Source organism: Marmota flaviventris, chromosome 2 (assembly GCF_047511675.1).
Source record: "Marmota flaviventris isolate mMarFla1 chromosome 2, mMarFla1.hap1, whole genome shotgun sequence".
NCBI lineage: Eukaryota > Metazoa > Chordata > Mammalia > Rodentia > Sciuridae > Marmota > Marmota flaviventris.
The window spans coordinates 177,024,247-177,088,707 of NC_092499.1; the positions used below are offsets into that span (position 1 = coordinate 177,024,247).

Genomic DNA, 64,461 nt, shown 5'->3' on the forward strand with positions numbered 1-64,461 from the left:
TCCCATATGGGAAGAAGGAGAAATAAGGGCAACTGGGCATTCCTCCAAGCTGTATCAAAATCTTCTAAGATATTTCCCAGAAGGATCACCTAACAAGAAGCTGCAGGAGAGGCTGGGAATATAGTCTTTGAGGGGGAATTTGCCACCAGGGATAAAATCAGGTTTCAGTCAACAAAGAAAAAGGAGAGAAAGGAATTGCATAGGCAACTAGCACCCTTCCAGGGCTAATGTGATTCCATTTTCTAGATAAGCAAGCTGAGGCTCAGATTGTTGAGTGACTTGCCCACAGCCTGAGGTCTGGGCAAGAGTTTCTGGAAGATAAACTTGAGGTCAGAAATCACGACTCTCAAGCCTGTGGCCCTAACCATTAGGCTATGGTGCCTTATCATCAGAGTAGCCAGGTTAATTACGTGACATAGGTGAAGCTGCAATGCCGACCCTGAATTGCCCCGTCAGCGTGCACGGGGGCCCTCGATTGAGAGGCCTTCGCACTTGGGTCCAACGTGTACTTCTCCACCACATGGTTGTATTTCACCCACACAGACACTCCTCCCTCCCTCTACCTCTGCGTGGCTTGGCCTTCACTGAGCAGGAATTCATCCTTACATGCCAAAGCCACCTCTGCCCTTTTCTCATGACCCAAGCCAGTCGTGATCACAGGCTCTGGAATTGGTCTTGCTTCAAATCTGGGCTGTTGACCTTGATGCAAGTTACTCAACTTCTCTGTGCAGAACCTGAATCTGTGAAATGAGGAAGCTAACACTACCTCTCTTACAGGATCGCAGTGAGGCTTAACTGGGAAACCGATGATAAATCTAAAGTGCAGTGCCCGGCCCAGAGTCAGTCCTCACAAACATTAATCTTGGGTGCCCGTGTCACGCAGATGATTTATGGTCCCCTTGAACTACTGTTTCAGGAATCTATTCAAAGTGAAAGAAAACAATTAAAAATTTCCTATGGGGACCTCATTAACCACCTGCCCCACTTCATCCCTGATGCCAGCTTAAGCTAGAGCACAAAGCACCAGCTTTTCAGATCTGGCTCAGACTCTGATTCAGTCTGAACTTGAACTCGTGGTGTGAACCTGGACAGTGCTGTCCCTCCTGGACTTGGTTTGCACAGCCCCTCCAATGGGACATTGGTGCTATTTCGGGGCCAGATGTGGCAATGGTGTAGGGAGGACAGTGTGCACCCTGGGGTGCTTAACCACTGAGCCACACCCCAGACCTTTTTTTTTTTTCATGTTTCATCTTGAGACAGGGTCTCCCTGCGTCCTTAGGGCCTCACTTAGTTGCTGAGGCTGGCCTTGAACTTGCGATCCTCCCACCTTAGCTGGGATTACAGGCTCGCCCTACCAGGCCTGGCTTCAGCTGACATTTTTCGGAGCACCCTGCTAGGGATCTGACCTGTGGCTCTCACAGAAGGGTCGATATTATTAACAGCCCTGTTTCCCAGGAGACTACAGCTCAGAGAGCTTACGTGACTTTTCCAAGGACACACAGGGAGCTAAGTAGCAGGGCCAAAGCAGCAGGGCCGGAATTGGGATCCCGAGATGACCAACTGTGACAGCCACATGGGCCCCAGAAGCATGTCTAGGAGCCAGATCATTTAGCAGCCGGGGGAACGGAGGTGGGTAAATAGGAAGTGGTTGGGGACTTGGGGACAGCCTCAGGGAGCTCCCAGCAGGGGTCTCACCACATCAGCTCTTTGACCAACTGCAGAGAAGCAGCACCATCCGGGTCCTCAGTTGTGGCCACAGCAGCTCAGCAAAGGGGACCTTGGCCAGGGTCCCCCAGCTGAGGAGGGGCAAAGCTGGGTCCTAGCCAGGGGCTGCTGGCCCAATCCTGTGATGCCTCCCTCCTCTGGGGGTCCCTGGCTGGGCTCCCTGTGGGAGCAACGGCTCTGCCTCCCTGACTCTGGGTGGAGCATGCTCAGTGGTGGCCAGTGCCCTGATAGAGGATGGGTTGGCAGAGGGACAGAGCTGACAGCCTGCCAAGAGACACAGGGCTGGCCGCACCTCCAGGGCTTCTCTGGGGAGGCCTCCTGCAACAACCAGGCCACCAAGCCTGTCTGTCCTCGGGCCTCGGTTTCCCCGTATGTTCAGGAGTGGGGTGGACACAAGTATCGGTAAGGCCCCTTGGCTCTGGCATCGTGGCCTCTGAGGAGGCCTGGAATGTCATCTATTGCTGCATGACACATCGTCACCAACTCAGTGACTTAAGGCCCACATATTCTGTCACTGCCTCTGCAGGCCAGCGGTTGCCGCCCAGCCTCCTCAGGGCCTTGCCAGGCTGAAAGCAAGGTGCGGGGGGCTGCGGTCCTTTTGGAGGCTCAGGGACCTCGGCCAGCTCACTCAGATCATGGCAGAGTCCAGTTCCGTGGGGCTGTCCCCTCTGAGGAGCGTCTACTTGCTGGCTGTGGGCTGGGTGGTGGGAGTCACTCCCAGCCCCAGAGGCCCCTCGGTTCCTCGCCATCCTTCTCCCTGGTTCTCACTCTCCACTCAACACAGAGCTGAGCAGCAGGGCCGGAACTGGGATCCCGAGATGACCAACTGTGACAGCCACACGGGCCCCCTCCGTGGGGAGACCTAGGGCCTGACCCCCTTCCTCTGCCCGCAGCCCGGCTCCTCCTCTCCTGCAAGGACTGGCCTCCTTGGGACCTGCAGCCCTTCTCCACTTGCAACCGGGGACTAATGACAAGCCTGATCCTGCCCCCACCCCCCGCTCAGAACCCTCCCAAGGGTTCTCAGGGTACAAGCCCAGGTCCCCCCACCCCTGTCACACCTCCATGCTGTTCCTCAAGGGCCCAGCTCACTTCCCCCTGCCTAGAACATTCTCCCTGTAGACATCCCCGCCTCCTTCCAGCCCCTACTGAAATGTCACCGCATTGGGGAAGCCGTCCCCACCTCCTATTTCAAAAGCACGGTCCTGGGTCCTAGTGAAGGTGAACTTGGCCAGGCGCAGCCCTTCCACTCCTCAGCGTTTACTCAGGAGAAGCTAAGCCCGTCCGCACAGGAGTCACGCACGGAGGGACATTCACAGGCGCCTTCTCTGTAACAACCCGGGAGCTTCCCCACAGGCTGCGTGAACCAGGGGAACCAGGCGTCCACACCGCGGGCCACTCAGCCCTGGCAAGGACGGAGCTGCAGAAGGGGCCGGGGGCATTTACGGGACTCCAGAAAAGACCGACCCCCACAGCACAGGGAGACGGCCATCTCCCAGGCGGCGAGGGTGGGCGTCGGGATGTCCTGGCCAGGAGCGTGAAGGAACTTCATGGAGCTGCAGAAACTGTGCCACCGCTTGTCCACGACGGGGACACCTGACTATCAAACTCAATGAGCGGCGCCGCCCGCCTGTATCCCAGCGGCCTGGGAGGCTGAGGCAGGAGGATCAGGGGTTGGAACCAGCCTCAGCAACTTAGTGAGGCCCCAAGCAACTCAGGGAGACCCTGTCCCTAAATAAAACCTAAAATGGGCTGGGGACAGGCTCAGTGGTGAGTGCCCTGGTTCAATCCCTGGCACCAAAACAACAACAACAACAAAAAAAAAAAAAAAAAAAAAAACAGCCTCACGGGACTCAGTGAGTGGAGAAGGCTGCGCAGGGCTGGTCCCCCGTCCAAGGGCAAAGCCCGGCCCCTGCCACCTCCCTCCCTTTTCTCCCGGGCACTTTCACCCTCCGTGGGTAGGTGGGTCCATCCGGGCCTCCTGGAATGCCAGCTCTGCAGGGCGGGAGGTTTGATCTCTTTTGTCCTCTGCACCTTCAGGTCCTGAGGAGTACTGCGGAGGGCTGAAGGCCCTCCAGCTCGGAGCCGCTGGACCGGGCGGCGTTCGCGGGCCCCTTCGCCCACGTGGGCTGCAAGACAAGCAGGACGCACGCACGAGGGCCCGGGGCGCTGGCTCAGGCATCCGGACACCTCCCTGCTGTCGTGCCCACCGCCAGCCCCGGCCCAGCCCAGCCCAGAGCCTGACGCACAGCCGGGCTTCCCCACGGGGCGGGCGGTGCGCCGGAAACTGAAGCACCCCTGCGGGGGGCGGAACCCCGCGGTGGCCAGAGGTGGGGCGGGGAAGGAGCCCTGGGTCTCAGGTCTAGTACTGATCCGCCTGGGTCAGTTTTCTTAGCTACTTTCTCTCACTGTTTTAAATTCATTTTTTCTACATAGTCATGTGCTGATTCAAAATTAAAAAGGTACAAAAGCTAAAAAGTAAGTAGTTCCCTGATCACAGCCAGGTGGATCCCAGTCCCCCTCCCCAGGGACGGCTGATGTGCAGGGTTCCCTATGTGACAGGCTCTAGGGGGATTTCGTGCCAGTCCTGGGACTTATAGACCCGTGGTCCTATTTCCAAACAGTAGACACCGCGGGTTGCTTCACACTTTGCTTTGCTGGCTGACCTGGGTACCCTGTGATCTTGCATGCTGAGTGAGCAGGGTGCATTTTTGACGGCTGCATAGGATTCCGTTGCGTGGCTGGGCCCCAGTGTATCTAACCATTTCCCATGGATGAACATTTCCAATCGTCTGCTATTACAAACAAGGGCATAATAAACAGCATTGTGTGCTCAACAATGAGAGAACAGCACCTAGTAGCCATGTTTGACAGCCTTGCTTCTCGGGACAACTTAGCAGCTCTGGTCTGGATAAGCCCATGCTCCTGGGTGGGGACAGTGGGCCGTGTTAGGGCCTCTCCATTTACCACTGTCCACCCCCAGTTTGTCAAGAGGAATGTGAGACCCTGGGTCACAACAAATGCAGGGTCTCGCAGCAGGGAGGGGCGCGAGTTCTGTCCTGCCTGGCTGTGACCTTGAACCAGAGCTTCCCCTTTCTGAGAGCAGCTGGAAGGGAGGCGAAGGGCACCCATTTCACAACAGCACCCACGGCCACGAGCCAGCTGGAGCTCCTGGCTCTGCACGGCGCCAGGGGGGTGTAGCTTGAGAGCCGCTTATCAGCTGATTCAAAATGTTATTCTTCAAAGTTCTAAGTGTGGAATATGGGGAGCAGGTGAAGTGTTCGAAACACCCGTGCAATGTGTCCTGGGATTCTGGGATGGGGAGATTGGTCCTTCGGGAAGCTGCTAGGGGTGGGGGGAGCGAGTGGATCTGAACCCCGCGACCTCCCTCCCGGCCTCCGTACCAGCAGAGCTCAGCAGAGAGCCAGGCCCTGGCAGGAACAGAGGACACAGGCAGGGCCAGGTCCAATCTGGGCTCCGAGGTAACTGTACCCCATCCTAGCAATGTCCCCTCCGTGAGGCAGCTGTCCTTCTGAGCCTCGGTGTCCTCACCACTAAAGGGGTGCCCTGTGGGGGCAAAATTCCACTCAGGCCCAGGCAAAGCTTTGTGAGCCAGCGGAGAGGCTGCCGGGTGTGGGGATTAAGGGATCACCCCATCCATCACGCAGGGTCCGGCGTCCAGCAGGCCGGCTTGTCCCTAGAGCTGTCCCTGCCAGCTGTCAGGTGGCCCTGCTCCAGCCCAGCGCCAAGCTGGCAGGCTCCAGATGACCCTGGCTGCAGGCAGATGCCACAGGGGGTGGGAGCAGAGCTGGGCTGTCTCCAAACCCCAGGAGCCAGGGGCAAGCCCGGCCCTTCCTCCCCTCAGGCCCTGTCCCCTCCACAGCCTGGGGTCTGCCTTTCCCACCCAAGAACCTGCCTGGGGACCTCAGTGCCTCACAGCTCAACTGGGGAAGCCGGGGAACAGAAAGGGAACAGGGTGCTGGGTCACCCAGTGGGACTCGAGCCCAGACCCCAACCTCAGGAGCAGAGCTTTCCAGCAAGCCACTCACTGGTTCCTACCACTCAGCAAATGTTGACAGAGCACCTACTTGTGATGCCAAGGGCTGGGGACACAGCCTAGAGCCCAGCAAAGTCCCTGCCTGCTGGAGCTGCTTTCAGTGACACATACAGAGTCACATAACGTGGCCTCTGTTTAAGCCAGGAGATGATGTAAGCTTCAAAGAAAAATAAACCAACGTAGGGAAGTGGATAGACTGTCCTGCTGAGGGCTCAGCTGTGGGGGGGGAGGCAGTGAGTGGCCAGGGATGGCCTCTCTGAAGAAGAAACAGGGGAACAGAGACCAGAATGAAGGAGAGAGTGAGTTGTGTGGATATCGGGGAAGAATCAATACTGGCAAAGGAAACAGCAAGTGCAAAGGCCCTGCAGTAGGAATGTATCTGGTATGTTCCTGGAGCATCAAGGGGAGAGGTGCTGCAGCAGAAGGATACAGGGAAATTGGAGGAGTAACAGTGCTTGAGATCATGAGGGCCTTGTCCAGCAGTTAGGCTGCTGGGTTTTAGTCCAGGCATCCTGTTAAGTTAGACCCTCACATTGTTCCAGGGCTCCCAGAGCTCCACACGACCTGGCCCTCGTGCTCCACCTTTGCTGTTCCTAGAATCTCCTATTCTCAGCACAGGGCCTTTGCACATGCCTGCATATGGAATCCTTTCCTGCTCCATCACTTCTTTTCGTGGTCAACCCCTGCTATCTTGCCCATCTCAGGCTCCCCAGATCGGCCTGACCAGCTCAGCAATTCCTCCCTCAAGCATGGAACCTGAAGTTCTCAGCTCACCCCTGACACATGACCCATCAGGCCCCTCCAATGGTTCCTCCTCTGAGAAGCCGCTCCCTTCCTCCCCTGCTCCCCAGCCACCCACAGCCTCGTCACTCTCCCCCAGGCCTCTGTGAGCCCCTGGAGGGACGGGAGACCCAAACATACACACCAGAACACAGCCCCGAGCCACGTGGGCAGGGGGTGCTTGCAGCATGACTAAATGGTCCCCATTTTCTATGTGAATGGATATGGGCTCCCTAAGGGCCTGAGATTCCCAGACCGACAGAGGGGTTCCCAGGTAAGTGGACAGACCAGGGGTGGATGAGGGGAGCAGAGGCCACAGAGGTGTCTGGCTACCACAGTGCCCAGAACCCAGTGAGGTGCTCACAGATGCTGACCTTACAGAGCTTGCAACAAGTTCTATTGATGGACTTGGCTCCAACCCTAAAGGGAAAAGGGGAAGCACTTGAAGAGTTTCAGGAAGGAGATCAGCTTCCGAAACTCAGCTGCTGTGTGGGAGGTAACTGTGGGGGAGAGTGTCAGACAACCCAAGCAAAGGGACAAGCAAAGCAGGTAGTGACCCAGGAAATGCCACCAAAATGTGTGGCATGGCTTAGCAGGAGAAGCAGTATTTATAAAGTCATGATATAGATTACACTAAATGTTCACGTAACAAAAAAGTGTGATCAACGGAGAATGGAAGGGAGGGGGGGGTGAGGGACGCTCAGCCTTCCTTATAGTAATACAAAAAGCACTTTGACCCCTTACAGGCATGTCCACTGCGCTCAGCACTCTGCACGGTGATCCTCCTGACAATCCAGAAACCTAGATACTCTTATTATTCTCATCTTACCAATGAGAAAACTGAGGCCCGAGGAGGCCAAGGTCCTATGGCCAGTAAGGGCAGATTCAGAGCCACACAATCAAACGGCAGAAGCCACACTGAAGACATCAGACTGGAACATCGCTCAGCCTTGGTCTCCTGAAATGAACCAACAGCAAGACAAGCAGGTGACTTAAAAATAGGGAGGAAAGGGCTGGGGCTGGGGCTCAGTGGTAAGCGCTCACCTGGCATGCACGAGGCACTGGGTTTGACCCTCAGCACCTCAAAAAAGTAAGATAAAGGCTTTGTGTCCACCTAAAACTAAAAAATAAATATTTTTTAAAAACCTATATGGAGGAAAGTACCAGGAGGAATGGCTTCAAGAGCTGAAGGTGGTTGCCTTGGGGAAGTAGGGCTGGGAGAAAAGGATGGAGCCAGAGAACGTTTTTATTAGTGCTATTTACTTATTGTTTGTTTGTTTTTATTTATTTTTTGTGTGCCAGGGATTGAACCCAGGGGCACTTAATCACTGAGCCGCATCCCCAGCACTTTTTATTTTTTATTTTGAGACAGGGTCTAAGTTGCTCAGGGCCTTGCTAAACTTCTGAGGCTGGTCTTGAACTTGGGATCCTCCTGCCTCGGCCTCCTAAATCACTGGGATTATCGGTGTGCACCACAGTGCCAGGCTCATGCTATTGAGTTTACATAGATATATAGAGATATCCGTGAGGCAGAGGCAGGAATTGGCAAGAGAAGGACACCAGGGAACTTCCCATGGTGATGATGTTTCATATCCCGACTGGGGTTTGGAGTACAGCATGCACTTGTCTGAACTCAGCAAGCGATACATTGAAGAGCTGTGCATTTCGCTGTATGTAAATTTTAACTCCAGGAAGAAAAAAAAAAAAGGGAACAGGAGCCAATATTGAACTCTAGCTAACGATACCCATGCTCAAGTGCCTGGAGTGAAACCCACTGCTTGCAACTTTGAAAAGCTTTAAAAAAAGAAAAAGTGGTATTAATGGAAGGGTAGAAGGATGGCTAGATGGGTGGATTATTGATAGAGAGGGACAGCAAAATGTTAACAATTGTGCACCAGCAGGTGGGTATATGAGTGTTCAGTGTATATTTCTTTCAACTTTATGTTTGAATTTTTTCCTTAATAAAATGCTGGGGGAGCTGGGCATGGTGGTGGCCCACGCCTTTCATCCCAGCAGCTTGGGAGGCTGAGGCAGGAGGATCACAAGTTCAAAGCCAGACTCAGCAACTGAGGCACTAAGCAACTCAGTGAGACCCTGTCTCTAAAAAAAATACAGAATAAGGCTGGGGATGTGGCTCAGTGGTTGAGTGCCCCTGAGTTCAATCCCTGGTACCAAAAAAAAAAAAGAAGGAAGGAAGGCAGAAAACGGTGGAGGAAACATATGAGGGTATTATTTGAAAAATAATATTGCATTTTTAAAATCCTGGACAGGGCATTCTGTCTCAGGTCCAGATGGACCCACACACCTCTAGCCTTCCCATGTGTGTGCCTGTGGGTCACCACGCCTCTCCTGGACCCTATCCTACCCTGAAACCCTGGCGTTCAAGGACCTCACCCCGTCTGCTGCCCTGGGCCCAGGCTGTCAGGCAGGACAGGGGTGATCTCCCTGTCCTCCTGAAAACCTCAGTGGCACAAGCAGACCATTTCATCAGCAACAGCTCCTGCAGCAGAGGCCACTCTGGGCCAAAAGACTCACTGAGGTCCAGTGGGGCAGGGGCTTCCCCAGGCGATCACCTCTAGGACACAAGAGAGCAGCCAGGTTTCTGGTCTCCCAGTCCCACAGGGATAGATATAATTAGCTGGTGGGAAATAGATCAGGGAGCAAATCTCGTCTCTGCCTAATTAGGGGCTAGGCAGCTGGGGCCAGGGGGGCCCAGGGGAGTGCTGCCTTGGAGGCTGGGCAGCCCCCGAAGACCAGGCAGCAGCTGCTGGCCCTCACAGGCGTGAAAGCAGCGGCCCACCCTCCAACTGGAGCCGGAACAATAGAGGGGCTGTTTCCCAAAGCCGGCAGAGGGCGGGAGGGGGAGCCCCCAACCTGCTCCCTCTGCAGGCCCCAGAAGCCTGGAGGAGGGGGGCCCTCCCAGGGCCAGGCAGCACCTGTTACAGAAATCAAGGCTGACTGACGCCTCTGCCCCTTCCCCAACGCCCCCCCACCCCACCCCCCAGCTCTCTGGCCAACAGATTGATGCCCTCTCGCTCATCCCTGGGCCCAGTTCCCACGAGCAGTCCTGTTCCCAGGGAGAAGACCCCGAACACACCCACTTTATGGTACAGGATGCGCCTGCCACACCTGTTCCCGCTTGGCTGTTCCGTGCCCTCTGGGCACCTGGGAGGGGCTCAGTAATAACAAGAAGGACACACTGCCCGGATGGGGAAGGGAGAGGAGGAGTGTACTGGAGAATCAGGGACCCAGGATGCCACTGTGACCATGGCATGCCCGGGATGTCCTGCAGGCCCGCTCTGTGACAGCCCACAAGTCATCACCCTTCCCTGAGTTCAACCTCCTGCTCTGAGGTGATACACGCGACTCTCCAAAGGCCACCCTGAGAATTCAGTGAGAGGATGAGCCCAGCACCTGACACCCTCAGGAGCCAGGGGCCCCTCCCCAGTCCTTCATATGTGACAGGCAGCAAGCCCACCGCCTTCTGGGGTAGCAAGGGGCGATGACAGCTGGTCAGCAGGGCTCCTGATGGGCTGGTCTCTCACTCCTCAAGGAGAGCCACCTTTGTGGCCTGGTCTCACTGGTCCCATCTCTCTTTTTGCATGGGGATCCAGGGGCCCAGTTCCTGCCCTGTCCACCTTGTGGGGCACCTGTGGCAGGTCACAGTCCTCCTCATGCCTCAGTCCCCACTCTCGTGAGCTCAAACACCATCATCTTCTATTACCCGATCACCCCTTCTTTCCCAAACCACGCAGCACGACCCAGGTAACAGGGGCCGGGTTGTGGCCAGGGCGGACAGACAGCTGGGCTGATCTGGATATCTGTCAACAGCCCAGCGGAAATCTCCTCTTTATGCTTAAAATAAAACCTACATCAAACCTGTCACCAGAGCCCCCATTAGCGCTTCCTGTTCCTGAGTGCAGCAGCCCAGGCAGCTTGTGCAGGAGGAAATACTGCCCAGCCCCCCGACTCCCACCATGGGGCAGGCTGGCCCCCCCAGGATGTCACTCTCCGTGTGCCTGGCCCTAGCCAGTCCACCAGGCAAGAGTGGTTTCCTGGCAGGTAGCTAACCTGAAAGGAGATTAGGAGGGGCTGGGACCTCACAGCCCAGGGCTGGCTCCTCCCGCCCGGCCCCCAAGTATTAGGATACAGCATGAAGGGCCCAGGATACAAGAATACAACACAGTCCCAACTAGGGTCTGTCCCCCCTGGCTCCCCCTCTGAGGCCCAGGAGGAGGACTGGTATATCCAGAATCACCCAGAGTTAGAGGTAAGGCCACCCATGCTATGCTGTCCACCTCAAGTACCTCTTCCTCCTAGTACTCCAACTTCCCATCACACTCTGTGGTCCGTGTGACCCTGAATCCAGTGCTTGCCCTCTCTGAGAGTCCTGCCCCCTTGGGAACTAGGCAGGGTGGGGATGGGGGGACATTCAAGGCTGGGAGGGTGCCGGCATGACTGCCAGACCTTCTACCACCGGCCCACTTCCTGGTGCAGGGGAAGGCCGTGGTCCTGTCCCAGCTCTGTCCTCTCTCATTGGCTGGATCTGTCTCCTCCTCTATGAATAAAGCGTTCTGAGGACCCTCCCTGGGGCAAGCTCAAGCCAGCCACTGACCTCCTCTACTCTGAAGCTTCCTCCGCCTTCCCCCTGTGAACACAGAAGAGTCTGAAGGCCCAGCCTGGAGAAACAAGCATTTATTAACCAAAGGGAGGGAAGTCAGAGCAGTGCAGACCCCAACCGGCCCCTGCAGCCTACCCATCTCGGCCAGCTGCCAAAGAGCAGGAAGAGCAGCAGATAGGCCCCTTCCTCCCGGCCACCCCCCACCCCAGGGTGAGTTCCCAGGAAGCCAGGGCCCACTGGGTAAGGAAGAGGAAGTCAACAAGGGACAGAAAACAAGGAAGGAAGGAGGAAACAGAGTCACTAGGTAGACAGGCTTGGCACATCCCTCGGTCCCCCACTCCCAATGGGGAGGGCTAAATGGCCAGATGCCAGCCCCAGCACAGGAACCAAGCAAGGGTTTTTGCCCATGTCAGAACCCTTGTATGAAGGGAGGAGGGTCCAAGGCCAAGAGCAACCCTCTCCAGGATCAGTCCTTGCCAGAGGATACTGGTCTAGGTGGAAGCTTCTGCCTCTACACCAAGTTCAAACAAGGGAGCTGCCTCTGGTCTGTCCAGAGACCCAGGCGAGGATGCAGGAGAGGTCAAGGGCCAAATGCCTCTCCAAGATCTGTCCTGTGGTGAATTTCGAGTCCTAGAGGGCTAGCCCTCGGCTGCTGGGGTCTCCCGTGCCTGCCGCAACCCATAGAGCCACTTGATCACGCGGGCATTGCGTTCTACCACTGACACGCCATAGGGGACCCGCTCCTGGGTCCGCTCCTCTACAGTGGCAGAGCTGCGGTGTGAACAGCCCCCCTCAGAGCTGCCCGGCCCAGCACTGGGCCCCGCCAGGGACACGATGTCCGAGCTGGCCCGTGCCAGGTGGGCCACCCCCAACCCCCGTGCCTCCTCTGGATCCAGACCACAGAAGTTAAAAAAGCGCTCAAGGTCGGCAGCTGCCCTGGAGAAGCGCTCACTCAAGTCCGACTTGGAGCGTTGCAAACCCGGTGGCCGGCCTGGGCTGGAGGCGGCGGTGGTGCCAGGTGATGGGCAAGGCCGGGCGGGTGAGGCAGGCAGCGGGCGAACGTCCACTCGGCGGACCGCGGCAGTGCTGGGTGGTGGGCGCGGAGGTGTGGCTGGGGGGTGCTGGAAGGCTCCCTCTGCCCGTCCGGGGGTACGGCTGACCTCGGCAGGTAACACAGGACTGTCACACAAATTGATGAGACTGCTAAGGATGTCCAGGTCCAGCTGGGGCCGGCGACCAGGGCCGGGCAGGGCGCGGCGGCTAGGCGTGAGCACCGTGCGGCGAGTCCCGGGGCTGAAGAGCGGCTGTTTGGACAGCAAAGGCTGCACCGGTTCCTGGCGGGTGTTCGCTACATGCAGGCTCTTGACGTACTTGGCCTTGTCGGCCTCCAGGCGCTCCACGGCACTGGGTTTCCGCGCTCCGCCGTCCGCTGGCCTCCGCAGGAGGTAGCCGGGAACCTTGGTCCGCAGGCGAAAAGGTAAGGAGGGGGCGGCGGCGGCCGCGGGGCTCAGCGTGTCCACGGGCATGGCCGCTACATCCCCCGAGGGCACGCGTCGGGGCGGACCAGAGAAAGGAGGAGACAGGGATCCCCGGCACAGAGTTGGCAGCTGGACGCCGGCAATGGCTAGGGGAAGGAAAGAGAAGGGGCAGAGCTCGCTCAGACAAAGGCTCACCCCGGCTGCGCGAGGATGAGACGCCCGTCTTATTATAAGCTGAAGGCCCCGCCCCGCCCCGCCGGGAGCCAATCATCAGGCAGCGAGCAACAGCTGAAGGCCCATTGCCCCACCCATATCACCTCCTTGTGGCCGGGGTCCGCACCAGCCCTGGCAGAGAGAAAAAAGGTGTTAAGAGAAGACAGACAGGGCCAGGCACACCTTCAAGGGAGCAAAGCAGGCTCCAGGCTCTGTGACGGGCACCAGCAGGCGGAACCTCAGCGTCCAGTCAATGGCCCCATTTTGTGGATGGGGAAACTGAAGTTCAGGGAGGCAACCAACTTGCTTAAACTAATCCAGGCTCTGCCTTGTCTCCAAGCAGGGAGGTGCTGGTGACAAGGGTGTTGAGATTAAGTGACCAAGAGAAAGGGCTCTAGTCCCTCTGCACCTGGACTGCCCACAGGAGCCTGGTACCACCTCCACCCCTCACCCTCCCGGGCAGGAAGCTATTCTGTGCCATTCACCTGCCTAGACATGCCATGCCCCAGGCGTGGGAGCTGAGCTGTAGGGGAGGAGCAGAAAATCCCCACCCCTACCCCAGAGGAGTTCAGAACCAGTCAGCCTCCAGTGTGGGACTCCAGCTGATATGATCTTGTCAACCCTGAGTAATGCTGCTCCAAGGTCACACAGCCCTGTACAGGGGACCCAGCAGACCCTTGATCTGCCAGCAGGTGCTGGAAGGGCAGGCACTCTCAGGCTAGAGGACCCACACCTGAGTGCACAGGTATCCACACAGCCACTCGTACATACATGAGGGGCCTCATGTCCCAGGGATAAGCCAGCCCTGTCCCCGTTTCCAAGGAAGACCCAGGGCCCAAGGTTCACCACTCCCCCCTATACTTCCAGGGCCCTTGGAGATGGAGTAGAAGAAAACCCACCTACTAAGTCCCAAAACTTTTCATCTGCAAAACACAGGGTAGGTATTTAGTCTAACTCCCCAAAGGGACCTGCAGTTCAGGCCATCTAGACCCGTGTCCAATCAAGTAGCCATTAGCCCCATGGGTCTATTCAATGTTATCTAAAAATTCAAATTAAATAAAAACTTAAATTCAACTCCCGAATCACATTAGCATCATTTCAAGTTCTTAAGAGCTGCACATGGCCAGTGGTCCCTGCACCGGGAGGCTCACCTTCAGGTACGGCTCGAAGCCCATGCGAGTATTCATTGAATCAAAAGGTACACGGGAGCCAGGTGTGAACGCAGACGGAGATGAAGCACACCCCAAGCCCTCAGCAGGCAGGCAAGGCACAAGTGCATGCAAAGTCTACTTTCTTAACTCTGCATCTCCAGTAATACTGAATTTTAAAACACCGCACATTCTGGACACACAAAACATAGCTGCAAACATATCTGCTCCCCCTCACCCCAGTCTCCAGCTTGAGAGCTCAGCAGCAGTGTTGAGAGTACGACCTTGGGCCCGGGTGGCCCCACAGCCAGCGCTGCCCCGGAGGGAGAAGGGATGGGCAGGTGGGAAGGGAAGGCCAGCCCCACTCAGGACGGAACCCCAGGAAGGTCTGAGGGAGGAGCGGCCCTCCCAGCTGTGTTGAGGTGGCCAGACTCTGCCCCGCCCCCCCACTCCCCATGGGGCTGCTGCCACCCAAACCAGTCAAACCCGTTGGTGGCAGAGGCGGATCCCTCCCAAGCACCAACGGGGAAGCGGGGAAGAAGGAGGTCAGATGAGCAGGGCCAGGTCAGAAGCCCCTCTGGAGCTCCACTCTGACACCCACTTCCTCTGACCGAACCTGCGGACCCCAGGGTCCCCTCCAGCTGAGCAAGTCACCAAGCCCAGCTTTGGAGCACTGGTCCAGGGCCGCTGCTCACCCACCCACTTGGTGCTTGTCCTGAGTTGGCTTCGGGCAAGACACCGGCCTCCAACACACCAGGTTTCCTTATCTGTGAACTGCAGCTAAAAATAGACCTCCCTGGGGAGTTAGGTCGCTTTAAGCAAAAGAGATGACAGGTCAAGAAGGTGTGCAGCACCTGGGGAAAGGGTGGCCCTCCACTTGCTGTCCTGTGTTACGACTCTGAACATCAGACACCAGTCCCTCAGAAGCCTGCTCCACAAGGGCGTCTAAGCCCCTGTCATGAACAGAGGCGCACAAAACAGAGGTTAATCGGTGGGCAGACCTGCACAGTCCCATGTCACGGTAACCCCTGTGAGGAGAAGCCTTGGCCCCAATCACCAGGTGGAACTCTATGTCCTCCCTATGGCCTCCTCCCACCACCCAAGGCCCCACCCGTGGATTTTTCAAATGCTGCCCACAAAACCCAACAAACCCTTCTCCTCCCTGGGCCTCGCAGGCCACCTGGCCCACCCTCCCCAGCCCCTTCTCCTTCCCCAGCCTGTGTTATCCCCAGGAGGCCATGGAATGGGTGGGGGAACCGGGGTTCCAGGTTTGGCAGCTGCTCCCCCTCACTTCTGGGAAATCCTCTAGCAGTGAAGTCCTCTAGCAAAGCGGCATGCTGTGTGACACCCAATACCGGCTGCCCTCTCTGAACCTGGGTCGATCTTTATCTCACATGAGGGGACTGACAACACGATTCCTGCGACCGCGTTAAGTCTGAAAGGGGAGCACCTGCCCTCGAGGTCCCTGCCACTGGGGGAGGGAAGAGCACCGGGGTTGCCCCCACCAGGGCCAGAGGACCCTCTCCCACCCCCGCCAGCACCTACCTGGCTGCGCCCGGCCCGAGCTCCTCGCCGGCCCACCTGGGGCTCAGGTTACCCGCCTTTGCGCAACTTCCGGCGGCTGCGGGCAGGTGAACCCGCCAGCCCGGGTATTACCCAAAAGGGGGAAGTAAGCCAGGCAGGGGCTGGAGCCGAGCCCCAGCGCACTGACAGCTGGCTGGGTGCCCGGACGGCAGGGAGCTCCTCCTCGGGACAGCCCACAGCACGTGGGACGACATTCAAGCCCCTTCGAGGACACTGTCAGGAAGCACGGAGCTTAGGGGTGGCAAACCGCGCCCCTCCCTCAGTCTCAGCCACCCTGCGTCCTGTCCCTGTGCAGGGCTGCGAAAGTGGCTTTCCTGGGTTAATTAACCCACTTGACTCTCCCTCCCGGGATGGGACGCGATGAGGTCAGCTCCACTGTTATCCCCAGTGGACGCAGGAATGGAAAACTGAGGCTGGGACTGGCCCAGCCTCCGCCCAGTCCCCCAGACCGACCAACCTGGGCACTTCCCCCCAGATCAACTCCTTCTCCCCGGCAGCTCTGGGGGGTTGCTGCCCCCTCTAGTCTATGAACGAGGAGACTCGGACATTGAGGGGCAGGCCAGTGTGAGCTCCAAGGGCCGGGGGATGCCCACAGCGGCTTTGTCAAAACAGGAGACATGGGCAGAGCCATAATAGTGACGGTCCTGGAGTTCAAGGCCAGGCACTGCAGGTACTCAAACCTCCAGGCCTCCCGGAGGCAGGCACTCTGTGACTCTATTTTACAGAAGAGGCTGGGGCACTGCCCACAAAGGAACCCCTGAGAGGGCGATGGCTGTGTCCCCTCAGCCTCCTTGAGCCCCCTGTGCCACCCAGGTGGGTGCTAGATTAGGCTGTTTTCCACTGGGATCCCGAGGCCCAGGGAAAGAGGTGTCCGCAGGCCCCAGAGGGGGGAAGGCCAAAGGAGTCGGTTTCATTTCTGTGTCTGGGTGAGGCTGGGCCAGAACTGAGTGGGGGCACTAGGAGGCAGGAAGTCAGCTTTGCTCCAGTCTCCAATTTTAGGAGACTGGGTATAAGATCATTGCCCCCAATAATGGCGCACAGGCTCCCTGCTTGGTCCCCCACTGAGGCAGCAGCAGGTGACAGGGAGAGGAACCTCCTGAGGCACTGGTAGTAGGACACAGAGCAACAGACGATTCCCACGACACAGGGAAGAGCCAGCCTCCTCCCCGTGGCCCCTGCTCCAGGCACTGTTCTAGACTCCAACACGTGTTCACTTACCTCATTCTCACACCCACTCACACTCATTCTCACACTCTTCTGAGGCAGGTACTACCATTATGCCTGTTTTGCAGATAAGAAAACTGAGGCACAGAGAAGTGAGGCCACCTGTTCAAGGTCACACAGCAGGCAAAGAGCAGAGCCAGGATTTGAGCCCAGGCTTGGGTTGGGGGGTCCGGGGGAGGAAGAAGAGTTTGCAACCTTGGGCTTTGGCCACTCATCAGATGTATCCCCCAGGGAACCCCTAAAGAATCCACAGCCTCTTTGTCTGGGTCCCAGAAGGATGGCCACCTTCAAAAGCACATCCAAGCTATAGTTCCAGGCCTCAATTTCCTTAGTTGTAAAATGGGGAAAATAATGGCAAGGTTTTCCCAACAAGCCAGACCTCGTCACTGCTGGGCTGAAACCTTTCTGTGGTCAAGGAGTGGAGCTCTCCGGCCCCCCAGGACCGAGAACTTGCTTACCGCTCCCACCTTATCGCCAGCCTCTTTCCCACTCCAGCCACGGAGCCCGCCCTGCTGGCCCCGAAGGTGCCGAGTTCTTTCCTGCCTCAGGGCCTTTGCACCACTTGCTCCCTGCCTGCAATCTCTCACTCCATCACCTCAGATCTCACTTCAAACGCCAGCTTCTCAAAGAGGCCTCCATGTTGACCCCAAGCAGCTTCCACCAGTGCACTCATACTTTTCTTCCCTTCCAAGCAATCACACACCCGGTCACTTTAGATGTTCATTTATGTGTCGCTCCCACTGGGCTCCGCCACACCCTTCCATATTTTCTCCCTCTGGAGACCAAACACAAGAGGAAACAGAGTGACGTTCAGCCAAGGGGCTGAACTGGGAGCGGGGCCACCATCAAGATGAGCACATTAAATGCACACAGCTTCTCTGCTTGTCAGTCGCACCTCAGTTAAAAATGAAGACGGGAATAAACCAAAAGGCGGTCAGGAATGACACGGAAGTGCTCTTGTGACCTCGGTGCACCTGTCAGGAGCGTCTAACAGCAGTTTGTCCTCAGCGATGACTGATTAACTGGGCGAGGAAATGCCTGCCAAGTTTCCCCTGCAACGTTCCGAGTTTCCCTTTATAATTAATAATTACCTGTGGGAGGGAACAAAGCGACCAGGCCCCTCGCCACCAGCCCCTCCCACCCCACCTTGCGGCTGGCCTTCCCAGACCTGCCCCCCTGGCCCCAGGTCTCCTCCACTGCAGGGGGACCCTGGCCACTGCTGGTCAAGCCCCGTTCTTCCTCCACGGACACCAACCCAACCAAAACCCTCTGCTGCGGGCAGCGCCCCACCCGCCCAGCCCTGTCCCCTCTGTCGGGTGCTGCAGGGACTCCAGAACCAACTTGCTCGGGCTCCAGTCCCAGCCCCATCAGCAACTAGCTGAGACCTCAGTAAGTTCCTCGCCGTCCCACGGTCACCCAGGGTCCAACAGTGACTCCCACCCAACACGAGGCCTGTGTGTGGCAACCGTCACCAAAGTGTGAGCTGTGCTCACTGTCCTCCAGGGCTCAGCTCCTGGGCGAGGCCTCCATCAGCCCAGAACTGCGAGCAGAGCTGCAGAGACGGTAAGTCAAAGAGCAGCACGGGAACAGTAAGACCGGGAGTGCTTTGACCAGACACCCTCCACAGACACACAAGCAGCCAGGAGTACAAGACAAGATGCTCAAAGCACCTATCACTAGGGAAATGCAAATGGAAGCCAGGAGACACCACCTTACAGCCATTAGGACAGGACATTATCCAAAAATATACCAACAGACAATAGCAAGGGTAGATGAGGACTTGGAGAAATTAGACCCTTGCACACTGGTGTTGGGGATCTAAAATGGTACAGTGCTGGGAAAACCAGTATGCAGTTCCTCAAAAAAAAAAAAAAATTAACAGCCATGCGCAGTGTCGCGCTCTGTAATCCCAGCTGCTTGGGAGGCCAAGGCAGGAGGACTGAGTTCAAAGCCAACCTCAGCAAGGCCCTAAGTAACTTAGGGAGACCCTGTCTCTAAATAAAATATAAAAAGAGCTGGGGATGTGGCTCATTGGTCAAGCACCCCTGGGTTCAATCCCCAGTACCAAAAAGAAAAAAAAAAATTAAACAGAAAATTGCCATAGTATCATCCCTCAATTCTGCTTCTGAGTGTATACCCAAAAAAATCAAAAGAGAGACTTAAAGGAGTATCTGTACACCCTCACCCATAGCATCATTATTAAATCACTAAAAGGTGGAAGAGGCCCCAGTGGCCCAGGAGGCTGAGACAGGGGGATCGCAAGTTCAAAGCCAGCCTCAGTAACAGTGAAGTGCTAAGCAGCTCAGTGAGACCCTGTCTCTAAATAAAATACAAAATAGGGCTGGGGGATGGACTCAAACTAAAAAGTTTCTTCTCCACAAAAGAAACAATCAACGAGGTGAAGAGACAGCCTACATTTTGGGACCAAATTTTTGCCATATGCATGTCAGATAGAGCACCAATCTCCAGGATATATAAAGAACGAAAAAACTTAACACCAAAACAAACAAACAAAAACCCCACCCAATCAATAAATGGGCTAAGGAGCTGAACAGACAATTCTCAGAAAAAGATATACATTCAATCAACAAATATATGAGAAAATGTTCAACATCTCTAGTAATTCATAATGGCAGCCATCAAGAGTACAGACAACAGTAAGTGTTGGTGAGGATGTGGGGAAAAGGCACACTCACACATTGCTGATGGGACTGCAAATTGGTGCAACAACTTTGGAAAGCAGTGTGGAGATTCCTTGGAAAACTTGGAATGGAACCACCATTTGACCCAGCTATCCCACTCCTCAATATATACCAAAGGACTCAAAATCAGCACACAATAGTGATGCAGCCACATCAATGTTCATAGCAGCTCAATAGCTAAACTGTGGAACCAACCTCGATGCCCTTCAGTAGATGAATGGATAAAGAAACTGCAGTATATATACCCACAATGGAATATTACTCTGCATTAAAAGGGAATAAAAATGGCATTTGCAGGTGAATGGGTGGAGTTGGAGAATACCATGCTAAGCGAAGTAAGCCAATCCCCAAAAAACAAAGGCTGAATGTTCTCCCTGATAAGTGAATGTTGATCCATAATGGGGGGAGGGCGTGTGGAGAAACTTTGATTGGGCAAAGGTGAGGGAGGGGTGAAGAGGGAATATTCGGGCAGGAAAGATGGTGGAATGAGATGGACATCATTACCCTAGGTACATGTATGACTGCACATATGGTATGATGCTACATCATGTACAACCACAGAAATGAAAAGTTGTGCTGCAATTGTGTACAATGAATCAAAATGCATTCTGCTGCATACATACTAATTTTAACTAATTAATTAATAATTTTTTAAAACTAGGAAAATAAGACTGGGGATGTGGCTTAGTGGTTGAGTGCCCCTGAGTTCAATCCCCAGTACCCCCACAAAAAAAAAAAGGTGGAAGAGACCCAAGTGTCCATCAATGAATGAAGGAATGGATAAGCAAAACGTGGTGAGATATATATATATATATATATAATATTTTTCATTCTTAAAAATGGAGGAAATCAGGGCTGGGGCTGGGGCTGGGGCTCAGTGGTAGAGCACTCGCACATAAGGCATTGGGTTCAATCCTTAGCACCACATAAAAATAAAATAAAGGTATTATGTCCATCTATTACTAAAAATATATATATATTTTTTTAAATGTAGGAAATGGGAAGTCAGTGTTTATTGGGCATGGAGTTTCAGTTTGGGAAAAGTTCTGGTGGTGGAAGGTGTTGATACTTTCAACAAAATGTGAATGTACCTAATATCACTGAATTGCACACTTAAAAAGCAGTTAAGGTGGTCAATTTTATATACAAGCAAAGGGGAGAGCAAGATAGTGCAATCTGGAACTCCACAGGCTTCCTAGATTCGAATTCCACTTCTAGGTGACCTTGTGCAAGTTTTAAACCCCTCTCACACTGTCCCTCTGCAAGACAGAAATGGTATCAGCAGCAGCTCCACAAGGAGACGAGGGAATGAAATGCGTTCATACTTGTAGAGTCCCGAGTACACAGTAAGTGCTCAGGAGGTATTAGTGATTTTCGCCCTTCTTTCAAGGCTGGGAGGTGTGGCTTCTGATGTTTGTCATTTTTATGACACTCTACACCCTCCCCTCCCCGTTCCCTCCACCTGCTTCTCTCCTTCTGGCCCAGACTTGGTAGAGACAGGGAGGCCCTTGCCTGTCCCTGAGGAGGATCAGGAAGGCTCCAGGCAATGGACAGGGGCCAGACAGTAGGGCAGCCCAGCTCCATTTCAGCCCAGCTGTCCAGGTCAGAGACACCCGCTGGGCATCCTCCAGGGCCATGCCAGGTCCCAAGCTATTTCTGGAGTCTTCCTGAGGCTCCTGTCCTGGCCTGCCCAGCAGTCAGCCATGCCCAGAGCAACCCTGCACAAACCTCAGGAAGGGAGAGATGAGCGGCTGTGGGAGGGGTGTGGGTGTGGAAGCTCGGGCACTGAGCTCCTGCCTGGGCCACCCATGTGCCCACCTCCACAACTCAATATTCTGGGCCTCAGTTTGCACCTGAGGTTGCAAAATGGGGAAAGGGGCCTTGACCGGGGTCTGAATGAGGGAGAAATCACAGGCTAGACCTTGGAGAGGGACCTGGCACACAGGAGGGAAGGCGGGGGTGAGACAGAGCCAGAGCCAAGCCCACTTCCTGTCCTAGAGTGCCCTCTGCCTAGGCCTGACCTCATCATCATGGTGTTTTATCTCAACCCAGAGATGTGAAGAAACTTGCTAAAGTCACATAGCAAGTCAGTGACAGATCACAGGGCAGTGATCTCATAATTTTATTTATACTTAATCACTAAATATAAATATTTAATGATTTTTTTCAATGCACATGTTTCAAAACTCAAAAACTTTAAAGGGAATAAAGTTTAAGAACAGATACTACACTTGATCTTAGCCAAAAGGCCGAGAAGCGATGGAATAAAGTTTAAAAAAGCCAAACAATCAACTCCCTCCCACCTCTGTCCCCAGCCCTCCTCCTCACAGGCACCACTGGGACAGACAGTTGTGTACCCTTCCAGAGAAACCTGAGGCACATGCAAGCGAGTAGGGACATACATTCTTTCTCTTCTTCTAGACATACAGTATCACGCTGTGCATATTGTTTTCACTTGCTCTTTGACTCAGTTCTTGATGCTACATCAGTACATAAACAGCGTCCAATTATTTCCCATCAGCCCCTGTGCCATGCAGCTTAGCATCCATCTGTCCTATGCATCTGTTACAAACCAACTGCAGGTGCAGCATCACTGCACCTATAGCATTGTCTAGAAGTGGGACAGCTGAATCAGGGGATGAACTTATAACTGTGACAGAGATGGGGGAAGGGCTGCGCTCCACGGAGGCTGACTTGACCTCCCACCAGCAGAACGCACAGCAAATGGTCAGCAGATGCCAGTTAATCAAGTTACCTTGATTACTAAGGTTTGGGGCTCCCTAGATTTTGTGCTGGTAGTGAGTTTCTAACTTGCCTCATCCTGCCCCTGCCCTGCATCACATTCCAGTGGCTAATAGACAAAGTATATAGGGCAGAAGGTGGAGCAGATATTACTGAGAAAAGCAAAGCGTGCCAAGAGGCCAGGTCATATGAAGTCAACAGGCATTTGTTGAAAGAATGAATGAATGTGGCTTGTTTTCTTCCTGAGTGTCCAAGTTCCTCTCCCCAAAGCCAGGGGGAGTGTACAGAGGAGAGGATAAGAATTCCCTTCGGAAGAGATGCAAGACATTCAAATCCTATAAGTCTATGGGTCAAAGCCTCAAAGATGAAAGCCAGACAGACTGAGAGCCAACCCCTGCGTGGCCAAGTCTGTGACAACCCCCACCTACAAAAGGAGACCTACAATAGCAACCTGCGGGGAGGGGCATACCCAGGAGGCTGAGCAGAGTCAAACCTAAATTAGATGCTCCACCCTGGGAGGGTCCAAGCCTCAATCCCAACTCCAAAGTCTCTGATGACCAGTGGCTTTGGTTTAGAGACTGCCCCAAACCGCCTACCACCAACCGGGGGCAGACTCCCAAGAGGCCAGCAGCGACTTGCAGAGCCTTGGAATCTGCTGCCCACCCACCCCGAATCTAGCCCAGAAACGTCAGCCTCGTCTGATCCCCAAAGAGGGGCCCTCTAGGGACAAGGGTCTCAAATGAACCCTGAGTTGGGACCCTCTAGGGACAAGGGTTCTCAAACGAACCCCGAGTCCAGCCGCTGGGGAAGGAAAACGAGTGTCAGAAGGGGTATCCCAAGGACGGTACGGGGTGGGGCCGGGGCGTCGAGGATCCAGCCGGGGTTCCAGGAGCCGCGCCCCTGCCCTCAGGAGCTCAGAAAGTGGCCACCACTTGTCATGGGGTCTCTCCACACGTGGCTGTGAGGTGACACGGAAGGACGTGGACTCCCGGTGGCTCCTCAGGGCCTAGGGCTCTGCCTCAGCCTCGGCGTCCCACTGTGACTCAGGACGCGGGGGCTGCGCGGGGACCACGCACCCGGCAGGCGCTCGGTGAAGGGCCTCGGACCCAGGCTCGCACCCGCGGCACCGCGCGCTCACCTGGAGCCCGCGCTAGGCGTGTCCGGCTCCTCCGACGCGGGCACTGGAGAGGCTGACAGCTCGGACCGGGCGGGAGGCGGAGGCCCCAGCGCCGCGTGGGACCCAGCGGCTTCCTCCAGGAAGCCCTCCGCCCCCGACGGAGCAGGTGGCCCCGGCTGCCCGACGGCCCCGCCCGAGCGGAGGAAGGGGAAGTGAGCGTGCCCGCCCCCCCCCGCCGGGGCCGGAATGGTTCGCCCCGGACTTCCTGATTGGTTCCTCGCTTCCGTTCGAACGCCGCGCCGTCCCGGTTGCCGGGCAACCGCTTAGCTTCGGCCGCCTGAAGCCGGCGCCGCGACCCGGCAGCCCGCCTGGCTCCGCCCATCTGGCTCCAGCTTCTTCCCGCCGCGCCGATTCTGCCACAGCCCCGGGTTCTTTCCCTTTCTTCTCCTTGCCCCTCTTCCAGCTGGGACTTCCTCTGCTGGAAGAGGTCCAGTCAGGGGCCGGGGACTAGTTCCCAGTCCCAACTTAGCAACTAGCTTGCTAAGTGACCTCTGGCAAGCCCCTTCCCCTCTCCATTTTCTTAACTGCTCAATGATAAGCAAGTTTTAAAATGTGTGTATCCCGCTGTCCCGAAATTTGCAGAGAAACGACAAACGATATGACCAAAAATTAATATTGCCCAGCGTTATTCATCATAGCAAAATTATGGAAACAACCCCAGTGTCCATCAAAAGGGGATTGATTATATATACGTAAGTCTGACCTGTGGAAGAGCTAAGTTAATTGAGTTTTTTACATACCCGGTAGCTTTACATGACTTAACTCTTGTCAGTGCTCATGATATAACCCTCTGAGTTAGTATCTTTAATTATTCCCACTTTCCTATGAGGCATATTATGCAGCTGTTAAAAATGATGCAGTTAAACGACATTTAATGATATGGAGAAATGGTAAGGAAGTATTACATTTAAAATCTGTTTCAAAGCTGTATGTACAGCATAAATGCTATCAAATACATAACCAAAATATCCTGTGAACATATGGATAATCATCCATGATAGGTGGACTTCTTTAAGAAAAGAAACACAAAATTAAAACTAGGAATTTAAGTAACAAATGAAGATTTGGTTAAAGAGAAAAGAAACTCCCAAATGACAAATTTCAAAAACATCATAAATAACTAGAAAATAACATGATATTTATTTGTTCCATGGGATTGACACACCCATGGAACACTCTCCACACACCAGCTTCCAGCTCCATGCTTACATTTCAGGCCTGGGACTGGGCCTTGTGAGATCATATGCATCTGCACTGAGATGCGACCTCTGACTCTGCACCTTTGTGTCACAACATTAAGTTGAGTCAGCACGATGCGTTCAGTGGAGGTTTTCCTGAAGCCAATCCTATAACAGGTCAGTTAGTAAAAATGTGAATAGTCACTGGAAACTTGCGGGTCAAAAGTCTGCCCCAGCGCTGAGGCAGCCACAGAGGTCCTCTCTTACGAGTTCCTGCAATCATGCTGGAAAGATTTCAGATGTGTCACTGAGAGCAGTAGGCACAGTTTAATAGAGGGGATGGGAACGTGAGTTCAAGGCCAGGCTCAACAACCCAGCAAAACTCTAAGCAACTTAATGAGACTCTGTCTCTAAATAAAAAAATAAAAAGGGCTGGGGGTGCGGCTCAGTGATTGATCATGGGCCCCTGGGTTCAATCCCTGACTGGGGGGGTGGGTGATGGGAAAAGGGGACACTCTCAAGGGAAGGAGCGGGTCCTCTCAGAGAGAAAGACAGTGGACCCTTCCTGCTCTCCAGTTTTATTGGGGATCCCATGGAAGATTCCCGAGAGTCCCACCCAGGTCCACTTTTTGACTTTTGACTGACAACAGGATGACATCCGATTTCAAGTCCCCACTATACATGGTAAAGATGCAGGACAACTCTAGGTCCCTTTGGCCCTTGCTGATGGGTTCTAATTAGAACTTATTCTAACAGATTTTATGGTTAGGGGAAATCATCCTTATTTCCCAGAATTTTGGAATCCGGTCTGTGTAAAAGTCACAAAAGTGCCCCCTTCAGGGTAACTTGTGTTTTTATTGGCATTTCAAGCCTGCATTTCTCCAGCAGATAGCAGGTTGTTTGCTAAGGTATGGGACCTATCCTATTGACTGAGGCCGGGCAAGGCTGCAGGTAAATTGCTTCTTCAAAGAAAGCAAGTGAGGGGCAGCATAGTCAGCCCAGGGTATAGAGCTGTTCCTTAGCTTCATGTTCCCTGCATTGGTCCTCCCTATAGAAACCATACAAATAAGCTCCACTCAGCTGCCCAAATCCTCTGAGCTAGCTGTCCCACGCGCTCACACCTGCCCCCACATCATCCGATGTGGAGTGAAGTAGGCGGTGTATTCAACAGAGCGAGGTTAAAATATCCTACTTTGGCAAACACAGCGCTAGGTGCCCTGCAGATCTCAGCCTCCCTATTGCTAAATGGGAATAGCAACAGTGGTGTTGACTGGATTCTTCTCCGAGGAGTATAATTTAAATCAGGGCTTGGGAGATGGTTGAGATGTCTGGATAAAAGCCCTGCTGACACTTGCGCAAAAGGATGTCTCTTCCTGGGCAAACAACAAACAACACAAAACAAAAACCCAGGTTCACTTCCAGATGAAGGTGAAGCGGACAGAGGGCAGAAGGGGTGGCCACCAGGACCCCAGATTAGGCCACAGGAAGAGACGACATTTGGGCACACACTTCGATTCTAGGACTCTGGGCATCTTTGTGTGCCAACGGCATGTGAGAGATGTCCCCTGTGTCCTAGGAGTTGTTACAAACACCTGCTGTGAATTCAGAGTGATTCAAAGCATCGCCGTGGGAAAAGAGAGTCCAGATAATAAGAAGGGTAACCAACTGTCATTAACTGACTTGGATAACAGGTTGTTTGCTGAGGAATGTGACATGTCCTATTGACTTAGGCCAGGATGCTAGATGTTGTGGTGGCTTTATCCTGACCCAGCACATGAGTAGCAGCAGCACTCGCCCTGTTGACAGGCCTGTGGTTCAGAGTGCGGGTTCTGCCTCCTCCATAACCTGACCTTGGCACTCTTCATTCCACTCCCTTGAAACCAAGATGGAATCAGCTCAGATGACTGCTCCCCATCTCCCGTGCACCCCGTGCACCTCGGGGTTCTGTTCTGTTTTGATTTATTTGATTTAAAGGGTACAAGTGTTAACTCACATCTGATCTTTTCTGGAAGGACCCAACAGAAGCTGATTCTTGGTGGCAATTTGAGGCGACTGGGGAACGGGGAGGGATAAAAGCTTTTACAACATAGGTTTTATATCTTTGGGATTTTGTGCCTTGAAAACATATAGCGTATTTTTAAAAGCATAAGACACATTTTAGATGATCCATGAGAAAAGAAACAAGGCAGCAGAGTCAAGGAAAATTCATCCCGGACATGTCCCTTTGAACCCGGTGGGTGGACATGAGATGGAGATGCCCCTTCTGGAAGATGACAGTCATATTTCCAAACAAGACGGAACAAATTTAAATGCTGTATCAAGAGGTCAGTACTTTGCTTTCAGAAATTGACCCAAAGCAATTAATGCAGACTCAAAAGACCTAACAAGACTGTTTACTGTAGTATGTCTACCGAAAGAAAGAAGAGGAAAAGGAGAAGAGGAAGAGGAGGAGGGCAGTGGGGGAGGACAGTCCCAAGCTCACCACCTGACCATGGGGCAATGATGATGGTGGTGGCCCTTGGGACTCTCCCAGGGTCTCTTGTGTGGTTTCATCTGAAGGCTGGGCAAGGGAGGTTGGTGCGTGGCTGGGTAGCAGGTGCCCAGCAGCCAGGAGCTGCAGACTCGGGTGAGTGGGGGTGGGGGGCAGAGCCTCCTCCCACTCTTCTTTTAAGGCTGCAATCCCATCATGAAGGTCCCATCTTCAGTCACCACCACACTGGAGGTTAATGCTACAATATATGATTTTGGGGACACACGCTGAATCCCTAACACAGGGCTGTACAAAGCAACTGCGGGGCTTTCTGCCCAGATCCCCAGAGATCCCACACGCTCACCTGAGGCCACTGAGCACAGAATGAGGGGGTAAACAGTCTTGGGGTGGGGGTGGGTAGGGACAGGCCTGCAGCTGAGGGAGGAGCCTCAGGCCTGAGCCTCAGAGAGGAACGGCCCCAGTGGGGCCTCATCAGCTCTCCAAATCCTGGGACTTCCACTGCCCAGGAGCAAAGAATGAGGTTTGAATCTGAACCTCTGGAAATGTTTGATCCAAAGGGCTTCGAATCCTTAGAATCCTGCAGTCTAAAGCCCTGGGATCCCGCCACCCTGGGCTCTCAGAAAGAATTACAGAAAGCCGAAGCTAAAATGGCCCTGGGGTCATCATCCATCGCACACGAAGAAGTCAGAGTGGAAAGACACAGAGCTGGGGTCAAACCCAGCGCTTCCAGAAGCAGGGGAAGGGAGGGATGACGGTTTCAAGTGGAAGCGTCAGGAAAATCCTCTCCCAGAACTTTCTGGGAGGATGGAATGCTTGGTGTCCTCCAACATGGTACCCAAGGCCTGTGCGGCTCTTGAGACCTTGCGATGTGGCCAGTACAACTGAAGAACTGGATTTACATCTTACTTAATTGTGTTGACTTAACTGTCAGCAGCCGCACAAGGCTGGTGGCCACCGCACTGGACATCAGGACTCCGGAGTCCAGGTTGTCTCTTCCCAGTATTTCCTTCCAGGCTTCCTCAGGGAGAAGGGACCAATCTGTGTTCCTCTGTGAGTTGCTCTCCCAAAGTGGCTAATTTTAACAGAGAGGCAGCCTCAGACTTGGAGCTAAGGTGGGATTTTTGTTTCTTTTTTAAAAGTGAATTGTACATGCAATAAAATTAACTAATTTTAAGGCTATACTAGGGCAAGCCGGGCACAATGGCACATGCTTGTAAACCCAGCAACTCAGGAGGCTGAGGCAGGAGGATGGCAAGTTCAAGGCCAGCCTCGGCAACTTATCTCAGAACCTAGACAACTTAGCGAGACCCTGTCTCAAAATAAAAATTAAAAAGGGCTGGGGATACAACTCAGGGGCAAAGCTTCCCTGGGTTCAATCTCTCGTACAAAAATTAAAAAAAAAAAAACACACTAGGGTGATTTTTGAAAAACTTATAATCTCTTACCACCATCGTAACAAAAACCAATATCCATGACCCCCCCCCCCCAAACTTTCCTCGCACCCCTTGACAATTCCCCCTCCTTCCTACCCTGCTGGTCACTCATCTGTTTTCTTTCTCTAGAGTTTTGCATTTTCTAGACACGACTCATTTCCATTCCATTATATTTTCTAACCGTGGCAGGTGATATTGACTTTCCATCTACAGAGCTGGTATAAAAATTTTTTTCGATTATATTTTTTGAGGAAAGGAAAATAAATTCACTTAAAGAACCTTAAGCCACCCATAGAACAGGGGATCCTGACTATGGCGACAAGGACCCTGGTGGAGAGAAGCGGGGCACCTTTGGGAACCAAGGTTCAGATAGGGTGGGGGGCTGGGGGGGCGGTGTAGAGCCCTTGCGCGGCAAGTGCCAGCACAGAAGGAAGGGGGGAGGGGAGAGAGGGGGGAGAGGGAGGGAGAGCGAGGGAGGGAGGAAAAGAAAGAGCGAAGGGACGGGAAGGGGGAGGTGGCCTGGCGTGGAGCAGGTGGCCCAGCGGGAGCGGGCAGATGGCGGGGAGTGGAAAGCTGGGCTGGGGCCGCGCCCGTGGCGGGGCGGGGGCTCTCCCCTCCTCCACCTCCAGCCTGCGGGGCGAGAGAGGTCAGAGGTCAAAGGTCGGGCCTGACAGATGGGATTCTGCGCGGCGAGGCCTGGGTGCGAGGGGACCTCTGCTGAAAGGAAGTAACCTGTCCGCGCTGCCCCTCCTCGCCCCAGATGGCAGGTCCAGCCCGAGGGGCGTGGGTGGCCCCTGGGTGAGGTCGTGGCCCGGGTCTTTGTGGGAGGGAAACCCCAGGCCCCCCTCTCCCGGGGCTGGCGCAGCCCTTTCAGCTTTCAACTTGAACCCTCGGCTGCCATGCAAATCAGATGCAAATGAGATGCAAATGCGATGCAAAAGCGCCCAACCGCCTGCCTCCCGCGCTCTCGCCCCGGGCCCCCCGGGTCCGCCGAGTCCCCAGCACCCGGCAGGGGCTGGTCCGCTCACCCGTCCCTCCCCGCCCTGTCCCTGTGCGTCCTCCGCAGCGCAGTGGCCTCTTGCCCACCCCACCCGTCCTCTTCCCTGGGAACCTTCCCCTGGCCTCTGGGTCAGGACAGCCCTCAGTCCTGTCCCAGCCCAGCCGGGACCGGGCCACACCCCTGCCCAACTCCGCAGGGTCCCAACGGCTTCACCTTTGCCTTGCTGTCTGTCTGCCTTCCTCGTCCCAGGGTGCGCTCCAGGGAGGGAGGCTCTGCACACAGTAGGTGCTCAAGGAACACTTGTGAAGGAAGGAAGAAGGGAGGACCAAATGCCCATCGCGAGACCCCTGCGGATGCGGACCTGGGAGTGGGGATGTGGTAGTCTGGGTTATGGCCCAACTACGTGCCGGGCACTGCCGGGGTGAGGATGTGGCAGTGAACAAGACAGGCCGGAGGGGGCGAGGGCTGGAAACAGAGAAGCCCAGGGGATTACAGGTGATCCCAGGTAGCTCCAGGCCCAGGAGAGGGGCCCCTGGTCCACTCCAGCTTCAGGCAGGCTTCCAGGAGGAGGTGACATCTGGGCAGAGGCTGAAGAGTGAGCAGAAGGTGTCCCGCAGAGCACAGAGGGGAGAGGAGGAGGTCTGTGGCTGGACGGAGGTCACCAGGGTCCTGGGGACCCCATGGGAGTGGGGGTGGGGGAGGGGTGGGGCCCTATCCTGGGGTCATTGTGACTCCTCTACATCCCTTTCAAACCCCATGACATCAGCAAGAGAGCCACCTTCATCCTGCTCTGCCTTACACAAGTCCCCACCCACATCCTTACGGCAAACAGAGAAGGTCCCCGGTCTGGGCTCACAGCTCCACCTGACCTGGGGGCTGAGCCGGCACAGTACCATGTCCATCTCCAGGGCTGCACTGTGTCCGTCTCCAGGGCTGCTCCCTCTGTGACGAGATCTTGCTCTCCCTTTAGAGCGTCAGACTTCCTGTTACACTGAGTCCTTTGTCCACCCAAGGACACACTTTATGGGCCATGGGAAATCAGTGGCCGACTGATTATTGGATATCAGAGAAGTGTTACTATTAGGCAGTGAAACTACGGCCCCGTGTATTTCAAGGAAATGGTCTCATTTTTTTTATAGATAGCTCTGTGTCCTCTCTATCAGGGCCACGCAGGGTCCCCGGCTTGGGGGTCAGGGTGGAGGCATCCTGACCTATTGCTCAAGCCCAAACCTCCGTCACTCTCAATTCGTCCTTCCCCCTTGCCCCACATCCAGTCAGTTGCCCCTCCCCGATGTCATTCATTCAGCCAACAAACACTTATTGAGCCCCTTCTGTATGCCAGGCATGGACTAGGCACCAGACCTCAGCTGCAAATGAAACAGACACAATCTCCACTTGTGGAGCCAACGCTAATGGGCAGACAGACCCCAGATAAGATTTATAAATGAACATATAACAACAAACCAGGACACCACGGGAACAGGGCAGAGGTGCAGAGCAGCCTGAGCTGGGGTGGATTGAGGCATGAGGTTATTTTAATGAAGGAGTCACTTATGGGACAGAGCAGAGACCTGAATAAGGTGAGGAAGGAACCATGTAGTTACCTGGGGAGAGTGGACTAGCAAGTGCAAGGGCCCTGAGGCAGCCAGACACCAGACTGGCTGCGGTGGAGCTGGCTGGGGAGAGGGAAGAGAAGCAGGTAGGTGCCCTGGGCAGGGGTTACTGAGCAGCTCCGGGGAGATCTGAGCAGAGAATGGCCAGGTTGACAGCGTCTTTTTGGCTGAGAATGGGGCAAAGGGGAGAAGGACAGAAGTAAGATAGCGAATTAAGTGGTCACAGCAATAGTCCAGGCGAGAAGTGGGAGAGGTGGACTTGGCCATGCCTATGACAGGGTGGAGCGGCAGCCTTCTGGGCCCCGGGGATCTGCAAAATGGTCAGATTGGAATTCCAAGGGATGACTGGCAGCTCCGTTTGGGGGGGACCATGTCCTCTATATCCTCGGTGCATGGAATATAGTTAATTTCAACAAATAATATGGAAAGAACATTTTTTTAAAGGGAGGAGGAGGGCGCCCCTTTTTTTAAAACTTTTTTTAAACCCATCAGACATCGCCATCTTGTGGCGAATTCCTGGAACTGCACGCCCTCGGGTTCTGGGCCTCCGCTGAGCTCTTCCACCACCGACAATCACCCACCCTCACTGGCTTTGCCCTTGAGGACAGGAAGGTCGGCCTGGGGTTGAGGTCTGGCCTCCATCTCCACTCCACCGCAGGCCGCTGCACCTCCAGACCTCTCGCTGCCGTCTTCCACCGCGGCCTGAGGCTCCCCAGCGACATTCCAGGTCTCCCCACTCCAAGGCCCACAGACGACCTCACCTAGTGCCAGCCCCACTCGGCCCCAGCAGATGATGATGACATTTCCTGGGCTGGAACCTGCACCATCCCACACTGCTGGATTCCAGCCTGAGGGCGGGCGGCGTGCTCTGTCTGCCAGCATCCTTTGTCACACACACACATACCTGGAATCTGCTCCCTCCCCATTCCGTTCCTCCAGCTTGGTTTCAAGGACATGCTTCCCGCGCCTTCCCGCCTTCCAAGCCCTGACCTGCTACAGGTGTCCTGTTCACACAGGAAAGGAGGCCCAGGTCTGGACAGAACAGGGCAAGGGGGCGGTCCCCTCCCTTAATCTGCATGTAAGATCTTTATTGGTACAACACAAAATAACATTTTATGTTTCTTTTGTTTCTCTTTCTCCATTTTTTTTTCTTTTTAAAGTAATTTTTGATTTAAGGTTACACACCTAACAGGTGTCCAGACTCCTAGATGATTAAAATACTTCAGTTAAGGCTAAATTTCCTTTTGATCACTCTCCATTTCCCCTCCGTGTCCCCTGTCCTGCTACACACACACACACACACACCTTAAAAATGTGTAGAACGCATTCGTGTCCCCCCGCCCCCCCCCCAACAAATGAACTGTATGCACATATTTATCCTCGAATTTCTCCCACTCTGTTCTGGGCTCTCGAGCTCAAGTTTAATTTCTTTCCTTTTCAATAATTATTTGTTGGCATTAACTCTGTTCAGAGCTTGCTCGGATGTAAGATCAGGTTGTCTGGGGGGGTCTGTGTCGCGCTGCAGGTCCCTAAACCCCTGTAACCATCTCCCCCCCCCCATCACTTTTTCACCCTCCGCCCTATTTTCCACTTTCCGCCTTTCTCTCAACCTGGCCGTAGGCCCACACGACGCCCTTAGGGGAAGGTTCCAAGTCCCCGAGCCTTACAAGGTCCCCCGGGGCCGATCGCGGGCCCCACGTGCGCTCGGGACTCAGCGCCGCCTGGCGGCGTCTCTGGGTGACTCCAGCCGCGCCCGGTCCCTGAGGCTCACACGCGGCCAGGAGGAGCCGCGGTGGCCGGAAGGGTCCCGAGCTGGCGGGGCATCTCTGCTCCAGCTTCGGTCCCGGGCAGGGTGCGGGCCTCCACGTTTGCGGGGGCCGGGGCCGCGCCCTGGGGTGGACGGAACCCGCGGTGCGCGTCCGAGCGTCCCCTCCGGAGGGCGGCGGGGGCCTCGCCCCAGTTCCCCGCGGGGTGTGGGTGCCACGGTCTCTGCGCAAGAGCCAGACGACAGACCGGCTCCTCGTCCAGGGCACCTGTCGCCAACACCCCGGGGCTGTAGGAAGGGGCCGGCCACCGCTGACCAGCGGCGGGCCTCAGGGAGCACTGGGGACAGCCCCCGCTCCTGGTCCTCCTGCAGGGGACTTTCTCTCCCTCCCGGTGGCTGTTCTGACTCCTCCCACTAAGTAAGTGACTCATTTCGTGTTTAGTTGTCTTCTCCTAGAGCTGGCACTTAATCCGTAGTCGGTGAGTGACTTCCACTGAATGAAGGTCTCCGTGTGCGGGACACAGAAAGAGGAGGGAACACCAGGTGGAAAGTGACCGTGGGTAGTGCCCCCCACCCGACGGAGACAAGGGGCTGGGATGTTTCTCTGTTAAAAATCACTCAGCGGGGACGGCACTGCGCAGGCCTGTAATCCCAGCTACTGGGGAGGCTGAGGCAGGAGGACCCCAAGTTTGAGGCCAGTCAATAAAATTTTAAAAGGGCTGGGTATTAAGCCCAATGGTAGAGCCCTCTGGGTTCTGCCCCGGAACCACACAGAGGAACAAAGCCGACCTACCCACGGGGTGGAGGGAGCGCGGGGATACGGGCTTCCCTAGCAGGCCCTGGGCCCAGGCCAAGGCCCAGCACCGCAGGGGGCGGGGAGCTGGGTGGGCTGGGAGGTGGCTCCGTTGGCAGAGGGCTGTCCTCAGCATGCACAGTTCTGGGTTCAGTCCTCAGCACCACGTGTTAAGTAAATGTGTCTAAAATGATTAAAAAAAGAGAGAGAAAAACTTCTCAAAAAATAGTCTATTGAATATAAACAACAGAGGTTATAAAATTTCCGGAGAGCACAGGAATGGGGAGAATATATTGGTTGGGTCCTGTGTGGTGGCACATGGCTCAGCGGCTCAGGAGGCTGAGGCAGAAAGATGGTGAGTTTGAAGCCAACCTCAGCAACTCAGCAAGGCTCTAAGCAACTCAGTGGGATCATGTCTCTAAATACAGAAAAAAAAGGGGGGGGGGGGATGTGGCACTCCTGGGATCAATCCCTGGTACAGAGAGAGAGAAAAGGAGAATATATTGGTTGAGGTTCATTCATGAATGCAACACATGTTAAGCTCCCAATGTATGCAGGGTATTAAAGATAACAGGAAGATTTCTTTGGAGGAGGGGCATTTGAGACTGGCTTGAAATTTGGATCAGATCCTGCCAGAAAGAGATGAGGCAGAAGGAGATTTTACTGGGAGAATAAGTCTGGAGAATCTGGTGGCCCCGAGCTACGGTGGATACTTAGAGAGTGGCAAGTGGCTCTGAGTGTGAGTAGCAAAGGTGACAAACAGGAAAGAGGGACAGAGTTGTCAAGGTTTGCTGGTCTTGGTTGCAAAAGGACTTAAATGTGAGGCTTAGTCATTTTCCTGAGTTTGGTGAGCAACAGGGAGTATCTGAAGGTGATGATAAGGATGTGCTTTTTAAAAATATATTTTTTTAGTTGTAGATGAACACAATATCTTTCTTTATTTTTATGTGGCGCTGAGGATCGAACCCAGGGAGGCGGGTGCTCTACCCCTGAGCTACAGCCCCAGCAGGATGTACTTTTTAATTAAAAATAAAAATAACATGAGAGGCAACTGTGAGAAGATGGCTGGAGGTGAGACTGCAGCAGCAGGGATAGGGGTCAGATCTAAGGGAACTTCCTTTTGGAGTTGGGAGGGGAGCATCAGCTAGGAAGGGGGGTTGGGGCCAGGAGTAGCCTCACTCTTGGAGTCCTTGCGGAGGACAAGCCTTCCTGGCTCCCCGAGGAGCAGAGCCTTGTAGTTCTTACCTTCTGAGCCTCAGTTTCTCCAACTGTAAAGCAGAGAGTAAAAAGGGCACCTGCGGCTTACGATCGCGGAAAGATCTAAGCACATATTAACTCTTACTGTCGCCAGGGGCGCTCGGCGAGCAGGGAGACGAGCTGTGTGACTCCAAAGACTCCGGACTTCTCTGGGCCTCGGTTTCCTCATCTGAACCCCAGGAGGAAGGAGGGGGGAGGAGCACGCCGGCTGCCATGCTCGCCCTGCGCCCGAGGGGGCGCCCTCCCCGCCGACAGCCCGGTGGCCCTTAAGGTCCAGGACTTCCACCGCCCGCGCCGGGGACCTGGATCCTGGTGAGGGAAGTCCTGGCGCCCCGGGGTGGAGCGGCAGCTGCCTGGGCAAGTCCCCTGCCCGCTGGGGAGGAGCCGGCAGAAAGGCGGCTGCAGGAAGCGCTCGATCCAGCAGGCCCCTCGCTGAGATCCCGCGGTCTGTCGCCGGCTCCCTGCTCCGCGGCCCCGCCCACCCCGCCCTCCCGCGCGGCCGGGGCGGGGACAGGTGCCGGGCCCCGAGCCTCGCGGCCCGCCCATCAGAGCCGGGCCGCTGGACCAGCCGGTGAGTGGGCCGCGCTGGGCGCCGCGGGAAGAGCCGCAGATCCTGGGCGCGGCCGCCGTCGGGAGCGCGGGGCGCCGGGCGGGGGGGCTAGTGCGAGGACGGCGCGACCGTGACCTTTGTCCTAGTTCCGGGCTGCCGGGTCGGAGGAGGCAGAAGAGTGGGCGGGAAGAGGGGCTCCTGCCCGGCCGCGGGGCGCGTGGTGCTGGGCGGGACGGGCGCGCAGACCCGCCCGTGGCCACCCAGCCCCGCTCCGCGCCACCGGCCACCGTGCGGCCGCCCCTGCCAGGTGGGAGCTGGAGCCTCACCAGCCTGGCCCGGACGGGGGTTGGGATGGGGACGCAGGGGAGGGGAGTCTCCTGGGGGAGGCTTCCCCGTCAAGGACAGCCTCGGGGGAGGCCGGAGTCCCTTCCTGGCCTTGGGGGGAGTGAAAGGAGGAAGGGAACTCCCAGTCCTGCTGGGAGCCCGCATTGTCTCCTCCCTGCTGGCCGCTGAGCCTGGCGAGCCCTGGCCTCCCCAGACCCTTTCACAGGAGACCCGAGGCCCAGAGAGGGTGAGCAGCTGGCCTGAGGTCACCCAGCCAGTGAAAGTGGACCTGAATGACTGCCACCACCTGGGGTCAGGGTGGGCAGCGTGCAGAGCAATCACTGGCTATTCTTGGGGCCTTGGTTTCCCCACTTCTTGCAAGGGACATTGAGTTGGAATGAACTTAGGGAAACTCTGGGGTCGGGGGCAAGCACAGGTGAAGACCTCCTAATGTGTGTGGATGTGAGCTGCACGCTCAGGCTCCCGGCAGGTCCAGCTCCTCCTCTGCCTCCGTCCCCTCCTGGCCTCTGCTCCTTTTCCCTTCTGTCTGTCCCTCTGTCTGTCTGCCCATTTCTGCTTCTGGCTTTTTGTGGTCAGTCTCGACCGCGCTCTCCCCCGTCTCTCCCTCTAGGTTTTCTGAGTTGGACCCTCGGGGCTCCCGTCCTGCCTACTCCAAGCCCACCCGGTCCTACTTAGTGTCACTCGGGTTGGCCAAGGCCAGGCCCTGTGCAGAGCCTGCCGCGCGCCCCGAGTTCTCCAGGAGCCTGGCACCGGGGACACCACTGACTCAGAGGCTTGTCTCCTCGGACCAGCGAGCACTGGCCGGGCCAGCGTGGCCAGAGTATCCCCAGGGCCGAGGCAGGTCTGCAGTCCGGCCTACAGGGCATGGTGCCCGCCAGCTGCCCCATTGCCCACGCGGAATGAGGACCCAGGGTGGCACCAGGGGTTTAGGTGACCCAGTCACGGGCAAGGCAGGGGCCGCCCGAGCACTGGGGAGGAGGACAGCCCCCCTCTCCTGGAGAGAATGCTTCCTTCCCAGCCCGCAGCAGGTGGACGCCAACTCGTGTCCCTGGGCTCCTGCCTGATAAGGCCAGGAAGAGGTGGATCAGGACAGTGACCAGGGGACGGCCCTTGGGCTCCGATGGCCAAGACCAGGCGGGTGGGGAAGGAGATGGGGCAGCCCCCAGTGGGGGTGCTTAGCCCTGGGGAGAGCCCTGCCCCCCCCCATTTTCTCCAGCCTGGGACTCTCAAGTTCAAGGACAGAGCAGGGGGGCTGAGAAGGTGGCTCCGTCTTGAGGTGCTTGTGTTCACGCGCCAGGCCCTGGGTTCAGTCCCCCCACAGGAAAAATATAGATAGTGCCACAGGCCCGTTGGCCTGGGCTGCCCCTCAGGCTTCCATTGCCACCCAGGCTGGAGGGCCGTCTGGAGGGTCTGTGTCACCATCCTCAGAGCTTGCCCACTGGATCCTGGGGACCTGGCGATGTCTTGGGGCTTTCTCCGGCTCTCCTGGGCCTGTCCCCCTTTCTCCCCTCCCCAACCCAAGTGCTAAGGAGGCTGCAGAGGGTAGAAACCCGCGCTCAGCCTGGCCCCATCTCTTCCCACCTGCACCCCCAGGCCTCTCTCAACCCCATGAGGAGGCTGCTCCGAAGGCCCACAAAGCTGTCAGCTGTGCATCCTCAGGGAAATTACTCTCCCTTCCTGAGCCTGAGTTTCCTCCTCTGGGGCCCGCAGACCATCCTGCTGCCCACTTCGAGCCGTGGTGGATGAGCACCCCAACGGCCTAACGCGGCCCGGCACAGTACACAGCCAGCACCCGCCAGCCTGGGCTATTTGATTCTCTTTTTTACCTGGATGATTTCAGCAGCTTTCTATCAGGGTGACAGGCTTCTCCCCCGCTGTGCCCCTGGCTCTTTGTGATTATCCTGACCACAGCCAGCGTGTTAAACATTAAATGAGAGCCGGTCCTCCTCTGCCCTGGAATGGGGCTGTGGGCTCCAAAGAGAACACTGAAGCTCTCACCCCAAGCCCTGGGTGCCCCCCTGATCCAGCTTGGTGGCAGCCACAATGGCCACCCACCCAGCTGATCTTTAAATGCCCAAATCTATTTCTGGGTCGTGGCAGGTGAGGCCCCACCCCAGGGCCTTTGCACTTGCCCTCTCCACCCTGGACCCTCAGGGGCACCCTGCCAGCTGCTCTTCCCTGTGGCTCCTGCCCTGCTGACCGGCTCTCTATTTGTTTTTGTGCTTAATGACTGGCTCTTGGGTACTCCTGAGAGTGTGGCTGTTGTCCAGCACATAGTGCACAACCAATAAGTTCTCTGTTAAGTAAATCAGCAAGAACTTCGGCCACTTGAAATAATAGATGTTTTTTTTCTTTTTCTGTGTGTGGGGGGGGATGGAACCCAGGCAGCTGCGCTCGGCTCCACCACTGAGCCCCAGCCCCAGGTTCCTCTTTCAAAGTGCCAGCCTCATTCGGAGCCAGGCCTGCGGGAGCCGGACCCTTCTGCCTGGGACAGCCCCTCGCTGTAAGTGGCAGCTGTCCCTCCCTGTGTCCCCCAGGCCCAGGGGCACATAGCACCTTGGAGGAGCAGGAGGTAGCTTGGGAGTGCGCCAGGGCAGGGGACAGGAGGCGCGCAGGCGGCCACCACCTCTGTGGCAGACTAGGGAGTCTCCTGGAGGAGCCAATGACTCCCTCAGAGGCCACCGCTGTGGGATGCCAGGTCAGAACCCAGACGTAGGGGGCGGGGCTGCAGGCCGGGACCTGAGCGTCTAGGTGAGTCCAGGCTCCTCCCGCAGCTGCGCAGAAGCGGCCCAGGGCTGCCGAGAGTGACGGCCCTGGCTGAGCTCCCACCTGGCCGCCACCGCCGTCTGCCGCCGCCCTGTAATTATTTACTGACCCCCGGTCGCGTGTATCATTTATTGCCTCCTCTGCCCTTCCGGCTTTGGTCCCTTCTGCTGTCACCGCTGGAGTAGTCTCGTCAGCCTCGCCACCCTCCTGTGGCTCCATCGCACCCCCCGGGCAGGGCTGAGGTCACTTGGAGAAGTGCTCTTCAGAACAGAGAGGGATCGTAGCAATGACAGTCGGTGTCACCCAGAAATGACTCTTGAGTGCCAACTTAAACTTCTGCCACCAGGTTCCACACGGGGCTCCTTGTTCTTCCCCCAGCCCCCCCCCCCCCCTTCTCTCTATTTTTGCATTTCTCTGTAAGACTTTGTCCCTGAGGTCCAAGTTTACTCGGAACCTTGCAGCGTCTTTTAAAGGTGTGTCTCAGTGACGACGTTGGTTAGGTTTTGATTTTTGATCAAATTCAGATTTCGAGAGGACCTGCGTTCCCGCATCAGGACACGGATGGCCCCAAGGGGTCAATGTACTTATCAGCCTGTGGTTACCAAAATCAGCCATGTACCTCCTTGAACCTGTATCTCTGTACACGTAGCCAGTGTTTTGCTGTAGGTAAAATAAGTGGCAGACAAGACAGAAGTTTAAGAGCTTCAACCTTTAAAGAAGCAAACAAAATAGTTCAGCAAAGGCAGAGCAGGGCTGTGAAGGATGTTCCCGACTCCAAAAATCCCAAGGGAGTCCAGTTTCTGTCTAGCCCCCTCTCCATCCTTCCTAGTACAAAATGGCTGCTAGAGTTCTAGTGCTCACCTCTGGGCTCCAGACAGCAAGATGGGGGAAGAGAAGAAGGGCGTGCGCCTGAGCAGGGATTGCAGTTCCTCTGGAGGTCAGTGGGGGAGCCTAGGTTCAAGAAGGCAAGTAGGATTATTGTTGCCACCTGGGCATAAAGACCTGTGTAGACAGGCTTCCAAAATAATCCTGATAAACCACAAGCCCTGAATTCTGAATGCCCGCCCCTGACTTGTGGATGACAGTGGAGGATCCTCTCAAACTCAGCGGATCCAAATCACGGGTCTGCTGACTGGCTCGGCCAGCCAGTTCCCGGTTTGCCCACCCTGAGCTCGGTCACGGGGCAGGGCCCTCCACCTTCAACCTGCCAGGTCACAAAACAGCCCCTTGCCTCCTGGAGCATCCGACTCTGGGCATCTGTCTGTGTGCCCCAGAGCAAGACCATCAACACAGACGCCGCGGGGCTCGGGGAGGACCCCGGGAGGCTGGGCAGCCAGATGTGCTTTTCTGGGGCAGGATCTTGCAGGAAGCCGGGATGACAGAAGGTGGCCAGGCTGGGAAGGACAGCAGGGATGCACAGGGGTGGCCTGGGGCCTCCCTCTCTCCTGGGTCCACTTGGCAGACAGGTGCCAGGCCCAGCCTGTGCTTCTGAGCCTGCTTCCTGCCTGGGAGAACACAGCTTAGTGACCTGTGGGGGGGCCGAGGCCCCCAGAAGGGAGGCCATGGAGCAGGCTGGAAGCAGCTCTGGTAGCCTCTGGGCCTCTGAGACCCAGGAGAGGGACTGCCAGAGCCTTGGAGATTCCTGGGTGAGGCGTGGTCACCGGGACAGGGCTGCTGGTCCTACAAGGAAGGAGGAGTTCAGGCTGAGCTTGCTCCAGATCCCATGTCCCAGCTCAGAGCTGGGAACGTTATCCTGTTTTACTTTTAAGTATCACAGGCTAAATTTCATGTAAATTCAAAGAAAACAACTCTTGTCACCAAACCTGGGATTTCTCAGCAGCAGTAGCTACCCTTAGCGCATGCCCAAAGTGTGCCAGGCATGAACTCACTGATGTGTCTGCATCTCATTGAAAAACACAAGAGGGCAGGTGAGGGCAATGAGGCACAGAGAGGCAGAGTCACCTACCTAAGGTCACCCAGCCAGGAAGTAACAGGAGCTGAGGTCAAGTCCAGGCAGTGGCTGCAGAACCTCATTCCTGAGCTCTCTAATATTTGGGCTCAGACTAAGGTTAGATTGAAGGGTGTTCGTAAGAGTTCCAGTGGGGTGATGCTGGTGGTTGGACAGGTGGTACACAGATGGCAGCACACGGCTGCTGGGGGCTGGCAGAGGTGATCTCCAAACCCTGTCCAGCTACAGAGACCTGTTATTTCAGGAGGGAAAAAAAGCCAGATTCGAATTTTATTCCAGGTAACCATATTTTTTGTGTTGGGAAATATGTTTGACTAGCTCACAAGTTAAAGCCACATAAAGATAGCTAGGCGAGGTGGCGCACGTCCGTCATCCCAGTGGCTCGGGAGGCTGAGGCAGGAGGATCACAAGTTCAAAGCCAGCCTCAGCAACTTGGTGAGGCCCTCAGCAACTTAGCAAGACCCTGTCTCTAAATAATATATATAAATAAAAGGGCTGGGGATGTGGCTCAGGGTTGTGTCGCTGAGTTCAATGCCCAGTACAAAAAACAAGAATGACACTAAAAGATCTGGACTGAGGGACCCCAGGTGTCAGGTTGCTTCAGGCAAATACAGCGTGGACCACGTCCTTCCTCCTCCACTATCTGCGGTTTTGCCCCCTGGATTCGCTCCCTTTGAGACCTCTGCCTGTCGCTGGGGAGACCTCCCCCTTCCCCGTCCTCAGCCTGCCCAGGTGGGCTGTCCCTGCAGGTCACTGAGCCTCCCCTGGCCTCTGCCACTGTCTCCCACCTTTTGCTGTTGCAAGGGGGCAGCGAACGCTGACCTTGTCCATCAGTCATTTCACTCAGCGCAGGTGACCTTTGGCTGTGGGACAGTCTCCTGGTGAGAAATGGCACCTTGCATTCATTTTCCAGATTAAAGAGAGTGGTCATCTTTCCTGCGTCCCAGACTTCTTGGTACCTTTCCTCTAAGCTGTTAGATCCTATCCTTGGCCCCCTCCTTTCTTGGGTCTTTTGTTCTTGATGGTAATACCACTTTTTAGGAATTAGAAACATAAGCCTATGTACTTTGTACTATGTTGCCCACGTCCTTGTTTTGGTAGGGGGAGGTGTTGGGGTTTTGTTGTTTGAGACAGTGCCTTGCTAACTTGCGGAGGCTGGCCTTGATCCTGAGATCCTCCTGCCTCAGCCTCCTGAGCCACTGGAATTACAGGTGTTCGCCACCACACCTGACCACCCTTGGACTTTTTTCAGGTTTTTTGTTGTTGTTGTTGTTGTTTGCATGTGTGTGCTTGAACATTTACTCCTGTGAATGTCTCAAACTTTTCTTTTGTGGTCCCTGGATTTACAAGTTGTGCTTAAGAAAACCTTATTCAGAGGCTACTTATAAATGCATTTGTGTTTTCTGCTGATACAAAGCAAACCGGGAGAAAAGTAAGGGGCGGGGGGACCCTGAACCCCAAAGCCATCTCTTGCTTGGTGATGAACTTGACTCTGAGCTCTCTCACCTGGTGTCCTCCTCTGTTAGCCCATCACAGACGGACCTGGACACACAGTGGCCTCTGGCCCGGGACAGAGCCGCCATGGCCGCCCTCACCCACCTGCTGGTCTGCGTCTTCGGCATGGGCTCCTGGGTGGCCATCAATGGGCTCTGGGTGGAGCTGCCCCTGCTGGTGACGGAGCTGCCCGAGGGCTGGTACCTGCCCTCCTACCTCACGGTGGTCATCCAGCTGGCCAACGTCGGCCCCCTGCTGGTCACCCTGCTGCACCACTTCCGGCCTGGCTGCCTTCCTGAGGTGCCCGTGGTCTTCGCTGTGCTGGTTGTGGGCACCGTCGCCTGCGTCCTCTTCGCCTTCCTCTGGAACATGACCTCCTGGGTGCTGGGCGGCCAGCACAGCATCGCCTTCATCGTCCTCACCTTCCTCCTGGCCCTGGTGGACTGCACCTCCTCTGTCACCTTCCTGCCCTTCATGAGCCGGCTGCCCACCCACTACCTCACCACCTTCTTTGTGGGCGAAGGGTTCAGTGGCCTCCTGCCTGCGCTGGTGGCTCTTGCCCAGGGCTCCGGCATCACCTCCTGCGTCAATGTCACGGAGACATTGGTCTCGACCTCAAGCCCTGTGACTTCCAGGAAGACCTACGTCACTCAGGTACCCAGCAGGGCCTGGAGCCATTGCAGCCCTGAGCTTGGCCCTGAGGATACGGGAAGGAAAGATGGCTCCCCGGTGGGCTCCTTGGCAGGACCACAGGTTAAAGTGACCTGAGTCTGGTAGGCAGCAGAAAGGTTATTCGAATGACGTACACACGCAAGGGAGTGTCACAAAAATATGAGATTTAAAGAAGGACCAAAGATGGGAAGCTTAGGTAGCAGCCGGAGCTACGGAGAGGAAGGGGTTGGGTGGGGTGAGGTGAGAGGCGAGTTGAGGAGAGTGCCCAGAGGAGGAGTGTGGGAGGGACCCTGTCCCTGTCCCTCGTGCAGACATCTCAGGTGATGAGAGCTGTCATCTGTCTCTTCCTGGAACGGATGCCTTTACTAATGAAAATGTCCTTTTGAGATGTATATGTCCTCTACACATCAAATCATTTTGGAACTGCTCCCCTGTCTCCAGTTTCTCAAAATAACCAGCTCAAAACAACACGTGCCACAGAGGTCTATTTTGGGGTGGTGCATTAGTCAGCTTTCGGTCACTGTAACAAATTACCCAAGAAGAACACTTTTTTAAAAGAGGAAAGGTTGGGTCTGGCTCATAGTTCCAGAGGATTCAGTCCTCGGTCAGCTGGATCTGAGCTTGAGGGGAGGCAGCAGGTCTTGGGGGAAGAAGGCAATGGAGGGACGCTCCGAGCTCAGGGCAGCCAGAAAGCAGAGGGAGGAAGGGAGGGAGGGGGGGGTCGAGGGAGGAAGGGCTGGGGACAAAATATGGCCCCCAAGGACACACTTCCTTTAACTAGGTGGCAAGTCCTAGCCTCCACCGCCTCCCAACAGTCCCTTCAGATCAGGAAGCCGTCAGTGGACAGGTCGGAGCCCGCAGGATCCAGCCATTTCCTCTGGACACTGGGGCCCTGGGGACTGAGCCTTGATGATGAGCCCTCGGGCCACATTCCAAATCCCAGCCCCAACAGGTGGCATACTCTGGTCTGTTACAGTCAGGTTTTGGGGTGGTGTGTCCTGAGCCCCAGCTCGAGCAGGACCATGGCCCTGGGGCCAGGCCCCCTGTGGATGGGGCTGATCTGAAGTCCCTAGGGTCAGATTTGGTTTTGGAATCCGCCATAACATTTATCAATTATTGATGATCATCATCCAGGATAATTTATATCATGATAATAATCCACTCTCTGCTCGGGGGCTCTTGGTGTCACCCGCGCTGACCCCCCGGGACGTGGCTGATCACTCTGTTCCTCCCCAGGGAGTCCGCAGCAGCGCTGTCGCCTGGGTCCCCGCCGGGAGGGCCGGCTCCCTGGGTCGGCTGGAGAGCCGCTACCTCCCGGCGCGCTTCTCGCCGCTGGTCTTCTTCCTCCTGCTGGCCTCCATGATGGCCGGCTGCCTCCTGGCCTTCCTCCTGCTGCAGCAGCAGGCCCGGGGCCGGCAGGGCTCCATCGAGGACCTCCTGCACTCCCAGGTCACCCTGCACTCCATCCAGCCGCGGGAAGGGAAGGACGAAGGCCCCCCAGGCCCCGTGGTCATCCGCAGGGGACAGGGGCATCGGGAGGAGAAGCCGGCCACCCACCGCCCGGCCCAGCTGGCCTTCATCTACACCCTGGTGGCCTTCGTCAACGCGCTCACCAACGGCGTCCTGCCCTCGGTGCAGACCTACTCCTGCCTGCCCTACGGGCCCGTGGCCTACCACCTGTCGGCCACCCTCAGCTCGGTGGCCAGTCCCCTCGCCTGCTTCCTCTCCATGTTCCTGGCCAGCAGGTACTGCCCAGGGCCCTGGGGGGCCAGGGAGCGTCCATCCAGAGCCCTGATCCCGAGCCCCCCACTGGGAGTAGGTCATGTCAAGGCTGCGGCTTCCGAGGCCCCCTGCCTGCTGCGCCCAGGCCTCCCTTTCCTTTGGGGTCCTGAGGACTGAAGCCCGGGGCGCCCTACCCCCGAGTGACAGCCTCGGCCCTTCTGATTTAATCTGGGACCTTGTTCTAGTGAGCTTTTTTACTTCTGTGACCAAAAGACCCGGCAAGGACAATCAGGAGGAAAGGTCACTGGGGGCTCAGGGTTTCGGAGGTCTCCGTCCGTAGACGGCCAGCTCCACCGCTGGGGCCCGGGGCGAGGCTGAGCATCACGGCAGAGGGGTGTGGTGGAGCGAAGCAGCTCAGGACATGGCACCGGGGGCAGAGAGAGAGAGAGAGACAGAGAGAGGGAGAGAGAGAGAGACAGAGAGAGGGAGAGAGAGAGAGGGAGAGAGAGAGACAGAAAGGGAGAGAGAGAGAGAGACAGAGAGGGAGAGAGAGAGAGACAGAGAGAGGGAGAGAGAGAGAGAGACAGAGAGAGGGAGAGAGAGAGGGAGAGAGAGAAAGGGAGAGAGAGAGGGAGAGAGAGAGAGGGAGGGAGGGAGAGAGAGACAGAGAGAGGGAGAGAGAGAGAGAGAGAGCTCCTTGCCACAGACATATACACACCCCAAAGGCACACTCCCAAAGACCCACCTCCTCTAGCCACACCCTACCTACCTACAGTTACCCCCAGTTAACCCATTAAAGTGACTTAATGCACTGATTAGGTTAAGGCTCTCATAACCCAATCAGTTCACCGTTGGAATTTCTTGCATCACCTCACCTATGAGCTTTTGGGGGGCACCTCATATCTAACCAAAACAGACATGGGCTCACTAAGTAGCCCAGTCTGGCCTCGAACTGGCAATCCTCCTGCCTCAGCCTCCCGACTAGCTGGGATTATAGGTGTGTACCACCACACTCAGCGGGTTTCAATTTTTTTAAAAAAATCTTTATTTTATTCTTACGTGATGCTGAGGATCGAACCCAGGGCCCCGCACATGCCAAGTGAGCGCGCTACCACTTGAGCCACATCCCCAGCCCCGGCAGGTTTCAGTTGTTAATAACTCAAGTGGTTTTGACTCAGGGGCTTCAGATCCCCACAGGAGAAATATCCGCCTCAGGACCTTGACCTCTTAGGTCCCCCCATACTCTCCTGACCACCCCTCTGTCCTGTCTGCCTCCACTGGCCGCTCAGACCTGTTCACCTCCACCAGCCCAGGGGGAGAACGAGGACAGGAGAATTAGGAAGTGGCAGGACACTGGCTTTTTCTCTGTTGGGGCTTAAAACCAGGGAGCAAGGAGAGGAGGGTTCGAGGGAGCAGGGCCGATGGCCATGGACCCACAGGGTCTGCAAGCCCAGAGGTTAGGTTTATAGCATCTGAGAATCTTGGATGTCATGGGTGTGGATGGTGGGACCCAGGGACAAGGACCTCGAGGGAACAACGGGTCCTTGGTTGTCGGGTCGAGGGTCTGGAGGAGGGCTGCCTGACCGCCTGCCAACCTCGGGTGTCAGGAACAGTGCGCCCGGCCAGGGAGGGCGGGGAGGTCACCCAGCACCCCTGCAGGGCCCTGCCAAGATCAAAGCCACCTTTCATCAGCCTGGCTTCCTGGCTGAGACTGAGACTGTCACCGGAGGAAATGGCAGCAGATAAATAAAATTCCAGGCAAAGCCCAGAGCTGGAGCCAGGCCCTGCCCATGCTGCTCCTGTAGGTCACGGTGGCCCTCAAGTGTCCCATTTTGCAGGTGAAGACACTGAGGCTCAGGGACCAGTTAAATGGTGAGACTGGGTTTGCACAGGGTCCACCTGACACTGGAGTCTGTGGTTCTTCCCTAGCCGGGAGGCTGGGCCCTGCCATTAATGCTCAGGGTGTCCCGGCTCTCAGGAGCCTCTCCGTCCCACTTGAGCTGGGGAGCCTGCAACCACCCTCCTAACCTTGAGCTCTGGAGGTGCCGGTCATTCCACATGGTCCCCAGGAGTGGAGAGGGCAAGGTCAGGCTGCTCAGCTCCCCCACTCACCTCCTCACTCTGCCCTAGGTCTCTGCCCTTCCTGGGGGTCCTCACAGTGCTGGGGACCGGCTTCGGGGCCTACAACATGGCCATGGCTGCGATGAGCCCCTGCCCGCTCCTGCAGGGCCACTGGGGTGGGGAAGTCCTCATCGTAAGTATCTGGACAGGTGAACAGCCCTCCTGCCCTCACCTCTTAGCCGGCCCGGGGAACCCCAGGGACACCCCTAGTAACCAAAGTCTTTGCCCTTGTCCTCTCCAGAAGCCCCTGGTGGGAGGGTCCCCTTCTCATTGGAAAGTGGGGCATGGGGGGAGGGGTGATGGTCCAGCCTGTGCCCCCAGTGCTACCCTGCGACCACGTGTGCACACCAGTGGCCTTGGCGCTGATGCCCCTGACCTGATGGTGGAGTGGGGAGCCGCTGGGTTCTCCTCTGCCCTCAAGGGGTCCCCTTACTGGGCATCCCTGAGCCCTGTGGGGTCACCCCCACAAGGGTGTCCTTGAACTCCCAAGCCATTCCACGGTTTCCCTTAGCTCTGTGCGGTCACCCTGTGAGACTTCCGGACCCCGGGGCTCACTGTCGCTGCCTTCCCTGCAGGTGCTCTCCTGGGTGCTGTACACGGCCATTCTCAGCTACGTCAAGGTCATGCTGGGTGTGATCCTGCGCGACCGGAGCCGCAGCGCCCTCTTGTGGTGCGGGGCGGCGGTGCAGCTGGGCTCGCTGCTCGGGGCGCTGCTCATGTTCCCGCTGGTCAACGTGCTGAGGCTCTTTTCCTCGGCTGACTTCTGCAGCCTGGACTGCTCTGCCTAGGCCGTCGCGGGTGGCAGGCCCATGGCAGGATGCCAGCCGCGCCTGACACTTGCAAACTGGGCTTCAGACAGTCAAAGGGAGCGCCCAAGGGCACAGAGCCAGGGGTGGGGAGCTGGGAGGCAGAGGCTGAGCCTTTGAACCGTGAACATGAGGGATTGGCACAGGCCTTTGGTGAGACCTGGAGTCGCAGGCCCAGCCCTGCCTCCAGCTCTAATGCGGTGCCTGGGACCCACTAGTTCCCAACTTCTTCTCTTTGCATACTGAAAGCTCTAATTTGTACCATCCAGCCGGAGACAGGCCTAAGAATGTCATAAGGGAAACGGCTGGGAGGCGAGCTGCCCTTGCAAGCTGTGTGATCTTGGGGAAGTCACTTGACTTCTCTGTGCCTTGGTTTCCTCATCCATAAAAGGAGGATTATGAGAATAGCTCTTACCTGGCGTGCCTGGCACAGGGACGAGGCAGAAGTACCCAGCATGTAGCAAGCTGTCCTGAGAGACTTCATGATCCGAAATGTGCAGTCATAGCAAGACTCCACCTGGAAGTAGCCAGAGGGCTTGGAAGGGGCCCGTGCCCCAATGGATTCATAGAGCAGCTTCTTCAAGACAGATGGCGGGGCAGGACCCAGGGGTCAGGACCCAGCGCAGCCCTGCTTTACCTTTTCCAGTGTGCGCCCCACACGCCCCTTCCTGTCCCCCTCCCTGGGTGGTGGAGCCCTACCCCTTGGAGGGTAAGTGCCCTCCTGAGTGTCAGGGAGATGACTTGGTGGGACCCCACCCCCAGCCTCTGAAAGTGACCCCACCTGGCTGCAGACTGGACTGGCGAGGAGCTTTAGAAGCAGCGGAAGCCCGAGGGCAACAGGCGATGGTCATTGTGTTACTTTTTGTTTTTCTTTCCTTTTGCTTTTCTTTTTTAATAAAGACACTCCTTGATTTTACACTCAGATCAGCTTCAAAGGAGAGAAGTCCAGTGGGAACCCCCACCTAAAAAGGGGAGAGGGGTATCAGTATAATCAGTTTTCAGTTAAGGCTGAGTTCAGAGATGAACAGAATCAAGTACAGAAGAGGGCGTGGCCCTGGGATTTCTGTTCTGTACTGTTTGTCTCCTCTGCTTGCCAACACCACCACACACTTCCTCCCAATTTATTTTACATAGTGTTACTACATGTTTCAAAAATCAGAAAATAAACAGGGTTCAGTGGTGCTCACCTGTCATCCAGCAGCCATTTGGGAGGCTGAGGCAGGAGGATAGCAAGTTTGAGGCCAGCCTCAGCAATTGAGTAAGGCCCTGTCTCAAAATTAAAAGGGCTGGGGATGTAGCTCAGTGGTATAGTACCCCTGGGTTCAGTCCCCAGTACCTCACTCCATTGAAAAATATGAAATGGTGAACAGGGAAAAAGCTACTGTCCCTTCCCTGCATCTGCTCAGTTCCTGTTTTACACACACGTGTGCAATTGTGCACCCAAGCCCTTTTTTTAGTTCCCTGTTTCCCCCTTTCCCAAGATTATGCAAATGTAAGAAATACAAAGAGCCCCTCTTCTTGGACCTCATTTTACAGAAAGAGCAGCAAACTAAAGAGAATCTTATACTTTGCAATCAACGCAAATGGAGAGAAACTTCCGGTCCTTCCTCGGGGCTGCGTAGTGTTATATCAGATGCTGAGGTTAAGAGACCACTCTCCTCCTACCCCAGAAAACCTCTACAAAAGTAGAAGAGAAAGAAAGCAGTTCTTTTTCCAGATGAGCTTTAAACCCGACTGCAGAGTGTCACCTAGGGAGCCCGCAAGAGGGTGCAGATGCAGGAGTGGCCCCCTTTCCTATGGCCAGGTGGGTACGGCGGTCACACACATGCTCTCCAACAGTAACCAGTCCCCAAGCAAGGTGACTAGACGGCAGCATTGGTGACATCGCTCACTCTGAAATCACGTGGTCCTTGGAATGGCCCCCTGTGTCTGCTAATTTCTTTATCCAAAGGAAATATAAACTGGTATCTTTACGAGGTGGGTTTTGCAACCTGTCAGTTGGGCTGCTGCCCCCCGAGGAGGCTGGCAACAGAGTTGCTATGTTTCTTGATGTTTGTGTCCTGGAGATGGCACCCAGGTCCTTGGAAACGGTGTTTCTAGGCTGTAAACTGGCAAAGGCGTCACAGATCATAAAAGGGCTCACATACATCTAAAAGGGACAGAGGAAGAATTCACAGGTTTTCTACCATACATACCCGTCAGTCAGCGCGTCAGCCTCCACCTCGACTATGGGATGATAAAAATCTCCTTCCTGGGATCTGTAGGGAGTCATTGGACTGATAGGTGCAAAGTGCTTAGCACTGCACTACAAACAGTAAGTGCTTAATACATGTCACCAGAGCTGCCACTTTGGGAGAATATCCACCCCAGTCCCCTGATGCCCCTGAGCTACACTCCTGCCCACCCTCCCTCCCAACTGAAGTCCAGCTTGGAGGCTGGCCCCAGACCAAGTGACCAGCCCAGCCACCCAGTGCCTTCACAGTGAGATCGCCAGCCAGGGCCTGCAGTCCCAGCTGCTCAGGAGGCTGAGGCAGGAGGATTCCTTGAGTTCAGGGGTTTGAGGCCAGGCTGGGCAACAGAGCGAGACCCCATCTCAATAAGTAAGTAAAACAAGAGTGAGATGGGGACTCGGGGCTCAGCCTGGGGCTGGCAGGGGGCCAGCTCCCTGAAGATGCCCCTAACCTGGTGTCTGAGGCAGGCAGGAGGAAGGGAGGTGCAGCGGTGCGGGAGGGGCCTTCAGTGTGCCAATCACACTAGCAAGAGCCTGGGGACCAGGCGGCAGGGGCAGGCAAGCCCTGAGAAGAACACAGGTGGGGACCCAGGGCAGCCCACGGGCCCGAGCCTGGGAGGCCTGGATTCTAGGAAGTGGGGCTGGGGGGCCTACGTGGATTTAGGGGGGGTTGACATTAAAAGGGGCTGCAAGAGACGTAAGCAGGCTCAGAAGCCGCCGCAGCCTCCTGGGAAGGACCCATGGAGCAAGGTACAGAAAAAGGACAAAGTCTTCCTCTACCCAGGCCCCACTCAGACGCTGAGAGAAGATGAGATGGAGAGTGGGGGGGGGTCCCAGCCCTGCCCCCAGAGACCACAGCCAGAGTGGCTGACATACAGCTGGCCACTACAGCACCCTGCGGTGGAGGTCCCCAGGAGACAGTCCCCCCTGCCATTTTGCTGGGTGACACACTAGGGCAGACTTTTAGAACTGCCTGGAAGCCAGACCAGACCAGGGCCCGCCCATCGCCGGTGCCCTGGGGAGCTTGACGGGGTCAGTCCTGGATTTGGGTGAGGCCAGCCCCTGCGCAGGAATCCTGGACCCACGCCCAGGTTCGCCCTGCCCCGTCCTTCCTTGCCTGGGGTGAGCCCTGTGCTTCCAGGGCAGGCCACTCCCAGGGGCCTGTGGCTTGGCCTCTTTTTAAGGCTTTAGCCAATGGCCTGGGGCCTGCCTGTGGGTCCCAGGCCCTGGGAATGGGGGCTAGCACAGTGGTGGCCTCTGGGCTCCACGAGGGAGGGACCAAGTCTGGACTGTTCCCTCTCCCTGCTCCTGGGGCCCGGCCTCACCCTGAGAAAGTTTGACAAGGACACGCATGACCTGCTTCCCAGAACCTGCGGGTACGTGACGCCTTACATGGCAAAAGAGACTTTGCAGGTCTAAGCAATGAGCCCCTAAACGCAGAGGATCACGAGACTCAGCAGGGAGGGGAGCAGAGGGCGCCGCAGGCACCCGGGAGATGGCGGGGTGAAGCGTGGCACGCCCACCTTTAAGGGGTCCAGGGACAAGACTGAGAGCGCCAGGAAGCCTCAGGAGGGGGATGACCCCAGACCACGGTCCTGTGTCTGCAGCAACTGGACGCCCCCACCCCAACAGCCTGAGTGAGCGCAGAAGCAGAGGGGACCCCGAGCATCCGGTGGGGGGGGGGGACACAGTCCTGACACTCCTGAGTGCAGCCTCCAAGCCCCGGCCTGACTGCTAACCCCAGAACGAGGCAATAGGACACTTGCATTTGTCTAATTTTTATTTGTTTTTTATTGTGAACAGGGTCTGTATTATCTCTGGAGAGGGGGGCGGTAAGATAGCGCGTCCCTGAATGCCTCCATGCTGTTCCCAAACACCCACCCAGTGAAGGGAAGGACGGGAGTGGCCCGGCCAGAGGCTCCAGAGACACATGATCTTGAAGGACAAGGACTTTCTCTCTGCGCCTGGGAACTGGGGCAGGTTCGTGGTATCAGCAGAAAGCTACTTTCTTTCGCGTGGGCCAGGACTGTCGCTCCTGGGGATGCTGGTCACACAGCAGATAAGCCAGTTAATGCTGATGACGTCAATCCTGCAGCCTAGTGTAGGAAGTCCCTCTTGGCAGGGACGGAGGAGGAACTGAGGGCACCAGGGAAAGGGCACTTGTCACCTGTCCAGCCTGTCACCACGGGGCACACCTCTGGAGCAAGAGAAGGTACAATCTGACAGAGCACAGTGAGGGACAGGGGTGCTACCTGTCAGCCTGTGGCCACTGAATTCTCCTTGGAGCAGTCTTTAGTCTCTTGTCAGCTTTCCCCATAAGCTGTTGTCGAAAACTCAGTCCCTGTCCCCGATGCCAATCCAATAATGAGGACACAGTTTTGAGAAAAAGGAAAAAGAAGGTTTATTGCTTTGCTAGCAAAGGAGAAACAAGGGGACTCCTGTCCCAGAGGCTGTGATTCTGCCCATCAGCAGGAACAGGGGCTTTTAAAGAGGTGACTCCGGTGGCATTCCGTGTCTCTCTGGGGCTGTAACTCACTTGTTAGTTTGGGAGACAGTCATTTCTGCCATCCCCAAAGTCTGGGTTCCTTCATTCCTATGAAGGGTGTGGACTCGGGGACAGATAACTCTGCCTGGGATGGGGAAGACAGGTAATCCTAATTCCCTGAGGTTATAGAAGGGGAGAGATCAGGGAGGAGCAGGGAGAGAGGAGGAGAAAGAAACATGTCCATTTAAAAAATAAGCAGCAGTGGCAGAGCAGCAAGGGCTGTATTCAAAACATAAAGTGGACCCCATGACCTTTCCCCACTGTCAATCTCTACATGCCATTTCTATGGAAAAGTGGCAATGGCATCTCCAAACTGCTTCCTGCTGAAGGGAGGCAGTTGGGGGAAGTGACCCAAAGTCCTTGTTCTGTCAGGTGGGGCATGGACAGTTCAGGGCATTCAGCAGCAGAGCAGTCCAGAGGTCCACAGTGCAGATGACAGGGGGCTGAACAAGGCATACATAGGGCAGGGACCATGCTAAGACAACAATAAAGACAGCAAAGCATCACATGTTTGTAAATAATTAGCACAAAAATAATTAGTATTTAAGCTAGTTTCTGAAAACCATGAGAACAGTAATTCATAATCTTATCAGTGAAAAGCAGGTCAAGTTCATCAATGTAGGAGGTTAGGAAGATTTGTAGGTCTATGAAATTAGACTCAAATTAACTCAGGACAAATTTGCAACTCTTGTGGTCATTATTACTAGGCACTCTCACGTAAGAACCCTTCCTTTATAGCCTCCAGCTTTACTTACTTTTGGTAAGGCTGACATAATGAACCTCTTAGGTTACATAAAACAAACAAACAAACAAAAAAAAAAAACATTGTTTTGCCTTTTAAATTTCCATGTGGGACTATGCTCAGGCTGTCTTCTCCTACTAGGTGTTTCAGAACAAGTTGGTCACATTGACCTTGTTTCTATCTACTCCTTTTTTGTGGGGGAGGTTACAGGGATTGAACTCAGGGGCACTCAACCACTGAGCCACACCCCCAGCCCTATTTTGTATTTTATTTAGAGACAGTTGCTTAGCGCCTTGTTTTTGCTGAGGTTGACTTTGAAGTTTTGATCCTCCTGTCTCAGCCTCCTGAGCTGCTGGGATTACAGGTGTGCATCGCCTCGCCCAGCTTCCTATCTACTCTTAAGAGTCAGCTGAAATGCCTCAGAGATCACTCTTGGGGACATGTGCAAAGCCCCCTGACTCCTTTAGCTTTCCTTTACCAGTGGTGCCACCTTCCAGGATGGGCCAGGGTCTGGCTGCCCATATGTGGCTTCTCTTGGAAGCATCAGGGACATTTCCATCTCCAGTGACCCACCTCTTTGCAGAATGTGCACTGGTTGGCTCCCTGTTCTCTGGGGTCCTCTTAATCTCCCTGATCAGCAGATCAGATGACTCACCAGAGTTTCGGGGCCCAGAGGAGTTCCATCATTCTCTGAGTCCTGGCTGACCTTAGAGGACAAGGGCCAAAATGTTGGCTGCTTTTTCCTTGGCCCTTACACTTCCTTGACTTTGGTCTCTAAGTTTTTGGTTTTAAACACCCAGAAAGCCAGTTTTACCAGACTTAAAGAAGGAGTCACAGGTTATAACTTCAATGTGTATAATTTTGCAGGTACCCCCTTTCATTTAATTGGGGTTAGTATTAATACTGGAAGTCAGCATTATATACTATCTGGTATAAGAACCCTGTAGGTGACGGCTTATTATCTCAAATTAACCCAGGTTGATTTTTTTTTTCTTTTAGAAGCAGTACCTCTGCAAAACACTAACAGGCAACAGTTATAAAGTTTACAAGGATAATACAAAGTGAAATTAACAGAGAAAAAAACATATTCAGTTTCTGTACTAGCTATGAACCAAGAAAAATTACTTTTATAACCTTGAACCTTTACTTAGTTGCTTAGTTATATATTATATCCCCTGTTTGAGATCACAGTCATCTATACAACAAAAATCAATCTTTTGATCACAACTTTAAATGAGCTGAAGTCTAGCCTATTTTGGAGCCATTCCAACATGGAGTAATGTGGGAGGCAGAGCCTTGTCTTGGGTAAGGCATAGCTCTTCACAAATAACACAACACAACAGTACATCTGAAACATCAAAGAGAGGCTAAGAGGGCTTTTGACTTTCTTTCTGTAGAAAGAGTGTCAGAATGCTTCTGTGTTTTATAGTGTCATCTTTAAATATATCAGGCTCTCCTTAATACTTTCCAAAAAATACATTCAAGTTCCAATTCCCAATGTGAAGAGTAACACAAAATCATATATAAGTTATTGACAACAGGTTACTTTATCCAGCTAAAAATGGATAAATACCAACCAAATTTGTTATTTCCCTTCAAACCCGACTTTTACTACACATAAATTTAGTTTAGACAACACCATCTTGGCAAAGTGCTCTCCAAAGCTTCACATTTAACTATGTGTAACTTTTAAAGTACAATTTAGAATCCAGAGAGTATAGTAACAACGATCATAAGTCCACAGGGAGACAGGTCAGCCTCAAAAAAAAAAAAAAAAAAAATCAAAGGATAGCCTTAAATCTCTTACACATTTAGGAAACAGTGTTAATGATCAGAAATTGACTTAATCAAAGCAAGCAAATATAAGATAGGTCTTCAAATGACAGAGTGGCCCTTCTATGTCAGATACAATGTATAAAAGAGAGCATTTATTGGTTATCTTGCCTTTAAACTTACATAAACTTTCATTTTATAAACTTTTACATAACACTTAGACAAGGTTTAGATTTCTCAGATGCAAACACATATATCGTCACATATATTTAGGGTGTCAACTATACTGTTATAATCTAAGTGACAGTTGTTTGTTTAACCAGTTACAAAGTAACCATTTAAGACTTTAAAACAGGTACAAACCCTAATTCCTTTAAAACTTAGTTTCCCCAAGTAATAAAACCTAACAAATACACGAAAATTATCTCATAGAAAAGAGCAGATCAATGGTTCAGACTCTGCTTCATGTCAGTACATTAAAGTTCATAACTTTCACTGACTGTGTTAACTATAATCAATTTAATCACAAACAAACTTTTTGCTATTTACCTCCACAAACCTTCTGTGACTTCCTTAGACATTCACAAGTTTACATTCTTAGCTTTGTCCTCTTTCATCTTGGACTTTAGCCCAAGAATATTATTTTACCAGACAAAATACTTTCTCATCCAGAAACATTTCTTTTACCTTCTAATTTTCCATACAAAAATATTTCCATACCTATAACTTTCTTTTATCTTTTCTAATTTTGGACCGTTTCTTAAATTCAGATTCTGAAACGGTCCTTATGAATGTCATCTGTGCATTTAATTTATACAACAAATCTCATCCCAGGAGAGGGCTGGACAATCAGCATGTACAAAAACTGGGCCTTAATCTTTTTTTCTCCCAGGTTACACTCAAGGGGTTGGAGCACAGGTTATTTCTGAGGCTGACCTGTCTCCATGATCAGTATCACAAAGCCATCAGAGTTCCCCTCTGTCAATGTACCCAGAGGCTCCTGTTGGGCCTATTTATTTATTTGTTTATTTGTTTAAATTTTTGAGTTGTACATGGACACACTACCTTTATCTTATTTGTTTGTTCTTATACATCCCTGAGGATCGAACCCAGGGCCTCCCACACGCTAGGCCAGTGCTCGACGGCTGAGCCCAGCCCGGCAGGGCCTGTTTCTCATTCGGGGCATATGGCTATGCAGCGGAGGAAGCCCTCCCATCCCTGTCTTTAGATTTCCTCGGGAGCCCCTTGCAGAGGCTGCCTGTGAAGCACAGGTTGGCCTTGGTTCCTGTCTTTTTCTTTCTGGGTGCACTCACTTACTCTGCCAGTCTCCCTGGGCATTGAGTGGACGGGACACTGTTAGAACAAGAACCGCTTGGCCCCAGTGACGGACATCCCCTGGATAAATAGGGGGTCCTGTCTGATCTCAAAAGGGAGACTGTTCCTGTCCCCAGGTCATACACTGACAGTGCTGGACCTACTGCCACATCCTGTGTGCCGCAGCCTCAACCCTCCGTGGGCAAAGGGGGCTGAAAGGCAGGGCAGAGGCCAGTTCTCCCTGGCCATTTGGTTTACCCCCAGTCTAGGGCTGCTGTCCTTGACCACACCAGGAGGTCTGCGGCTGCTGGGCCAGGCTGAGAGGCAGTGCTGGGAGGGCCAGCCCTGGGCTTAAAAGATCGAAATCTTTTTTTCAACCCTTTCTCCTGGAGTCCTGCTGTCCTTGCCCACCAGAGGCAGTGCCTTCGTCACCTTCAACTTGGCTCCTGATGGTTCCGACCCCTCATCATGCAACTGCATAAATGGCTGTAATTAGAGAATCTCATCATTTTACTCCTGAAAGACCAATTCAATGTCAAGATCACATAATAATCCAGGAAAACCACTCAAGCATCAGTCTATTACAGTAACAGACTGTTACAGGACAGGAGTGGACCTGTAGGTGCCCCGTTCAGCCAAGATCTCTTTGCTCAGGAGACTAATGGCAGGACCATGTCTTAAAGGGCCAGTAACAGACAAAAACCCAGACGGACAAGAAGGAATCACTGAAACCCGGGCTGACAGGTGGGAACCTTTTAATTGACCAGCCAAGATCTTTCCCAAGAGATGACCTGTAGAATCAATGCGGTCCTGGCCATGTCTTAGAGGGCAGCAGTAGATTCAAACACAACAGACAACCAGAGGGACTTCCCCAGCCATGGCCAACCCACAGACAACCTAGAAGAGACCAGAAGGGGGTGCATCTCCTTAAGTTCCCAAGTCTCGCTTAACCATGACTCCTACACCATGGTACCACAGGTCCCCAGAAAGAGGTACCAGATGTTCCCACAAAGAGGCACCAGATGTACGGAGTCAAGGATCTCAGCTTGCGCATGGAGGGACTTACCAAATGGCGTGACTTTCCTGAGTTCTGTTTCCTTTTTCTCAAAGTGGACCGAGACGGAGCGGCCTGCACCATTCAGGGAGAGAAGGCGGAAGTTCCCGGAAGCAAAAGGGGCTTTGGCACTTGCTGGATGGTCCCCGGGTCCCTCCCTCCACTCACAGGAACAGCTCCTCTGGTTCGACCCCAGGAAACTGACCCCCCAACTCTCCTGCAGGAGGCTCTCTCCCAGTCACCAGCTCCACGAATCCTCAGCACGGAAGTGGGGTCCCTGGGGGGCCAGGCCTGCCCAAGAAAGCTGGAGCAGGGCTGCTCTGGGGTCCCCTCTGGGGTGCCAAATTTGTTGCCAACATCTTGGTCCTTGTCCCTGATGCCAATCCAATAACGGGGACACAGTCTTGAGAAACAAGAGAAAGAAGGTTTATTGCTTCGCTAACAAAGGAGGGACACAGGGGACTCCTGTCCCAAAGGCTGTGGTTCCGCCCACCAGCAGGAACGGTGGGGGGCTTTTAAAGAGGTGACCCAAAGGCTACCTTCCCCGTGTTCTCTCTGAAGTTGTAATTCACACGTTGATTTGGATTTCTGAGACCTTCTGGTACATCCCCAAAGTCTGGGTTCCTGTGGTGGGTGGGGGACAGATAACCCTGCCTGGGATGGGGAAGAAAGGTGACCCTGTTTTCCCTGAGATGACGTATTCAAAAAATACGTCACAGGGGCAGAGCAGCAAGGGCTACCTTCAAAGCACAAAGTGGACCAGGGTGACAAAGCCACCTGTCTGCCGTGCTGTCTCTGGGCACTTCGTTGGCTTTCATACAACCTATCCCTGTCCTGCACAACGGGGCTGTGGACAGAGACAGGGTCTCCCTGTGTTGCCCAGGCTGGTCCCAAACTCCTGGTCTCAAGTGACCCTCCTTCCTCAGCAGCCTGAGTAGCTGGGACTCCCAGGGGCCACTAGGGTTCTTCCTAACGAGCTGCTGGGGTAAAGGCAGAGGTGGCCCTGGGGAAAGATGGCCCCCAGGGTGAGGGAGATGTAGTCAGGCCAGAATCACTTCCAGGACAGACCCGAAAGGTCATTTGAAAGAGAATAAGTAGAGGCCATGCGTCCTTGGCTCGGCCAGCACTGGACTGGCTAGCACCTGTACATCCCCCACTCGGGGCCACCTGGCAGCCCTCTACTCCCTGGCTTTAAGGCAGGCACAGAGGTGCAGGCTGTTGTCCCAGGTAATCGGGAGGCTGAGGAAGGAGGATCCCTTGAGCCCGGGCAAGTTCAAGACCAGCCTGGGCAAAATATCGAGGTCGCATCTGAAACAAAAACCAAAACAAAAACCCAACAACCTCCTGGCTCTAAAGGGCCTTCCTGCTACCACCTTTCCTGATCGGCCCTGAGCCAAGCCACCAGGCCCTTCCGGCAGCCTGCTGAGGGCCTCCCGCCGCGCTCTCCACCCAGGCTCTGTGCTTGACTTTTAGAGGCCCCAGGACGCGCCTCCTGGTATTCTCAGCCCTACTCTACAAATAAAGAAACTGAGGCCCGAGAGGTTGAGTCCCTTGCCTAATGTCACACAGCCAGTGGCAGAAGAAGCTCAGATCCAGGTCACAGGCTCCAAAGGTAGGGTCTTTCTGAGTCAGAGACAGGAGACTCAAAGCAGTTGACACGGTCAAGAAAACCTTGATCCAAGACGAGCCCCGGAAGGGGACCCTGAGTCCCGGGAAGACTAAGCTCCTTCCCTGGCTCACGATCCTCTGGCCTGACCTTGAAAAGGTGAAGTTCAGTCCCAAGTTCAACCCACCCACACACACACATGCACGTACACAAACTCCTTCAGACCAGGAAGAGGAATCAACTGCCGTGTAGACGGCGGGCGGTCTCCACACAGACTGCTGGGTCCCTTTGAGAAGGATGAGCAGAGGGGGTCCCACTGAGGGTCTGGGTCCTGCCTGAGGAGTTTGTCACGTCACATCCCCCGCTGGGTCTCGCAGTTCTGGCTTGGGCTCCTCTCAAGAGGTTTACAGGGCTCAGATCTGGGGAAGTGGCCTGTCCTGGTGTGGCCGAGCTCTGTCTTGGGCCTGCCCTGAGAGAGAAGGGCTGCTCCCTGGGACCTGCGGTGTGACCCTGGCCAGTGTCCTCTCATGGGGTCCAATGGCCAGAATGAAAGGCGGAAATTGTCCTCTGGACGGGGAGAGATAGTAGCATTGAGACAAAGAAGTTAAGCTACAAACAGCACCGCTAGTCGCTCCAGTGTCCTTCCCTGTCCCTGTCAGAGCCACAGAAACTCTCCCAGACTTTTCACGGGGCACATGGTGGCCCAGATTAGCTATATTTCCCTGGCTTCCGCGTAGCTACAAATGGCCATGTGACTGCATTTAGACAATGGGATGTGACGGAGAATAACATAGGCAACTTCTGAGTGATCAAAGGAAGAAGGAGGCCTTCCATTTCCATTTCCCATTTCCCTCTTCTTGCTGGCAAAACTATGGATGTAATGGCCGGATCTCAAGCAACTGTTTTAGACCATGAGGAGGATTGGGAATAACTTATATACACTTATACTTACTCCTGGTCACCCAGAACAGGAACTGGAAAGATACACACTAAAATGTTAGTTTAGTCAGTTCTGGGGGAGGGGAGGGATTTCAGGTGATTTTTCTTCTTTTTCTTCTTGACACTTTGCTGTACTCTGAATTTTGTTTCAAGCGTGTGTTATTTCAAACTTCAGCAAAAATAAAGTCTAAAGAAAGGAAAGTTTCTATAAATAGATCCTATTGTTTAATTCACCTACGCTTGCTTCGGGCGAGTCTCCAGAGGTCACACACATGCACTTGACTTTGGTAGTTTTTAAATATTTGGCTGTGTTTCCTGTAGATTTGGGAACTTTTCTTGTTTTTTCCAAATGTTCTTTCTATTGAACAGCAAGTCTTGGTGATGGATCCGTGCCCTGTGCCCAGGGTGACCTCATTTCTTGTAACCAGCACAAAGAGCTCCCTGGCTAGGTGTGCTCGGCTTTATGAAGTGGCCCCTGTTGATGGAAATCGCACTGTTTCCGATTCTGATTTTAAGTTACCGAACACAGTACAGAGATGGACGTGGCTGTACTTGCCTCTGGGCGTACTTGTGAGGCTCTGGAGTCTCACAAACATGGGCTTTAATCTGGCTCCCCTGCTCATTTGCTGCTTGATCCTCAACCAACTCACTGTGCCGCTCTGAGTCTCTGGTTCTTCACAGAGAAAGCAGGTGTGCACGCTGTAATCCTAGTGACTTGGGAGGCTGAGGCAGGAGGATCACAAGTTCAAGGCCAGCCTCAGAAACTTAGAGAGACCCTGTTTCAAAATAAAATGCAAAGGGCTGGGGGTGGAGCTCAGTGGCAGAGCACTTGCCTGGTAGGTGCAAGGCCCTGGGTCCCATCCCCAGCACCTGAAAAGGTGGGGACGAGTGTAATGAAGCTTGGGCCAAGAAATTATTATGAGAATATTAACAGCCGGACTTCACTGTGTGCTCTCTGCCCGCCAGGCACTTCTGCCTATGAGTTAGAGAATTCAATCCCCATAACAGGGTGACATGGGGTAATGCTGAGACAGCTGCCCTAAAGTTTTCTAGAAGCTTCCGGCTTTCAGATAAGCAGCAGCATGAAATCCTCTCACTTCTCACATGGAAGCCTTCCCCTGGCTCCTTCGAGGAGGTGGGCACGAGGACTTTGTAAAGAGCAAGTGTTCTCAGTGGAAATGGGTGGCCACACATGTCCTCCCATCCGTCCTCGTGGCCACTCTGCATGTGACTGTGCTGTTCCCTCCCCGGCATGGCAGATTCTGCCTTTCCACTAAGGCGAATGTGAGTGAGTGATGTGATCTGCTTGACCCGTAGTAGCATGTGGCAGGGGCGACACCATGTGGCTCCCAGAGTTTAGGATTCAAGTGGCCTTGAGGCCTCAGCCTTGGAGCCCTGTAAGAAAGGCTGACTCACCCCACGACAGTGAGAGACAGAGGAGGAGAGCGCAGGTGGACCTGCGGACACCAGCACAAGTGTCAGACTGCGGGGACGTCAGGGGGGACTTCCCAGGTTAGCGGGCCCTCCTCTTGAATTTTTTGGAAGAGAGGGAGGATTAGTGTTGGATTTTCAGGTGTTTTAGGGAAAGTCATCTGTCCTGGGATTTCTTCATCAGGAAGCTTTTATCTGGGAGGAGGGTACCAGGGACTGAACTCAGGGGCACTCCCCCAGAGCCACATCCCCAGCCCTATTCTGTATTTTATTTAGAGACAGGGTCTCACCGAGTTGCTTAGCGCCTTGCCATTGCTGAGGCTGGCTTTGAACTCGTGATCCTCCTGCCTCAGCCTCCTCAGCCGCTGGAATTACAGGCCTGAGCCACCACACCTGGCCATTGGGAAGCTTTTGATTATGATTTAATTTCCTTGTTGATTTGAGGTCTGTTCAGATTTTCTCTTTCTTCATAATTCAGTTTTCATGGATTGTGTGTTCCTAGAATTTGTCTGGGCTCCCTGGTTTTCTGCATTCCGTTTGTTCACGGTGTTCTCCTATCATCCTCTTGATTTCTGGAAGATCAGCAGTCATGTCTGATTTCAGTAATTTGAATCATTTTTTTCGTTAATCAATCTAGCTAACGGTTTCTTGAGTTTGTTGATCTTTTTTTTTTTTTGAACAACGAATTTCTTTGTTTTGTTTCTTTTCTCTACTGTTTATCTACACTCAATTTCATTTATCTCTCATCTTTATTAGTTTCTCCTAGATTTGGCTTTAGTTTTGTCCTTCTGTTTGGGTCTGTTGTTCCCAAGGGTGTTGTTGAGTCTTTCTTCTTGTTAATGCCTGGGTTCACAGCTACCAATTTGCCTCTGGGCGCTGCTTTGGTTGCATCCTGTAAGTTGGATACACTGGAGTTTCATTTTCATCCTCTCAACGTGTTTTCTAAGCTCCCTCGTGATTTCTTCCTTGAATTATGGGAGTCAGCGTTTACAAGTGTGTTTTTAACTTCCATGTTGGTGGATTTTCTCAGTATTCTCCTGCTGATTTCCAGTCCCATTCTACGATGGTTGAAGACACTTTGTGTGATTCCAGTCTTTCAAAATCCACTGAGACTTGTTCTGGGGTGTATCATACAGTCTATGTAGAGAAGGCTCCCTGTGCTCTGGAGAAGAAAGTGCAGCCCACCATTGTTGGTGGGATGTTTCCTGAGGCCTTTAGGTCCACTGGGTTGATCCTATTCTCTTGCCTCGCTGATCCTCTGCTGTGTTGCTCTCACCTTATTGAAAGTAAGGTATTGGGGTCTCTGAAGACTATTTAGAAATGTCTGTTTCTCCCTTCACTTGTGTCCACTGTTGCTTTATACATTTTAGGACTCTGTGGGTGCATGCCCTGATGGAAGACCTGGGCCGAGGGAGGCAGAGCATGGGAACTGCTTCACTGCGGCAGGGTGAAGCAGTTCCCATGTGGATCAGAAAGCAGAGGGAGGGCGTCCGCTCACCAGGTACAAATATACATACCCAAAGCCCCTCCAGCCACACCCCACCACTGCAGATACCACCCACATAATCCCTATCAGGGATTAATTCACTGATTGGATTAAGGCTCTCACAACCCAATCGTTTCTCCTCTGAACCTTCCTGCATTGTCTCACACATGAGCTTTTGGGGGACACTTCACATCCAAACCATAACACCAGTACCAAGAAAGAAAGAAAGAGAGAGAGAGAGAAAGAAAAAGACTATTTTCCAATGTAACATTTTAATTCTTTATTATATTTTATGTTGTTGTATTGTTAATCTTATTTTTTAAAAAAACTTCCCTAGACTTACCATAAACATCTTAGCATCAAAATCAAGTTCAGGTTTAAGTTTGCCCAGTTCCAGGGAGGGGTAGATATGTCACTTCTCTGTGTCCCCACTCCCCCTTTTCCCTTTCTGTACCCTCCTTGTTACAGAGAGTATTTCTACACCTGTCACACACCCAGCAGTACACTGTCACACCTATTGCCTTATACACTTTTGTGTCTTTTGGAGACACTGAGAGAGGAAAGGAGACGGTACAACTGACAGGGTTGGTCCTGTTGACTGTCCCCTCGTCACTGCCAGATCTCCCCATGTGCTCCTGTGGGTACCAGGTGACCTGGGGTGTCACTTCCTGCAGCTCCTCTCCTTTGTGCTGTGTCATCTGCTCCATTTCTAGGAGTCCCCCCAAACTCAGGTGGAGGCCATGCTCAGAGGTGACTGTGAGAGCTGGAACTTCATCGGTGGATCCACCTGTTTGGTGGATTCGTGGTTGGAAAGGACGCTGTACTGGGTGGGGCCGACGCAGGTGGGGGGGGCGGGGGGGGGTGCGGGAGGGGGGTGGAGGAAGGAAGTCCCTGGGGACTTGCCCTTGGGGACTATATTTTGGGACCTCTCTTTCTCTCTGCTTCCCAGCCTTTGTGAGCTGAGAAGGTCTCCCCTGCAAGGCCCTTTGCCCATGAGGTCCCCCCTCTGGCCCAGAGCACGGAGCCAGCCAAGCGTGGATTGAAGCTCTGAAACCTTGAGCCCCAAACAGGCTTTTCTTCCTCTGATTTGTTCTGTCAGGTATTTTGGTCACAGCAAGAAAAAGCTGACACATCTACAGCACAGCGATATCGGTTTTTAAAAATCAATTGAGAGGAAAAGAAGCATGCGCGTATACTCCCTTCCAGAATCATCTCACTGCCTTCTCCAGGGCTGTTGGGTGTGGGGTGCGGAGTGGAGTCCCTGAAGACCTCCTTCAGTATTTCTTGAGAGATAAACTCGCCAGCAACGGATCTTCAGGTTTTATCTGTTCGTTCGTTTTTCTTTTTCCTTCTAAGAGACGGCGTCTCACTGTGCAGTCAGGTCTTGGGCTCTAACAAGCCTCTGACCTCAGCCTCCGAGTAGCCACAACTCTTGCTGTACGCCCAGGCCTGTCTCAGGTTTTTTTGTTTGTTTGTTTGGTTGTTTTTCCAGAAATTGCTTTATTTTTTTTTTTCACTTTTGTTATTTTGGTTTTGGTTTAATTTGGGGTGTTTTGGGTTCTATGGGGGGTTTTGTTTTGGTTTGGTTTTTGGTTTTGGTTTTGGGGGGTGGTATTTGTTTGTTTGTTTTTTGAGATGGGGTCTGGCTGTGTGGCCCGGGCTGGCCCCAAACCCCTGGGCTCAGGCAGTCCTTCCCTCTCAACCTCCCCAGAACCACATTTTTACTTTGGGGAGAGAGATTGGCTGGCTCCTTGACCCCTGGTGGCTAGCCACTGTCTCGGCCCTTTGAACACATCCTCCCACCGCCTCTGGCCTCCGTCATTCTTAACGAGAAGCCAGCTGACGATCTCGCAGTGGTTCCCTTCTAAGTGACAAGTTCCTTGTCTCTTTCTTGCTCTCAAGATTTTATGCGTACATC

The 64,461-nt window shown here is 54.3% G+C and overlaps 2 protein-coding genes, 1 long non-coding RNA gene and 1 pseudogene across 5 annotated transcripts; 2 read left to right on the forward strand and 2 right to left on the reverse strand.

Annotated features, from left to right (window-relative positions):
* Window positions 1-11,238: 11,238 nt before the first annotated feature.
* Fam110a (family with sequence similarity 110 member A) lies at window positions 11,239-23,576 on the reverse strand. The gene is made up of 2 exons (XM_027945286.2): window positions 23,410-23,576; window positions 11,239-12,804 (listed from the first exon to the last, which is right to left on the reverse strand). Exon 2 carries the CDS (start codon window positions 12,704-12,706, stop codon window positions 11,819-11,821), a length of 888 nt encoding a protein of 295 aa, XP_027801087.1. The 5' UTR covers window positions 12,707-12,804; window positions 23,410-23,576; the 3' UTR covers window positions 11,239-11,818.
* Window positions 21,611-21,790, reverse strand: LOC114100604 (U2 spliceosomal RNA; annotated as a pseudogene).
* Window positions 23,577-33,188: 9,612 nt separating the features above from the next.
* Slc52a3 (solute carrier family 52 member 3) lies at window positions 33,189-48,345 on the forward strand. 3 transcript variants are annotated; one of them, XM_027945388.2, is made up of 5 exons: window positions 33,189-33,346; window positions 42,135-42,756; window positions 44,011-44,519; window positions 46,627-46,750; window positions 47,193-48,345. In XM_027945388.2, the coding sequence occupies exons 2-5, from the start codon at window positions 42,190-42,192 to the stop codon at window positions 47,403-47,405; spliced, it is 1,413 nt and encodes a 470-aa protein (XP_027801189.2). In that variant the 5' UTR covers window positions 33,189-33,346; window positions 42,135-42,189; the 3' UTR covers window positions 47,406-48,345. The 3 variants fall into 3 exon arrangements, with proteins under 3 accessions (XP_027801189.2, XP_027801188.2, XP_027801190.2); XM_027945387.2 differs by lacking the exon at window positions 33,189-33,346 and adding an exon at window positions 35,508-35,549; XM_027945389.2 differs by lacking the exon at window positions 33,189-33,346 and adding an exon at window positions 38,302-38,376.
* A 2,535-nt stretch (window positions 48,346-50,880) lies between these two features.
* LOC139704587 (uncharacterized) lies at window positions 50,881-57,375 on the forward strand. Its single transcript, XR_011706463.1, has 3 exons — window positions 50,881-51,029; window positions 51,457-51,633; window positions 57,138-57,375. It is a non-coding gene; the product is annotated as an uncharacterized lncRNA (long non-coding RNA).
* The last annotated feature ends 7,086 nt before the right edge of the window (window positions 57,376-64,461 follow it).

What these genes read in the sequence shown, in the direction of transcription:
- Slc52a3 (XM_027945388.2), top strand. Translation starts at nt 42,190, where the DNA reads ATGGCCGCCCTCACCCACCTGCTGGTCTGCGTCTTCGGCATGGGCTCC. An exon ending in GGAAGACCTACGTCACTCAG is followed by an intron (nt 42,757 to 44,010) that starts GTACCCAGCAGG and finishes GTTCCTCCCCAG; the next exon opens with GGAGTCCGCAGCAGCGCTGT. An exon ending in TCCATGTTCCTGGCCAGCAG is followed by an intron (nt 44,520 to 46,626) that starts GTACTGCCCAGG and finishes ACTCTGCCCTAG; the next exon opens with GTCTCTGCCCTTCCTGGGGG.
- Fam110a (XM_027945286.2), bottom strand. Translation starts at nt 12,706, where the DNA reads ATGCCCGTGGACACGCTGAGCCCCGCGGCCGCCGCCGCCCCCTCCTTA.